General features: G+C 37.9%; 1 protein-coding gene and 1 long non-coding RNA gene across 3 annotated transcripts; one reads left to right on the top strand and one right to left on the bottom strand.

The window, feature by feature from the left end:
* Positions 1-30,652: 30,652 nt before the first annotated feature.
* LOC149154591 (uncharacterized) lies at positions 30,653-33,964 on the top strand. 2 transcript variants are annotated; one of them, XR_016262939.1, is made up of 4 exons: positions 30,653-31,310; positions 31,403-31,437; positions 31,525-31,613; positions 33,756-33,964. It is a non-coding gene; the product is annotated as an uncharacterized LOC149154591 (long non-coding RNA). The 2 variants fall into 2 exon arrangements; XR_016262938.1 differs by lacking the exon at positions 31,403-31,437 and having other exon boundaries at positions 33,756-33,961.
* On the bottom strand, positions 31,711-34,888 carry LOC149154592 (uncharacterized). The gene is made up of 2 exons (XM_089440892.1): positions 33,089-34,888; positions 31,711-32,872 (listed from the first exon to the last, which is right to left on the bottom strand). Exons 1-2 carry the CDS (start codon positions 34,509-34,511, stop codon positions 32,385-32,387), a joined length of 1,911 nt encoding a protein of 636 aa, XP_089297018.1. The 5' UTR covers positions 34,512-34,888; the 3' UTR covers positions 31,711-32,384.
* Between the last annotated feature and the right edge of the window lie 37,201 nt (positions 34,889-72,089).

A 72,089-nucleotide genomic window follows, 5' to 3' on the forward strand; every position in this document is an offset into this window, starting at 1 on the left:
GAGCTGCTATGGATATCACTTCTCTCACGGTTTCCATTCTTGCAACCGGTGCGAAAGTCTCCTCATAATCTCTCCCATACTACTACTTGTATCATTTGAGAACAAGTCTTGCCTTGTGCCTTTCTATCTTGCCTTCAGCATTGCACTTGGTCTTGTAGACCCATTTGAATCCAATGACTTCTTTACCTTTTGGTAGCTCAACCAAATCCCATGTCTTGTTTCTTTCTATGGCATTGATCTCCTCATCCATAGCTTCTATCCATTTCCTATCCTTAATTGCATCTTCGAAATGAATAGGGTCATCAACATGACAATACAAAGCAAACAAGGAATTCATACCTTCATCATAAATGTCACTTAAATTTCTAAACTTCTTACCTCTTTCATTTGGTGTGCAAGTGCTTGAAGATGCACTTGAATTTCCTCCTTGTGGTGTGCTTGGAGAAGCACTTTCATTTATCCTCAAGGGTGTTTCTTGCTGTCCTTGTGTTGGCGCTGCTGTTTGGGGATGTATTTCAGCCATCTCCTCATCATCTTCATCATGAGACAAACAGTTTTTAACATTCATTGTTTTCTCTATGCTTCCATCCCAAGCTTCCTCCTCAATGAACTGAACATCTCTGCTCACAAAAAACTTCTTGGTAGATGGGATATAAAACCTGTAAGCTTTGGATTCCTCACTGTATCCAATGAAAATACATTTCTCCCCTTTGCTGTCCAACTTCCTCCTTAGCTGATCCGGAAAGTGTGCATAGGCCACACATCCAAAAAATTTCATGTGGGTGACTCCTTGCCTTCTCCCACTCCATGCTTCTTCCGGCACTTTGTTCATCACTGCTTTTGTAGGACACCTATTCAAGATATATACTGCACAATGTACAGCTTTAGACCAATAATCATTTGGCAAATGCTTTGCCTTCAATATGCTCCTCGCCATATCCATGATGGTCCTGTTCTTCCTTTCAGCAACTCCATTTTGCTGCGGGGTGTACCTAGCTATAAACTGTTTGTGTATTCCATTTTCTCTACAAAATCGTAGGAATTCCTTGGAGATGTACTCACCTCCTTTGTCAGTTCTCAAAACTTTGATATGCAGCCTGCTTTGATTTTCTACAAGTGCCTTGAAATTTCGAAATTTTTCAAACACTTCACTTTTGTTCTTAAGGAAATAGACCCAAGTTTTTCTGGTGAAATCATCAATGAATGTTAGAAAATATTGGCTACCTGCTAGTGATGGAGTTTGCATCGGTCCACATAAATCTGAGTGGACAATCTCTAAGGGTGCCTTTGCCCTTATGCTTTTCCTTGATGGAAAACTTTCTCTGTGTTGTTTTCCCAAGATACAACCTTCACAAAGGCTGTCCGGTTTCTCTATCAATGGTAATCCTCTTACCATTCATTTTCTGCTCAACAAGTTAAGACCTCCAAAGTTGAGATGTCCAAATCTCAAGTGCCACAACCAATTTTCATCCTTTGGTACACTTTGGAAAGCCTCTTGGGTAACTGCTGCAATTACTTCTTTGTTTTGCAAATCTGCCCTTATTCTGAGACAGAACATTTTGTTCCTTGTCATCTTTACTTCAGCAATACATCTTTTGCTAGGTGCTCTATCTATGATGGTGCATACATCATTCTCAAAGAAAACATTGTACCCCTTCTGAACAAGCTGTCCAATACTCAAGAGGTTACATCTCATTCCAGGGACATAGTAGACATCTGCTATGGTTTTCTTCTCACCTTTCTTTGTAAATATTTTTACTTCTCCTTTTCCCATAACAGAAATTTTGCTATCAGTCCCAAGTGTGACTTGTGATTTCACACTCTGATCTAAGTTTGAAAGCAGCGCTATGTTTCCTGTCATATGGTTACTACAACCAGAATCTAGAAACCATATATCATCACTGTTTGTTTCAACCATGTTACAAGCTAACAACACGTTATCTTGGCTGATATTTTCTCTAGTGATATTTGCACTTGATCTATTATTCATATCATGTTGTTTCTTCCTACATTCATTTGCATAATGCCCATATTTTTTACAGTAATAACATTGGACATTGGATTTTTCATACCTTTGTCCTTGAGCATGATGTTGTCCACTTTGTTGGTTGTTGTCTTGGCCTTGGTTCTGATTTGGATTGCTGCCCCTTCCTTGAGCATTTGCTGGACTGTTCCTTCCGCCTCTTTTTTGGCTTCTGCCTCTTCCTCTCTTGTTTCCTCTGCCTTGACGTCTTCCTCTTCCAAATGACATCTGGGTCTTGAAGGCTTGCTCTAGAGATGAGTTTTCGTTTCTACTCAACCTCTGCTCATGTGTTATCAGTGATGCATGTAGCTCATCAACTGAAAAGTTTGAGAGATCCTTTGTCTCTTCTATGGTGGTGACAATCACATGGAACCTTGAGGGTAGGACTCTCAATATTTTCTCCACAATCCTCCTTTCTTCAAGAGTCTCTCCATGAGTCCTTATCTGTGTGACCAGACCAATTACATGTGTGAAGAATGAGTCAATATTGTCTGACTCTTTCATTCACAGGTTCTCAAATTCTTTCCTCAGCAATTGTAGTTTTGCAGTCTTCACTTTCTTCATGCCTTGATAGGTTGTCTTGAGGGTTTGCCATGCTTCTTTGGATGTCTTAGCTGCTGCTATCCTTGGAAACACACTATGGTCCACTGCTTGATACAAAAACACAAGGGCTTTTGAATCCTTCTTCCTATTGCTCTTCAACAGATGCTTCTCTCCCTGAGTTAAGCTGTTAAATTGATTTTCATCTGCTGGTTCTTCAAACCCATATTCAACAAGTTCCCATAGATCTTGTGAGACAAACATGGCTCTCATGGTTATTGCCCAATAGTCATAGTTTTTCCCATTAAACTATGGGAGCTGAGTATTAAACATGCCCATACTAATGCTTGTGCTAGCCATTCCTTGCATTCTCAGCTATGCCTCTAAATCCTTGACTGTATATTTAAAATAGTGATTGTTTCTTCAGCAGTAACAAAAAAAACTTTGAGGAATACTTGGATTCTTTTGCCTGAGACTTCACTTTGCTGGAGAGGATTTACTGCTGCAACAAAAGGAACCTTTCTTCAGCGTCTTTATCACATTCAAAGAGCCTGGATCTGCTCTGATACCACTGTTGGTAATTTCTGGTAATTTCAAACACAAATTAACTGAATACAGAGCAATGCTCTGTTTTTTCTGCCACAGGATCTTTTGCACAGGGAAGCCCAAAAAAAATTTCTGAGCAAAGCAGAGTTTCTCAGCCAAAATAAACTTGTATTAATTCATAAAATGCCTGATACAAATTTCTTCCTCTTTCTCAGAGGGATTCACCAAAAACTTTCACCAAAAACTAAATACTCTGCCTCTTTTACAAATGATTTTACACTGTTGTGTAAAATTTTCTTTCACTGCTATGAATTTTTTTTTACATTCACTGCTGTAAAGTAAAAATTCCTTACATGGGTTTACTGCTGTAAAAGAAATTCTTTCACATTCACTCCTGTGTGAAATTCTTCATTACATTCGAAATGCATGTGTTTCACATTTCATATTCAAATAAAAAAAAATTACATTGCAATCCCATTTGTTTCAATAAACAACCACAAGCACCTATAAAAGGAGTTCCAGATTTTTATTTGCTGCCGCAAATCTCTCTTTTATTCCACACTACTGTGCTATTCCCTGGTTTCTTTTTCGCTGCCGCGAACCCCAGTTCCTTCTCCTCCCGTGTGCAATGACAAAATGAAGTCAACGCATACAACCAAAACTATATTGCGTACATACCATATGGGTTAACAATAAAAAATTACATGCCGTAAAAAATTTAAATACTATACCTAAGACTATGACAGTTCAATAAATGCATTTAATAAAATCCGGTGGTAAAATGAATAGGAAACGTTCTGGCAGGTTGAAGGAAATCCATGTGCGTTGACCTGATCGGACGCATTTCGCATCCTTCAGCCACACAACCTAATCGAAGTTTAATGTCCGGGAGATGGGCAGTTTTGGGTTAGTACACAGGATGCGTGGCAGCAGCGGATTGTGTCGGAGGCCTCCAGGGAAAAACAACCTTTGGCAAAAGGCGGTGCGATAAGGCTTAGTGGTTTTTTGAAGTGGTTTTCCGGTTGCCGTTTAATGGACCTCGTTCAACTGTCGGCTTCCGACAACGCACAGGTGAAAGTATATTTCAACAACATTGAGGGTCCAAGGTCGTGAAACTCAGTTCCATATGGCCGAAGTTTTCACATCCTTCGTGTTGTCCTCGACTTCTGACTTGAATCGATGTGATCTAGCCAACGTCAGTCCTGGTGACTTCCTTGAAGCCACATAACACTGCTTTGTCCTGTCATGGACCAAGGAACTGCATTTTAAATATTTTCCCTACCATGGACCATGAAATTCCATAGCTGCAAATGAATGCAACCCTAGAAATCATAGAGAATCAAAATAACACAACCATTTCTAGCCATTTTTACCTTCCTAACTCAGACCTTCATGGGTAGTGCTGAAATAAAATGAATCTCTAATTGAAAGTTCATAGTTGAATGGATTCGGGTACGAAAATTTTTTGTGGTGGGTTCCTTCTGTGACCTTTGTGTCATTTGATATGTGAGTCAAGGAAGTCGGTCGTTACATAAAGACACGTATATAGCCTCCATGTTGGACTCATGTTCGAAAGTTACAAATGTTGCAGAAGATTCTTCATACACACTCAATTTTCCCATTTGTGTATTAGGAGATTTACCGAGTTCAGTTGAGAAAGTTGACCATAGTCAGACGAGCTTTATTAACCACTAAACTGATAAGGCATCAAGAGCCAATGATAAGGCCAGGTTATCACTTGTTCAAACCACACAATTTCCCTCTCCAGCCACCTCACGAAACATAATTTGCACAACTTGCCATCCGTCACCCACAATGTATTTTGATCGATCATCAATATGAGATAGCGCGATGAATCTATGATAATAGGTGAATAAGGGATAGAAACATGATTGATACACCAGGTTGGGTAATTTTTATTTCCATACGCCACAGAAAGGAACAACCTCCTTAGTTTCGAAGAGTCGGAAACCTCCCCACCTTTTATGGAAAACAATGCGAGATCTGAGTCACCTCTATTAATTTATGATCTACTGGCCCACTTGGATATACTGAAGGATCAACGCTTGGGAGCTATTCAGAAAGCTTTGTATGCAACGCTTTCTATCTCTAGCTTTGTAGGTGCTTTCTTAGTTAATCTTAGTGTGATATACTTTTTAGTATTATATTTTGTAGTACTGTTATATTAGTTTGATTTAATTGTGAAAACAATTTATTTTTGTACTTATTATATAATTTATGAATGGAAGTTTTAATTGGTTGATGTGAGTTTATTTTTTTAGTGCATGAGATTTATTTATTACTTTAATAGAATAGATTATGAGTTGTTAGTATTTAGGTTTTGTGTAGTTAACACTTCAATCAATCTATATATCATGGCTTTTATAGTGCATTTTTTACTTTTGATATATAAATTAGCGAAGTGCAGTGGTTTTTTCACCGTGTTTTGATACTAGAATGTATTATTGTTGCAACCCTCTACTTCCCATTGGTATGCTAAGTCACATGCATTAAGCAACACATGCCTTGATGTCACCTGAGAGATATTTGTCCTACAAGCGATAGATAGCATCAAATGCATCCACACACAATGGGAATATAAAATATAGTCATAAAAGGAGTAGAGTGTGTACGTTCAACTATTAAACAAATGAAAAAAAAATGAACCCAACTACTTGTATGGTTTTTCTTCATCTTGACTTATGACCTATGCTTCCAATGATGACATTTTAAATCAGGATATTCAACAAGCAAGCAAGGAGGCCACTTATTGTTATTACTAAAGGCACTCCAACTTCAATTCGAGTCCACTAAAACTAGCTCGTCGTATGGTATTTTCCTTACACTATGACGAGGGCGATTCTTTTGTGTTCTAAGAAGCTCATTATATAAGCTATGTTCGTAGCCACATTTAATATTTTTTGTTACATCTATTATAAGATTAAAAAATGTGCCTACAATCATTAGGGCCAAGAGATGTTTTTTTCTAGTTTGTGCTTACCCATCTCTCATTTCTACACATGGGAAAGGATGCACCTATATCCCTTCAAACAAAAAGATTCATAAGTAGTGTATGCATGGATTCACTAAAACAAGAGTTGCTTTTTGCGTTATTAGTGCCAATAAATAGAGAAACTGTCTTGGTCGATGGATGGTAAGGCAAGTCTCTCTTAAATCCAAAAGATGTTGTCAATTTACCACTTCTTTGGCAAGTCAAGTTAGTTGATCCTAGCTAGAAAAATGAATAAAACTTTGATACAACAAATGATTCTTAGTTTTAATTTTATGATGAGTTTCAACTTGCTTCAAAGAGGCATTTAGGGACATGTTGTGATTTTTGTCTGGGGGTGTAAGACCTAAATGCATCATTTCTCTTCAAACCTCTCTTGTTTTTTCGGCTTCTAACAAATAGATTTTATTCTTTATTTGGCTAAATTTAACATCCATTGTTTGATTCCAAAAGAGATAGAATGATGAAGAATGACAAAAAGAATGATGTACTCAACAAAATTTAATTCTCAAAAGGCTATGCCATTGTATTTGCAAAAATGATGTTTCACACAAACCGGTTCAAAGCAAGATTAAAATATTATGAATTGTAATAATCTATATAAATTTAGTTTATTATTATTATTATTATTTAAATATTTGTTTAACTTTGAAAAATACATATATATATTTATATTATTAAAAGAACTATTTTTAAAATATTTGAATCGACCATAACTCGAAGGTCTTATTGTACCCTTTGCACAATCTAATTCCATGTGGATAATTGCCTCACATATTTTATCCACAAATTATGGATATTGTTGAGATATTCAGGCATGATTATTAAATATTTGTGTAGTCATTTTTCATTTTTAGGCTTTGCAAGAAAACTATCCAAAATTAAAATCTTTAAAACTAGTTCATACTTGGGCAAATAACATATTGTAAATGTGTAGACATCTCAATTTATTAGCTCCTTCTAAAGCAAGACTATAAGATTCAATTTTTCTATTAATTATTATTAATTTAGTATTGACTAATCCAAGTTATAATGTTTTATGTACTTTTTTCTAGAGCATAATTCCTAACTTGAGTGGTAGGAACTTACTTGCCCCATAATAGTTTTAATCTAAATTCAACCTCCTCCTCTTCAGTGTTCCCTTCTCCTGGTTTAGGGGTATGCTCATTGTTATGATTATGACAATTCATAGCACTTGGAATAATGGAGGTACTATTGTCCATTGGTTCCCATGAAATAGTACGGTCATTATATCCTTCATTGGATATGGCAAGCAACATTAGCTACTTTTAGAGAGAAAGTTATGTTTATTTCCTACATATTTGTAATCGTGGAGCGAATCATCAATGGATAGGAGAATAAGGTCGCAAGTGAGGTCGGTTCTATCCTCCCATCCCCCAATTCCTATTTCAGATCAATAGTTAGGTCAAGTTCCCCTTATTTAAGTAGCATATATTTGTTCTACAAATGTAGGACCAATTAGAACCAATGACAACAAAGATAGCAGCAAGCTCTTGTCGATATACTGGGGCATGTTTCTCATCATTAATATATGGCCCTTTTTATAAAATGACATCTCGCATAGTGTGGCCCCTTGACACATTAGACCTTTGAAGAGATACTTGACCTCTGATCTCGTTTGACCAACCCACCTCTGAGCCCGTTCAACCAGTCGATCCCTAACCTCTAGTGATACATTATAAACCTTTCTATTTCAAATGTTATTGTATATATATTCAAAGGATAAAATATCCATAACACTATCGGGGTGTCATTTGCACCCCTTGGTGCAAATGCTAGTATTTATTATTCATTGATGTACATCGAACCAAAAAATTAAATTATCCTTTTGATGTCGTGGAAATTATGGAGTGCCAATCAGAGTTTAAAATTAATGTCATGAATTCATTATTACCTTTTAAGAGTGGACTAACTTGTTATGAAATAACATAAAATTATTTTTCATTATAAGTAAAATAAAAAAATATTTTTCACATTTAAAATAAAAATGGTTTTTTTTATTTTCGAGTTTTCAAGTGAAGAGTAATGAAAATATTAATAATATATTTCACTTCTGTTTTTTTGACTTTTCAAGTGAAGAGTAATGAAAATTTTAAGAATTATATTTTACTTGTCATTATATGTATTTTATTAGTAATTTTTTATATATCACAGCGATTAAAAAACAAAAAAAGTTAATCCTTTTTTTATATAATATAAAATATATCATTTTATATAATAGAATCTTATTGATATGGAGTTTATGTATTTATGGATCACTTATTTATTGAGATTAAATTTTAGTGGTGGAAATTAAAAATCAAAAGCTTTGATTGTGGTGAATTCTTTTGTTACTCATAGAGGAGAAACAATTCCAATTCCAATCAACCCCCCATCCTCTTGCTGGTAAGATTTACAAATCGTACCTACTTATTTCATACTCCACTTGCTTGTATTTACCGACTATTCAACTTCCTTGCATCTACTACGTGCTCCACTTACTTGGATTTATGAATATTATTTGCATGTCTTCTTTATGTCTACCTAATATGAAGATATGACAACGGACACTAGGGATCAAAATTGATTCAATGTAGGTTTGATTCTTTGTTATAACAAATTCAATACTAAATATGATAAAGGTGAAGGAGTAGCCTTCCCATGATTTGGAGTCTAGACTCTTGCTAAGTCATAATTTATTTGTATATGTAGCTTGAAGTTTTTGGATATAATCTTGGTGTTACATTAGTAGTATCCAATAGATTTCCCGAGCCTAGCCAGGATTAATTAATCCAATGAGTAACCAAATTACCATGTTTTAAAAAAATAAGAAATAAATATTTAATCTCGACATTCATTTTTGTTGACATTCTTTAAAAAAAATTTGTTTTGCATCATAATGCACTTGTACGCTAATCATTAGGTATATAATTCTTATGGAAAAAGAATCTTATAAGTTAAATTTCTTTTATGCAAATTTTGATTATTGGAGGTTTTAAATAGTTGTTTTTACTATGTTTTGATTGCCTTTAAAAAAGACACTGGAATTGTTTAAATGGTTGGATTAATTATTATATAAGAAAGAACACTTTTATTGTAAAACCATTACAATAGGAGTAAATAGTCCAATTCAACTTCCTCCATATGATTCCTATATAGAGTATAAGGAATTGGTGCAATTGAATTTCCTCTATATGATTCCTATATATAGTTCAAGTAAATGGTCATATTAATTAACTCCATATAGCTTTTATATAAATTGTAATAATGAAATGATACTATCTATACTTATTCAATTATGCTTAGAGTTATGGTTTATAAATAAAACTTAACACGATAAGAGGTGTGATGTATGAGATGTTAGAGTTAATGGGAGAAATGTATTATTCCAAAGCATTATTCTAGATAATCATGGTTCCAATATAGTCTTCTAGAAAGTTGTTAGCTTCCAACTTAAGAGTGAGTTGGAGCTGCATAGGGATCATTATCCTCCATGTTGTTGTTATTATCTTTTGGGATGATTCCATTACTATGAATATGGGATTCTTGTGTGTTTTAAACACAAATCATATTTATTAAAATATTTTTTCTTTTTTTCTATTTTGATATCAAAGCGAGTCTTTGGACCTGAGGAGAGCCTTGGAGGGCTTAGGAACGTCAAGAGAGAAAAGTAGTGTCATGGTGTGTCCTAGTTTGTTTGAGAGAATACACTTGAATGAATGGTATGGTTCAGTTTCTACATAGAAGATCCAATTATGTATAAGCTCGAAAATAAAATTGATGCGGGACTTTATGAATGTTGCTACAATTTGCAATATTTTATTTTTTTGTTAAGGAGATCTTGTGTATGCGAAGGGAGACAATTGACCTTCTCCAAGATGATTACAAATATTCAAAGCATTGAATATTTTTTGTTTTTTCAGCAGCTAAGAAGTCATGCAAGAGAGAGGCAGTTCATATATGTGATCAAATAGAAAGAAATCCTTCACAATTGTAAGAGGAGAAATTGGTAGAGAAGAAAAGTATGAGATTTATTTGTAGCCTATTGTTGTATGGAGATGCCCACAATAAAATAAAATGAAACAGGAAGCCTTTCCCACAACTATAGAAGGTTTCCTTTGATTCTCTGGATCTATGAATCGATGGAGATGGAAAACGTGTTTATGTTGGACAATGAACACACATATCAATTTGATAGTGGACACACTAGTTAAGAGTTACATGTAAGAAGAATTGATGGCAATGAATAGCCATAGAACATATAACCTTCTTAGCTTTATACATATGACATTTCCCCATATCCGAATTCATGATTGGCCAAGGAGGGGGGCCACCCGAAGTATAAGAAAAACCCACGTCTAAAGTTGTAGATTAGAGATATGTGTGCATAGGTGTGTGGCGAGAAAGAAATTATATTCCATATAATATTTGTTTCCCTCCATTTGAGGGCTAAGTTTTGTTTAACCAATCCAATTTTCATTTGTGCAATGGATTTTCATCTAACTGCACTGGGTGATCTTTTGTTGGATTACTCAAGTAGTATGCTTGAGTTGAAAGAAGAATTAAAGGAAACAAATGTAGGATAAATCAATAATTTAAGCTTTTTGAATAAGTTTGTGCTTATGTTCCTTTAAAAACTATAGTTGTAAAAGATCCTCTCTCTCTGGAGAGAGGGTGTATGATCTATGTGTTGTGCATGAATTATCAAAAAGAGCCATTGTAGAAGGCTCGCAGTAGCCAAGTGAACTCATGCTTCCATACCCTACAACACCACTCCATTTGCTTGGTTTTGATTCACCCAAACCTTGACCCATTTTCATTAAATACTTAGGGACTCTACCCAATCTTGGAGGGCTAGCTCAAACAATGACGATGCTCAAAATTCTACTTGTGGTAGATTAGTAGATTTATGGCAAAATGGACTTGTATGGTATTCTCCAACCTAATGATGGCATGGTTGAATCTTGTGAAGAAACAATATAGGAAATTGGCTTTGTTATTTTATCTTGATAAGAACAAAATTGCATGAATTGACGATACACTTGACATTGAGCACTATTTAGAACAAAGATTGATTAAGCCTTGAGTTAAAACCCATGGTAAAATTCAAAAAGTTTATTAATTGGTGGATTTGCAATAGAGAACATTCATGAATTAACATTTTCTAGAAATTGAAATAGTTCATTTGAACTGCAAATAGGAAAAAAGAAGAAGAAGGGAGACTCTAGATGAAGAATTAAAGCATAAGTGATTGACGATGATGAAGTGTATGAGCTTATATTTTGGACATATGATTGCTATAAAGGAGTGATGGAAAGCTTTGTGTGGTTGTAAAATTCTTTGAAAGCTTGTTATACCACATTTAAAATGATGAGGGATGCATTATCAGAGACCCAACACCCAAAAGTGTTGGTCCAAATTGCAAAAGTTTTGATTTCCTAGGGTATTTGGTAAGTCTTGTTGAGTCAGGATTACATGCATTAGTTTGTAGCGTGTGTCCCTCCTTTACTTGGAGAAAATATGAGACATCAAGTTATGGAATTCACAAGTTGGATAGTTACAAGGTTGGAAAGTGGATTCGTATTTAAGCTTAATGTGGATTTAAGGGAGAATGTGAGATAGAGTAATATTAGTAAGTTTTCAGAATAAATTTCAATGATGAAGAAATCCCAAGTGAAGAAATTTATATGATCTTAGATGTAACAAAGAAAAACGTTGGTGTTGGAGATAAAGTTTATTATGCTCTAGTAATTATTTGACCAATAATGTGGCCATCAGATATCTGAGGTAGATTAGGTGTGTTCAAGAGGGGGAATATTTACTTCGTTGGTTTCCCTAAGGTGGCATATCACTTTCTAAAGACATGTCGAGACAAGATTTATTGTTCGACCACTCTTCTAATTTGGAAGGGTTGATTGAGGTTACGTTGTTGCGGAGAATTCCATGTGAAGTCGGTACGGCCATCCTCCCACTTCGCCTTACTCTCCTAGTGATGGTGGTAGACTACCCATAGAGGAGGAGGATCTAGATACATCTAGGTCAAACATACCTAGAAAGGACATCCCCAACAATTAGTCTAGGAGGAGGAAGAAAAAGTTGATTAAGTTGAATGACTCCATTCAAAGTTTAACAATCAAGGTGGATATTTATTAGGACAACGTGGAATGAATAAAGTAGAGGGTGTTGGTAGGTCATTTGGAATTCACCAAAATGACCAGGGTTCAGATGAAAGAGTGGATCGAATAGAGTTCGTCGCCCATCTTTCCATAGAGGATGAAGGTGAGTGTCCTCCCAAAAGGATGGTTTAGATTTAACTTTCTGAAGTCGGAGGATGTTGAGAATATTGTCTCTATTCCATGGGTTTGAGGTCGTGGTTTTCTCTCGCTCCAACATTTGTATGTGGGATTTCATCCCACTAAGGATGTCCTCAAGTGGAAAAATCTATGGGTGAAGCTCTTGGGTTTCCACTAGAGCTTTGGTCTAAATTTTCCATCATGGAAATCACCAACAAGATCAAGGTAATTTTTTCTATGTGGATGAGGGTTGCTCATGAGTTCTCGATAAAAGGGTAGCATGGGTCCTTGTCGAATTCAATTACACAGGTGGAATCCTGGTTATGTTGGATATATTTCGGAGGCCTTATTCTTTTTTGCAACAGGTTGAATATTGGGGTGTCCCCTTTAGATGCATTGGTTGTCATGCTACGGGTCGCCTGATCATCGAATGCCCTCTATAATTTCAAGGAAGATGCTCATGGACGAGTCAATACATACTGGGGCGAGATATGGATCCTTCATAGTTGGTGGATCACAAAGATGCAACCAAAAAAGGACATTTGACTCAAATAGCTCGAATCAAAGATCACTTGGTTTATCTTGATGTCAATTTAGACATACCATTTAGTTATGGATTTACACCAATCAAGGAATTCTCGTCTGTGATCTTAGGTCGCAATACCATGTCTCCCTTGACATTTGGTTAGAGAAGGCCTAGAGGACAACCTTAGTCACATGCTCCCCTTCCAATGAAGGGTGTGAAATCAATGAGCTCATGTGATGTAGGAGCATGAGGCTTGAAGACAAAAGGCTTCGAAATTATTCCAAAAGTACAAACAAAGTTTACAAGCAAAGGAGTGGGATCCTTTAGCTGTCACTTTACAAAGCTTTCTAGATAGGATTTGAGCTAGAATTCAGGGATTTGGATTATCTTGTAATTAATTCAAGTAGTTAGGCTTAGTTCAGATTCTCGAGGAGAATGTCATGCAAATCAGATTGGATTAGGCAGTTTTGTTCCATTGATTTAGGCTTTGGTTGTTGTATGTAATGGTATTTATGTAAGTTTTGAATGAATGTAAAGGGATTTGGCTAAGGAGGATTGGACTATAAAATGTGAAATATCTCCGTGTCTCTGTGTATTCTGTGCATAAATGGTCAATCCTGGAGGTTTGAAGTTCCTTCGAAATATCTTTGAGTGTTGTTAACTTCTAGTTTGGCCTTTAGAACTAGATTTTATATAATCTTGTGTTATCGCATTTAAATATTCATTTATTGTGTATTGAGTTAATCGAGATGTATTTCGAACCCATAGAGTTTAGTTAGCGATATCCTAAATATAACTTAGACATAGTTTAAACTTGGCAGAAGCACTAAAACCTTGGCGGAATGAGGAAAACCCGACAAAATTCGCAACAAACCCAGGAAAAGGTCTGAACCATTCGATCGACAGATCTAATAGATCTAACAGTTATCGCATGCTAACAAGCATAGAAGTTAAATAGAATAGAAAAGAAGTCTTCGTAGGAGAAATTTGTTTCTCGCGTGGTCTCAAGGTGGTAAGTTGTATTTGGAATTTTCATGCAATTACACTTAGCAGCCGATACGTAGCACGGGAAAATTGATTTTCTTGTGTGCTCTCAGCTCGTTAATTATCGCGCAAGAATCCACACAAGATTACGCGTCAACCTTTGGATCAAGCGGGATTGATCACCTACTCTTGCTTACCTCCATCGATCTGCCTGGGGATAATCCAACGGTGGAGCAGTTTTGGGTTGGGTCCAACTACACTACTCCTGCCTTCGACCAGATGGAGAGGCATTTGCACTCGAGGGATTTTGATGGTTCGGCTGCTCTGTAACAGGTTCAGCTACCCAGTCCTTCATATGTCCTGCAAGCTATTGGTTAAGTGCCATGATTTCAACTGGAAGTTCTTCTCGGCGAGGTAATGGTGCAAAACCATTTTATACAGTTTTTATGCCTAAATAATTGTTTCCTTTGCGTTTTTTACTTCCTCATGGTTGGTAATGGTTCGACACGCAAACCACCAAGTCCAAGGGCATCGTCACACTGTTTTGCTTCATCAATGGTTAGAGAAATTCAAGGCTGAGCCCAGGGAGGTGAGATTTTACTCCACGGAAACATTTCACAATTTCATTGTTGGTTTAGTTATATACGCAGGTCATTAAGGTTTTCTTTCTCTTATCGTATAGGCGGACTACATCAAGATGGAACCCTCAATAGTTAGGTGAGTTTTCCCAACAACTCCTCTATACTTCACTATTTCTTTTATGTTTATATATGTTACATATATTAGATAATGGTGAGTTGGTTTGTTGCATGTAACGTGCCGCCCTTACCTGGGTTCATATGGAGTTGATTTGGTGCCCTCCAAGATCCTGAGGACTGATACAATACGTGGCTTTGTACAGGTTGGAATTATTCACCGTAATCTACCCAGTTTACTTGTTAAGGTTTTGATGCCTACGATAAATCGCTTGGCAGAGATTTTTGGGCCGAAGCCTACCTAGCTATTAGCTCTCTCTGGAAATATTGTGTAAACAGTTAATGTCAATTTGGTTATTTGTGAAGTTGATTTTGGTTGTTCTCCTTTCTGGTTTGAAAGGTTGTTCAGTCTCCGGTTTTGGTAATTTATGGTATAAAATTCCATTGGAACCGTTAATGTTTAATGTATTCAGAATTCGAGGGTTCTTAAGAGTTCGAGGGTTTTATTATAAGAAATCGAGGGTTTTGTCCTGTTTTTTTATTATGTTTTTGTTTGGTTGAATGCCGTAGAATTTTGCATTCAGCTACAGTTGTCTCAGTCGCAAACCTTACTTAATCTTAATAATACGATATATATATATATATATATATATATATATATATATATATATATATATATATATATATATATATATATATATATATATATATATATATATATATATATATATATATATATATATATATATATATATATATATATATATATATATATATATATCGCCTATCGAAGGGGTTTCACTATTCCATATTAATGTTTGGAAAATACGTTAATATCTGCGTGGTTTTTTGTTTAGTAATTTTTTTGCTTATTTGCATCAATGCTTATACTTTGAGGAATTCACCGAGTTATTTCGTGATACCCTATGTGGGTGGAATTGTTGTTTTCTTGAATACCAAAATCTTTAACAGTCCTAAATGACAGAAGGAAAATACTCTGTTTAAGGTTAAAATTTACATTTTATCCCACCAAAAGTAACGGGAATGTTTTCGACTCATTTTTACATCTATATTTTATAAATAGAATTGTAGGAGCTGAATGCTCCTTTGGACTCCATAGTTAACTAGCCTTACGGATTTACTGCTTTGTGCTATGAACTCCTTTCAATTCCTGTACTGAGCATCAGATTTATTTACTTGTCTAATAAAGGAATTCTCTATTTGAGCATATTCTATTACGAGTTTAAGAATAATTTTCATACTATGTAATGAGCTATCATGATACTGTAAGCAAACATTTACTCTATTATTCTATCATCATCCTTGCTTAAATAAAAAGCTATATTACTTATCTGATTAATTTATCAGTGGAAAATCAACAGATATCTGGAAATTCTCTCCTCCCAGCCACGAGCCTGGTGATTACATCCAGGCTCTCCCCCAAGCACTTTCACTGTTTTTCACTGGAATATATCCAACTACAGTTGGTGCCTTGGGCCTCAGGACTCCACTATCCAGCCTCAAGTCCTGCACTTAATTTGACTGTTAATGAGCAACTTCCCACTGGTCACTATTTTCCAGCTCTAGGATAGTTTCAAATCCTTCATCTTTTCCCCTCTATATTTCCCTTTCTAGGGCAGGGGTATAGCTGTTTCTTGTTAATTGTTTCTTGTAATTGTAGAAAACAGTTTGTTTTAATTAATCATGTCTCAATTCCTAATCAATCATAAATTAGGTAACAACTTATTATCTGGCTTTCCAGCCTTAGTCATAACATAACAGAAAATAAATGCAGTAAATCATAAAACTGAATTTAATAACCACAATAATTCTTTCAAGGAGCCTGGGGTGTTACATCCCCCCCAAATGTGAGGAACACCATCCCTAGTGTTCTTTCTAATTTAAGAAAATAACGCCGGATAAGCTTCCCGCATAAATTCTTCCTCTTCCCAGGTTGCCTCATCCAGGTCAAAGTGCTTCCACTGCAATTTAACCTAGGTGATGACTCACTTCCGCAAGGTGGTTTCTCTCCAATCGAGAATATGAAGAGGTTCTGCCAGAAACTCTCCTTCCAGTTTGACCTGCACATACATAATTCCCTCAAAAAAGCTGATAAAAATGTATATAATCCCTTATTTTTTACCTGAATATTTTCCCAGTTTATTATATGTTGTTGGTTGTACACATATTTCTTTAACAACGAAACATGAAAAACGTTGTGGACCCGAATGTGGCTTGGTAACGCAAGTTTATAGGCTACTGGTCCAATTCATTCCAAGACTTGAAAAGGTCCACAGTACCAGGGTGCTAACTTAGCACAACCCCTCCACTGTAAGGAACTTTTTCGGGGCTTTATCCTTAGATATACATGATTTCCCAGCTGAAATTTTCTGTATGTCATTTTTTTTATCTGCATACATTTTTTGCCTGTCCTGGGCAGCCCTTAGATTCAGTCTAAATTTCTTAACGGCTTCCTCCATCTCTGCTAGCATGTCGAGGCCTAATGCTAGCTTATTAACAAGGTTATTCCAGTCCACGGGTACTCTGCACTTTCTTCCATATAACACCTCAATGGGGCTCATACCCAGTGATTCGTGAGGTCCATTATTGTATGCAAATTCCACGAGGTGGAGATAATCCTCCCACTTATGTGGTTGTTGCATCACAAACATATATAGCATGTCTTCCAGCACTTAATTCACCTGTTCAGTTTGTCTGTCCGTTTGGGGATGATAATCCGTATTAAATTGGATCTAGGTACCCAATTTGAAAAGAGGACTTTCTAGAATGTGGATGTGAATTTCACATCCCTGTCTGAAATTACCACCTTGGGTATACCATGCAGGTGAAATATTTCCTTCATAAATATGTTCGCGATTTCCATAGTTTTGTATGTGGATTTCACAGGTATGAAGTGTGCGGTTTTGCTCAATTTGTCTACTACAACCATAATTGAGTCATGTTGTTTCCTAGTGCGGGGTAAACCTGTGATGAAGTCTAATGATATGGTCTCCCATTTCCATTCTGGAATGGGCAGTGGTTGCAACAAACTAGTAGGATGTTGATGCTCTGCCTTCACCAACTGACACTCCAAACATCTGGACAAATACTCCGTGACATCCTTCCTTAATCCGGGCCAAAAATACCCTTTCTTGATGGCTGATAATAATTTCTGGTAACCTGGGTGGCCCGCACAAGGTTTTCAATGAAACTCATCCATTATTAATTGTTTAACAACACTTTGGTTAGGAATATAAATTCTATTTTTGAAGGTAAGGATGTCATCAAGACTTATTTCGAAATCTGATTTTTCTCCTTTTAATAGAGCTTCCTTTATTTGCTGCCAAAGAAAAGTATATTTTGGATCCTTGACGATGCCTCCTTTGTGATTTCTGGAATGTTTAAGCATGCTTGACTGATCTAAACCTCATAAATGCAATGTACCTTCATACTCAATGCATCAACCACCCAATTTTCCTTCCCTTTAAGATGCTTCATGTAAAAATCGAACTCACTTAAAAATGTCGTCCATCTGGCCTGTCAGGCATTTAAGCCAGACTGGTTGAAGAAATTGGTAAGGCTGCTATGATCTGTTAACAGCAAAAATTTCTTCCCCAACAAGTAGTGTCACCACATTTTAAGTGCATGCACTACTACTGTTAATTGAAGGTCATAAGTGAAATATCGATGTTCATACTCCTTTAATTTTAGTGATTCGTAAGCAATAACTTTACCTTCTTGTGTGAGCACTCCACCAACACCTTCTTTACTTGCATCCATGCAAACCACAAAGGACTTTTCTAGATCTGCTACTTTTAGCATGGGTGCAATGGTAAGTAGGTGTTTTAATTTTTCAAAGCTTTGTTGGCATTCGACTGTCCATTGAAAGGTGTGTCCCTTTTTCTATAAGGAAGTCATTGGTAAAGCAATTTTTGAAAACCCTTCAATGAACCGACGGTAGTACCCAGCTAAACCTAGGAAGGATCTAATATCAGTGACATTCTTTGGAGCGGTCCATTCCATAATGGTTTTGATCTTCTCTGGGTCTACGTTATTCCTTCTATTGATATAACGTGACCCAAGTATTGGATCTGATCTTTGAAAAAGTCACATTTGCTAAATTTAGCATATAACTGGTTCTCCCGTAAAGTTTGCAACACAATTCTCAAATGTTCTTTGTGTTCCTCCTGATTTTTAGAGTATATCAAAATGTCGTCAATAAAAATTAACAAAAAATTATCAAGATACGGCTGGAAAATACCGTGCATCAAACTCATAAAGATAGTTGGGGCATTTGTGAGGCCAAATGGCAACACTACGAACTCATAATGACCATAACGAGTTCAGAATGCAGTTTTGTAGATGTCCTCCTCCTTTATCCTTATCTAGTGGTAACCAGATCTTAAATCGATTTTTGAGAATACCTTGGCTCCCTGCACTTGATCGAATAAATCATCAATACGTGGCAAGGGATACTTATTCTTGATGGTCAGCTTATTTAACTGATGATAATCGATACACAATCTCAATGTTCCATCTTTCTTCCATACAAATAGTACGGGAGCTCCCCAAGGGGACACACTGGGGCGGATGTACTTTTTATCCAGAAGCTCCTGAAGCTGCATTTTGAGTTCTGTCAACTCAGGTATGCTCATGCGGTAAGGAGCCTTGGATATCGGGGCTGCACTCAGAATTAGTTCAATGGTGAAGTCAATATCCTGCTTGGGTGGTAAACCAGGAATAGATTCAGGAAATACGTCAGCAAATTCCTGAATAAGAAGAATATTTTCCAAGGAGGTCATTTTATTCTTGGAGTTAGTAAATCCCACTTGAACAACATATATTTGACAGCCCTTCCTAATACACTTTCCTAGCTGACTAGCAGTAATAGGGCGCAGTTTGGTATTACTCTTGATTCCTTGCAGTTCCCTCCTTTGTCCTGATTCGGAAATAAAACTGATAGTTTTATACTTGCAATCAACCAAGGACCACCATTTTCCCAACCAATCCATTCTGATTAAAACATCATATGAACCCAAAGGAAGAATGTTGAGGTTCACGTGAATGGGTTGTCGTGAAATGACCATGGGACATTGTTCTGTTTTGGCAACTACCTTTCTTTTTTCCCCAGTGGCTAGTTGAAGTAGCCAAGGTTTTGGAAATTTACTTGTCTATAGTTAACACTTTTCTACCACTTTAGGATTAACATAACTTAAGCTAGCATTGGGATCAAATAAAACCAAAACATGTTTCTTAGCAATCATACCTTCACATTCAATCATGGTGGGCTGATACTCCACTTGATGATCATCCAAGGCAACATTAATTCTAGGTATGTTCCTCGCCACTTCTCTGACAATGGATGCTTCCTGCATGTTTGCAAGTTGTTCTGTCCTTGCCTTATGTAGACAATTCTTATAGTAATGGGGTTCTCCGCATCCCCAACATTATAGCGATGGTTTTGACTGTTGATTATTACTGAATTTATTAACCCCTTTTGACTGCCTATTTTCAAAATAGACAGCCTTGGGTTGGTTCCTTGCTGGGAATTTATTGAGAGACTTTTGCTGTAAATTTCTGCTATTAGAAAATTTTGGATGTCTACTTGGAATCAGACTTCTTCCCTTCTTATTCATCCCTCCTTTAGATCCTTCATTTTTCTGTTTCATTTGCTGGTAACATATGCGGGCTTTTCGTACTGCATCATCCATTATTTTGGGGTAGTCGAACTCAAGTTTCTCCTTCATGAAATTGGGTAAGCTACTAATGAAACGTTGAATCTTGGCTTTCTCTTCCTGCATATAAGGCACATAGCGCAGAAGGGAGGTGAATCGAGCCACATACTCATCCATAGTTAAGGACCCCAGTCTTAATTCATGAAATTCCTTTGCTTTCTCATCGTAGTAACTCTCAGTTAGATACTTATCTTTAAAATTGTTGGGTTGTGTAATTCTTTCCACGACTAGCCCACATAGTGTCCGGGGGGTTAGAGGGGGGCCGGAGCCCCCCTTTCGTTGCGCCGATTGCATGGGGTGGGGGGGGGGGGGGTCACAAGGGGGTTTGAGGGGGCGGGTAGGCCCCCTCTATGGGGTCCGGGGCAGCGCCCCGAGAAATTTTTTTTTGGACCCTATATTAGGTTGGGCAGACCTACCTATGGTTTTGTGCATGATTTTCGATCCATGGTTTTGGACGCTATGGTTTTCGGTTCATGTTTTTAGACGCGATGGTTTTCAGTCCATGGTATTGGATGCTTCAACATATATAAATATGTATTGTAACATTGAAAGGAACATAATGAAAAATCAAGCTGGTAGTCCCAGTTTTGGGATCCAGGGGAAAATCTCTGTGTATATGTGTTTTATGTGTTATTCTCTCGCATTATTTATTTTCTGTGTTTTAGAATTCGTATGCAGGTAATTTTTGTATGGGGTTAAAACCTACATTTGGTATCAGAGCTGTTTTGGCTTCAAGGGGACGCCTTTGTTGCTGAGGGGTTTCGCTTGGGCCTGTGGTAGACCCCGTTCAGTGGGAGATCTGCGGGATCGATTCTGGTGGTGAAAGAAGATGGCGACCAGTGGAAAGATAGAGATCGAGAAATTTAATGGTTGGAGTTTTGAGTTGTGGAAACTCAAGATGGAGGATCTGTTGGTGGATAAAGATCAGTGGATCGCGGTACATCCGGGTACTAAACCAACGGGAGTGTCTGATGAAGAATGGAAGAAGTTGGATCGAAAGGCAAAGAGCACAATACGATTGTGTGTCTCAGATTCAGTATTGCTGAATGTATCAGGGGAAGCTACGATGAAGGCTTTGTGGGACAAGTTAGGGACTTTGTACCAATCTAAGTCTCTGGTGAATAAATTGTTCCTACGGAAAAAGTTGTATAACCTGAGGATGAAAGATGGAGACTCGGTGATAGAGCATCTGAATGTGCTTAATACTGTGGTAAGTCAGTTATCGACTATTGATATCAAAATTTCAGATGAAGATAAGTGCATTAGTTTGTTGTGTTCTCTACCAGATTCGTGGGATAGTCTGGTTATTGCAATAAGTTGCAATGCAACTGCCTTGTAGTTTGATGAAATAGTATCATCCTTGTTGATGGAGAAGACGAAACGGAAAAATATGGAGAGCCAGAATGGTGATGCCTTGTCTGTACGAGGATGGTCCTAGAATAGAAACAAAAATAAGTCATCGAGTGGGAGATCTAAATCTCCAGGAAAACCTATAAAGGTGGTGTGATGGAAATGCGAAAAGGAAGGGCACTACAAAAGGGACTATAAATCTAAAGCTCCTGACAAAGGAAAGAGATCTGATGATGCTCCTTCTACAGAGGTGAAAACCACCTCAACTCAGATGAAGGTGGGGATGTGTACTTGGCTTCTTCAAGTACACATGTAGATCATGAGGCATGGTTGATTGACTCAAGTGCATCCTTTCACTTCACTCCCCATAGAGGGTGGTTCTATGAGTATGAGAAATACGATGGTGGTGATATCTTCTTAGGGGATGATAGGAAGGCTAGAATCATTGGTCGCAGAAAAGTAAAGTTGAAGTTGCAAGGTGGAAGGGTTAGACCACTTCTGGGTGTTCTACATATTCCTACATTGGCTAGAAATTTGATTTATGTAAGCAAGCTAGATGATGCAGGTGTAAAAACAGTGTTTGAGAAGGATACTTGCAAGATGGTTCGAGGAGCACTGGTATTGATGCGGGGAGTTCGTATTGGAACTCTGTACAAGCTGTAAGGTAGCACTTTTGTTGATGGGTGCAACAGTTTTGTGGTTCCTGAAAGTGGAGCAGAAAATCTAGTGGTCTCTAGAGAGAAGACCATGCTGTGGCATCAAAGGCTTGGACATATTGGAGAGAAGGGCCTTTGAATACTTCATCATAAAGGTATGCTAGAAGGTATGAGTAATAGCTCTCTGGATTTTTATTTCTATGAAAATTGTGTATATGGGAAGCAGAATCGGTTCCCCTCTGGTGGTAAGAGGGTGAAACATATATTAGAGCTTGTGCACAGTGATGTGTTTGGACCTGTGATGGTTCCATCATTGGGTAAGTTTGTGTACTATGTATCATTTATAGGTGACTTCTCAAGGAATACATGGATATATTTCCTTAAGAAGAAATTTGAAGTCTTTGAAAAGTTTAAAGAATTTAAGGCTCTGGTGGAAAATCAGACATAGAAGATAAAAGTGCTGAGGACAGATAACGGTGGAGAGTTTTGCTCTAAGGAATTTGAAGAATTCTATAAGAAGTGTGGTATAGCACGGCAAAAGACTACTCCATATACACCTTAGAAAAATGGAGTTTCAGAAAGAATGAACAAAATGTTGATGGAAAGGGCAAGAAACATGCTCAGTGGTGTCGGGTTAGGACAAGAATTCTGGGCAGAGGCAGTGGAGACAGCATGTTACCTGGTTAATAGATCACCTTCATCAGCATTGGAGGATAAGACTCCACAAGAGGTATGGACTGGTAGGAAACCCTCTCTTTCACATCTGAGGGTATTTGGATGTGATGCATATGTACATGTTCCAAAGGAGAAACGAACCAAGTTGGATAGTAAATCTAAAAAGTGCATCTTTATTGGGTATAAGGATGGTTTAAAGGGTTATAAGCTTTCGAACCCAGTAACAAGGAAGGTTGTGTACAGTCGAGATGTGGTGTTCAAAGAGGTGAAAGATGTTATTAAACATGAAGTCCAACCAAAGGAACATGATAAGATAGAGTTTGAGCTAAAGGAGGAAGAATCAGACTCTACAACAGAGGAGGAATCAGAAGATGAAGAGCCACAAGCTTCGGGTGTGAGAAGATCAGTTCGAGAAAGAAGGCAGTCAGAAAGGTATAGTCCATCTGCTTTCTATTCAAATTTTGCTTTATCTATTACTGATGATGATCCTAGAACTGTGAAGGAAGTAGTAGATTCAAAGGATGGAAAACTCTGGAATGAGGCCATGGTTGATGAAAGGGAATCTTTGCACAAAAATGAGGCTTGGGATCTGGTGGAGTTTCCGGCTGGAAGGAAACCCATTGGCAGCAAATGGGTGTTCAAGAAGAGGACAAATGCAGAAGGAAAGGTGGAGAAATACAAAGCTCGGTTGGTAGAAAAAGGTTATTCCCAGGTGCCGGGAATTGACTTTGGTGATATTTTTTCTCCTATTGCCAAGGTAGCTTCTATTAGATTACTTTTATCTGTTGTTGCTTCTTTTGATTTTGAGGTAGAATAGATGGATGTGAAGATAACATTTCTTCACGAGGATTTGGAAGAGGATATCTACATGAAGCAACCTGAACGCTTTGCGGTGAAGGGTAAGAAAGAACTGGTATGCAAGTTAAAGAAGTCTCTGTATGGGTTAAAACAGTCACCAATGATGTGGTATAAAAAATTTGATACATTTATAGGGGGACTTGGCTTCACCAGAAGAAAAGCAGATCATTGTGTCTATTTTAAATTAATTGGTGACCATGTTATTTATCTCGTCTTGTATGTGGATGATATGTTGCTGGTTGGAAATGACAAAGAAATTATCTAGGATTTGAAGACCCAATTGTCCTCCAAATTTGACATGAAATATCTTGGTGCTGCAAACTATATTTTGGGCATGGAAATTAAAAGAGATTGGGCAAAGAGGGAGATCTGGTTAAACCAGAGGAAGTATGTCGAGACAATATTGCAGAGGTTTAATATGCAGGATAGTAAACCGATGAAGGTTCCTATTCCTGTAGGTGTAAATTTATCTATTGAACAGTGTCCCAAGACACAAGAAGAGGAAGAGGATATATCCCGTGTTCCATATGCAAGTGCAGTCGGTAGCCTGATGTATGCGATGGTCTGTACTAGACCAAACATTGCACATGTAGTGCGAGTATTGAACATGTTTATGTCAAAACCAGGGAAGGAGCATTGGACAACAATGAAGCAGGTTTTCAGGTATTTGTGTGGCACTAGTGATTATGGTTTGTGCTACCAAGGAAGACCAGGATTGGACAGAGTTTTGGATATCCATGGCTTTGTTGATGCGGACTGGGCTGGAGATCTAGATCAGAGAAGATCTATAAGTGGTTGTGTGTTTAACCTATTTGGAGATGCAGTTAGTTGCATGAGTAAGAAACAATCTGTAGTGGCACTATCAACTATAGAGGCAGAATACATGGCAGCCACTCATGCAAGCAAGGAAGTAGTTTGGTTGTAGATATTGTGTTCAAGTATGGGGTTAGCATAGAGAGCTATAAGGATAGACTGTGATAGCGAAAGTGCAATTTTCTTGGCAAAGAACCTTGCTTACCATTCAAAGACAAAGCACATTGATGTTCAGTATCACTTTGTGAGGGATATGATAGAAGACAAAAAGGTGTTGCTGGTAAAGGTGGACACTTTGAAGAATACTGCAGATGCATTGACAAAATCTGTGAGCTTTGAGAAGTTCTCTTGGTGTAGAGAAACAATGGGCATTGCAGGGCTGGATAAATGACTAAACTCTCTTGTGGAACCCTGTGGAAAGAAAACAACAAGTGGGAGAATGTTGGGTTGTGTTATTATTTCCACGACTAGCCCATGTAGTGTTCGGGGGGTGGGCAATCCCCCTCTACGGGGTCCGGGGAAGCGCCCGGGGAATTTTTTTTTTGAACCCTATATTAGGTTGGGCGGACCTACCTATGGTTTTGTGCATGATTTTTGGTCCATGGTTTTGGACGCAATGATTTTCGGTCCATGGTTTTGGACGCGATGGGTTTCGGTCCATGGTATTGGATGCTTCGACATATATAAATATGTATTGTAACATTGAAAGGAACATAATGAAAAATCAAGCTGGTAGTCCCAGTTTTGGGATCTAGGGGAAAATCTTTGTGTATATGTGTTTTATGTGTTATGCTCTCGCATTGTTTATTTTCTGTGTTTTAGAATTCGTATGCAGGTAATTTCTATAAGGGGTTAAAACCTACAAAAATGTTTTTGGAATTCATTCCACGTCACCTATTCCTCGTCAATTTTTCTTACTGTTTTGATTTCTTCCCACCACAGGGTTGCCTTACCTCTTAACTCATAGACTGCCAAATGCGCCTTCAAATTATCTGTGTATTCATAAATCTGAAAATATTTACCCATATCAATTAATCAAGCTTCCATTGCTTCTTCAGATTCCCCTTTGAAGAGTGATGGTTTAATCTTTTTGAATTCTCCTTGAAGTTCTGACTTTTGTCTTTTTGTTTTTCACTGGTCGGAAACATTATCTGAGCGTCCTTCTTTGTCCTCCCTGTGTCTCTCGGCTGATTCAACATTTTCCTCACCATGCTGAGCTGTTGGGGTCTCGATGTCTTTGGTTCTGTCGATTAGACAGACTTTTGAGAATCCTCTCTTGTTCCAGGTGTAATCATTCATTGTCCGTTCTTAAATTTGTCATCACAGCACGTAACTGCTGAACAGTTTCAAGTAAAAATGCATTAGCTTGACGAGTTAAGTCACCCAGCTGTATCCAAATTTCAGGGTTAGCATTCACATAAGCTTATTCTAGAGTATTGGGCGGTCCTGAACTTCTCTGCATTATGCCCTTTGTATAGAGACTGCCTTTGTGTTCACATATGTGTTTTATTTAGTTAGATTTAAGAAATCACAGTCATTACACACACACACACACACACACACACACACATATATATATCCTAAAGAGTCTCAGTGTACGAACCTGAGCTCTCATACCACTTGTAATGGCTTAAACATTACAAAAGACATAGTAAAAAAAAATTAATTTACCAGGCCTACTTACCAATTATTACATTAATTAATACTATGTTTACGAGGCGGTGAAGTTTTCATTCGACACATTCATTTGATTTTTATTATGTGATATTAAATACATACACAGTGTGCATTAAGGCCTCTGTCCTGCATTAAAGAGGCACATGGCCTCACTCGAGTCTTGGAACCCGTCACACTGCTATGGTGTAAATGCACGAGGTACATTTCTCCACGCAGCGCAATCTGTGGCTGTCCTCTGGCATGCCTTCGTTCATCGCTGAGACTTCAGCTTGACACCTGCTCTCGCTTACCTCCGTCAATCTGCCTGGGGATAATCCAACGGTGGAGTGGTTTTGGGTTGGGTCCAACTACACTACTCCTACCTTCGACCGGATGGAAAGGCATTTTCTCTCAAGGGGTTTTGATGGTTCATACACTCTGTAATAGGTTTAGCTACCCGATCCTTCATCTGTCCTACAAGCTATTGGTTAAGTGCCATGGTTTTAGCTGGAAGTTCTTCTTGGTGAGGTAATGTTGCAAAACCATTTTATACAGTTTTTATGCCTAAATAATTGTTTCCTTTGTGAGTTTTACTTCCTCATGGTTGGTAATGGTTCGACAGGCAAACCTCCAAGTCCACGGGCATCGCCACACTGTTCTGCTTCATCAATGGTTAGAGAAATTCAAGGCCGAGCCCAGGGAGGTGAGATTTTACTCCACAGAAACATTTCACAGTTTCATTGTTGGTTTAGTTATATACGCAGGTCATTAAGGTTGTCTTTCTCTTATCGTATAGGTGGACTGCATCCGGATGGAACCCTCAATAGTCAAGTGAGTTTTCCCGGCGGCTGCTCTATTCTTCATTGTTTCTTTTATGTTTATATATGTTACATATATCAGATAATGGTGTGTTGGGTTGTTGCAGGTAACGTGTCACCCTTACCTGGGTTCATATGGAGTTGATTTGGCGCCCTCCAAGATCCTGAGGACTGATACAATACACGACTTTGTACAGGTTGGAATTATTCACCGTAATCTACCTAGTTTGCTTGTTAAGGTTTTGATGCCTACGATAAATCGCTTGGCAGAGGTTTTTGGGCTAGAGCCTACCTAGCTATTAGCTCTTTCTGGAAAGATTGTGTAAACAATTAATGTCAATTCGGTTATTTGCGAAGTTGATTTTGGTTGTTTTCCTTTCTGGTTCGAAACACTGTTCAGTCTCTGGTTTTGGTAATTTATGGTATAAAATTCCTTTGGAACCGTTAATGTTTAATGTATTCAGAATTCGAGGGTTCTTAAGAGTTCAAGGGTTTTATTATAAGCAATCGAGGGTTTTGTCCCCTTTTTTATTTTGTCTTTGTTTGGTTGAATGCCATAGAACTTTGCACTCAGCTGTAGTTGTTTCGGTCGCAAACCTTACTTAATTTTAATGATATATTATATATATATATTGCCTATCGAAGGGGTTTCACTGTTCCACATTATTGTTTGGAAAATACGTTGATATTTGTGTGGTTTTTGATTTAGTACTTTTATTGCTTATTTGCATCAATGCTTATACTTTGAGGAATTCACCGAGTTATTTCGTGATACCCTATGTGGGTGGAATCATTGTTTTCTTGAATACCAAAAGCTTTAACAATCCTAAATGACAAAAGAAAAATACTCTGTTTAAGGTTAAAATTTACATTTTATCCCACCAGAAGTAATGGGAATGTTTTCGACTTATTTTTACATCTATATTTTATAAATAGAATTGTAGGAGCTGCTCCTTTGGACTCCATAGTTTACTAGCCTTACGACTTTACTGTTATGTGCTATGAACTCCTTTTGATTCCTGTACTGAGCATCAGATTTATTTACTTGTCTAATAAAGGAATTCTCTATGTGAGCATATTCTATTACGAGTTTAAGAATAATTTTCATACTATGTAATGAGCTATCATGACACTGTAAGCATACATTTACTCTAATATTCTATCATCATCCTTGCTTAAATAAAAAGCTATATTATTTATCTGATTAATTTATGAGTGGAAAATTAACAGATATCTGGAAAGTATCACCTCCGAGCCACGAGCTTGGTGATTAGGTCGAGGCTCTCCCCTGAGCACTTTCACTGTTTTTCACTGGAATATATCCAACTACAGTGGTGCCTTGGGCCCTAGGACTCCACTGTCCATCCTCAAATCCGGCACTTAATTTGACTATTACTGAGAAACTTCTCACTCGTCACTATTTTCTATCTCTAGGATAGTTTCTCATCATTCATCTATTCCCCTCTATATTTCCCTTTCGAGGGCAGAAATAAAACTATTTCTTGTACTTGTAGCAAACAAATTGTTTTAATTAATCATGTCTCAATTCCTAATCAATCATAAATTAGGTAATAACTTATTATTTGACTTTCCAACCTCAATGATAACATAACAAAAAATAAATGCAGTAAATCATAAAATTGAATTTAATAACCACATTAATTCTTTTAAATAACCTAAAAGGTTAGGTATGCAATTTTTGTGTTCATGATTAAAGGCTAACTCGCTAGCAATAGGATTACTTACTCCGCTTACATATACTTAATTCAAAATATAAAAAAAAATCTGCGAAGACTATATTTTATAAACGATGTGTGTAATATATAACATTTACTAATTTTCCCTATTTATATAGGGATTTTTTCTAATAATAACGGCGGTGTAATTTTAGTTCAGAGTTTAGTTGGACATTAAATTTGTCCTAGCGATTTTTGTGTTTATGATTAATCCGAAATCGGATCACTTACTCCACTTAAATTATTTCAAAATATAAAAAGACATCTAAGAAGATTATGTCCAGAATATAATCTCACGGAAAAAGCAGAGTATGAAAGTAAAAGAAAATACTATTGAAACAGAAGTATTTATATCACCTGGCTATAAAATGTAGCGGCAAGAAAATTCGTGTTGAAAGTTGAATAACGATGTTTCAAATGATACATATATCAAGAAATAATTTGCTTCTGGGAATTTCTACTTTACCAAACATGCACATCACATCAATGGACCAACGCACCACCATTGTGACATAAATCTTTTAATATTTTATCGTATTGTTGTCATGGATATATCTCTTTTTTTTTTTTGTGAAATAGGGGAAACAGGAGATGGGCATGCGTTTGAAATTGCCCAGCTGATAGGTGGAATTGTTCTGATCATTTGAAGTGACACTGAATTCCAAGGATATGTTCGTTGATTTGATACTCATCATCATCCAATGGTGCATAAAGTTCGAGTAGAATCACAAAGATATGTTCAGTGTATAGTTATTGAGTTTGAGTTAGAATTGGATTCCAACATTTTTGCAAGTATACATTCTATAAATATTCATATATATCATTCTTATAATATATTAAAAACTAAAATAGACCATTATAATACTGAAAATAGTGAAACTTTTTAAAAATAGTTTTCGATTAATAGAATTATATAATAGCCATTTTTGTATTTATTTATATACCTAAGTATACCATAAATTATAAAATATAAACTGAATTTCAATACAATTTTCACATTACCAAACATTTTATATTTAAAATAGAATCATACATTAAATATATACAAATATTTTTCCAAATATATATTTATATTTCTAATTATTAATTAATTATTTATCAAATCAAATTATATTAAATAACCATTAACAATAACCTTTATTATTTTATATAATAAAAATTATTAAACATTACAATGTAATACTTAAATTCCTAATAAAAATATCTATTTACTCCACACAAACAACAAAAGGGAAAAACAAATTTCCACTTAATGAAATAAGTCAAGAAAATTTTCATGCATTTAAATTTGATTAGATTACTCCACACATATGCATATTATAAATTTATAAATTAAATACAGCACATATGTTCTTACTCCATCGAATATTACATATTTGACCTGTTAAAGAATTTACAATACGATTCCTCATTGTATAAAATTTAAATGGCCAGCCATATGCCATCATCGACCGAATTTGGTATTTGTGATTCGACGATGAGAATTGTATTTTTTTTCAAAGGATAATATATATATTCTTATTAAATAAGAATACAAGGGAGAGACTCTAGACAGCCACTGGAAATTTTTGGTAATGAGTGAATAAAAAATTGTTCTCTGAGTTTATCAGGGAATCCGCCAACATTAATTGCCGCTAAAGGAGTGTGCAAAGTGTGTATTTAGCGGTTTTTTAGCAGATAACTCTATAATTACGCCGTAAGGCGTTTCCCTCTGAGAACACTCCCCCGAAATGCCACTCTGTCACCTTTAGCACCTTTTGATCACTTGTTAGACGATTCAAAAAATTTTAACGATTAGATCTCATCACCGCTCCAACTGCTTCATCTATGAAAAGCATCCCGATCGACGTAGCCCATTTTCTAAACGCAAACGCTTCTCTGCCCATCCAGTTCACTGTGCTGGGAGTACGGGTTACTGCTGGCCTACTTGCCCAAAAGAGGATGATGCTGGTGGCCATCGAGTTTGAAGAGGTAATATTTGTCATGACAGGATTTGATTTTGGGTTATTCCATCTCACCTGATTCGAGCCACTAATAACTTGATGCATGGGTTTCTGGTACAGACAGTCTTCGACATTCAAGAGCTTATTTATCTAGAGTAATCTTGAAAATATTTACGCCGTAAGGCGTTTCCCTCTGAGAACACTCCCCCGAAATGCCACTCTGTCACCTTTAGCACCCTTTGATCAATTGTTAGACGATTCAAAAAATTTTAACCATTAGATCTCATCACCGCTCCAACTGCTTCATCTATGAAAAGCATCCCGATCGACGCAGCCCATTTTCTAAACGCAAACGCTTCTCTGCCCATCCAGTTCACTGTGCTGGGAGTACGGGTTACTGCTGGCCTACTTGCCCAAAAGAGGATGATGCTGGTGGCCATCGAGTTTGAAGAGGTAATATTTGTCATGACAGGATTTGATTTTGGGTTATTCCATCTCACCTGATTCGAGCCACTAATAACTTGATGCATGGGTTTCTGGTACAGACAGTCTTCGACATTCGAGAGCTTATTTATCTCGAGTAATCTTGAAAATATTGTGAGTAATACATAGGCTCATCATTAAAGAGTTTTTATTTTCTTTTAACTCATTCTTCATGCATCTACAGGTATCAGACTTTGCAGAAGTCCTTTCCTTATGGTTGTGCTGGGTTTGGATGAGTCCTCTTACTCAGGGTTGCCACTTTCTGATTTCTAGGTTGGTCTCATTACCAAACTTTAGGGCGGTCTATCTTGCTTGAATGCTTTCGGGAACAAGGTGTCTATGTTTGTAATCATTCTATCGAATGAGATTCTGGTTTTTCTGGGTGGAAATGTAAATTTAAGTCGAGGCTTCAAGCTAGACTTAGTCTGACTTTTGTTATTTTGATTGAACAAGGGTTTTGTTTAATGGGCAACTAAGTGGTTCCAAAATGTGCCATGGCATAAACCCGTGTAGCTCCGACTTCACCGAGCGTGCGTTTCCCTCTGAGAACACTCCCCCGAAATGCCACTCTGTCACCTTTAGCACCCTTTGATCAATTGTTAGAGGATTCAAAAAATTTTAACTATTAGATCTCATCACCCAGAACGTCGGATTTCTGAAAACATGACCCAGAACGTCCGATTTCTGAAAACATGATCAGAATGTGCAGAAATGAGACTCACCAGAAAAACAGGGCTAACCAAAAATAGGGCAAACTAAGTGCCCCATGTCAAATGCTGATAAATGGATGTGGATGGCACGGACTTATTTTAATATTCTTCGAAAGCCCAAGTTCATGTATCTCGTTCTTTAAAGTGCCTAAGCGTGCAACATTAGTTACAATTCCCTTCTGGAATCATTAAACCACTTTTTTTTTTTCAACAATATTCAAGCACTTTCCTTCTGTGTTGGAAACACCATTCAGAAAATTCCAGAGAGGCATCCCAAGCTATTGGACCTCAAATATTTTACTCAAAAGAGGTCATAGAGCCTTAATGTTACATATCAAAATAGCATATTGGAAGTGGAAGCTTGTGCAATAGTTTTCACTTTCTGAGCAACACTTTTCACAACTAAGCCTCTCTTTATCATCCCATTCCAGAACACCTCAGGTCTGCCATCCATCTCTAGAGAATACTTATCAAATACATAAAATGTTTTAAGATTGATCAGAATCCTTTTTGAAGCCATTTCTTCGCAAAGTTCTGAAGCTTTATTTAGCTCACCTGCTCCCAAGTATGCATAAATAAGAGTAGTATAAACAAGGGCATCACCAACAAGACCCCTCCTAGACAGTTTATTGAATGCTTTTTCGGCACTTCTCAGCTTGGCTTTCCTGCACAAACCTCGAATGATGCTACTATAGAGAAAAACATCTTCAGATAAACCTCTTTTGACAAATTCATCAGGCAGCTTCAGGGCTTCCTCTTCATTGTGTTGGACACAATAACCATCAATTAGCCATGAGTACACACTAAAATTAGGCATAAAACCTGCACTCAACAGACAACAAACCGATTTATTAATATACAATGTTCAGTATTGCAACAGGCCCATTTCTCACAAACGGAAATGGATACAACAAATCCTATTGGTGAAGTTGGTCACTGTACATGAAAAAAACCCAGACCTATAGTTGCGGGTAAAAATCAGGATTATAAGAGGAAGTAAAATTCTTTAATTATAAAATCTTGTTGGAAATTACAAACCTGCAATAATCATTTCAAACAGGACATCCTTTGCTTCATCTATTTTCCCAGACTTGCAAAAGCCATGAATAAGAGCCTTGTAAGTATACACATCAAAAACTAGCCCGGTTTGTAACATCTTGTTGCGGAGTTTCCAGGCATCAGCCATGTTACCTCTCTTGCACTGCGAATTGATCAAGGTATTGCATGTAAAGTGATCAGGTTCAAGATCCTTTTCCGCCATTTCATTCAAGAGATCATTTGCTTCTTCCAATTTCCCTTCCTCGCAGAGCTTATGGAGGAGGACATTGTATGTCACCGTTCCTGGCACCAGCCCTTTCCTTATCATTTCATCCCGCAGTCTGAAAGCCTCAGTCAGATTATTTTCTCTGCAATAACCATCAATCAGGGTAGTATATGTTACATTATTTGGAACCAGATCACCCATTTCGTTCAAAATCTTCAATGCATCCCTCAATCTGCCCTCTTTGCAAAACCCGTGTATTAGAGTGTTATATGTTACAATATCGGGTTGAATGCCCTTCTCTAACATCGTGTCTTGGATGCTTAAAGCTTCATAATGCATTCCTTTCTTGGAAAGAAGGGAAATAAGACTATTATATGTGAACAAATCTGGATTGAATCCATGCTTCTTCATCTGATTTACAAGTTCTTCGGCATTTTGCAGATCACCTTGTTTGCAGCAGGCATGGATCATGACATTGAAAGTCCGATAATCAGCCTCGATCCTTCTACACAACATTTCCCTATAGATTTTCCAGGCCATAGTTGGCAATTTGGCCTTGACTAGACTGTTTAGAAGGATATTACAAGAGTGTACGGTGGGGTTGATTCCATAAGAACCCAACTGATAAAATACTTGGATTGCATCTTGGGTCATTCCGGATTGCGCATATGAATTGATCAGCATACTCAGAACTGCAGAATTGGTGACCAAATTGCTATAATCATTTATCATAACATCTAAGACTACTGGAGAAGATAGGAAGCCTTTATGGGAAATGGATTGTAACAATGACTGAGCAGTTTTGAACTTATTGTTCTTAGTGAGAATATGGATTATGGTCCAGTAAGGGCGGGTGGCGTGCTGGTAGTGTGGCAAGTAGGCAACCCACTTGAAGAATCTCCATGCCAGGTTTCCATCATGCCTGCCAATCTGCAGAAGGATCTCGCTCATAATGCAGGGATTTAGCCTGGAGGCGATTTGGGCTTTGGACAAACAGTTCCATGTCCCCTCCATAACCACTTTGAAGACATTTTGAATGAATTCTGAATCTGGAATGTTGCCCATGTCCACTTGGGATTCATTTTTAGATAGGGTTTCACTTACTGCACTTGTGGAGTAAAATTTGTTGTTGAGGTGGGCGTTGTAATAAATACTGTGCGGAAGTCTTGTATGGAGCTTTAATTGAATTGCTTTCATTGGTTTCTATGCACCAGGGAACTCCGAACTTGGAAATGTTTAAAAAGTGGAGAAAAACTCATACCCGGTTGGAAGTGTCGTGTACAAACATAAAAAAACACTGGCGTCCAACATCTCAGAGTTCATTTGATTGGTAATGTATACCATACGACCATCTATGATCATGTTCGTTATACACGCAGTGAAATCGATTTGCCCTACTCGGCTCCACCCTCATTTGATGGTCATCAAGAAGGATGGCTCAAATAAAAATTTTCAATCCTCTCAGCGCTCCTAGATCCGTTCTTGTAAACGGAAAGGGTACTCACTTTATCAACTCCAAATCCACTCCCCCTTACATGTATAAATGCCAGTAAGCGCTGGAACAGTATCTTGGATCCAAAGATATATTTTGAAAAACCCCTGTTCATCTGGTTATCACCACCATATAACTCGATACCAGGGTTGATTTTGTGGTAAAATAATTTAAACTTTTAGACGTTATAAAAAGTACCCGATATATTTTATTAGGTATTTTCAAAGGGAAGTACGGGAAAGAATTGCATTGGAGTAATTTTCAGAAATATTCATCTCAAAGTTAATGAATCAAAACAAATAATTATTATTTACCTCAAAGTTAATGAATCAAAATAAGCATGTTTATTTCACACTAACTTTTTGAGGCACATGAATTATTAGTTTTACCTCTTCTTAACATTATTCTTTTTTTCTAGCACTATTTCATATAATTGAGTTTTTTTATGGAAAGTTTGAAGAAGAATTGAAAAACAAATTAATCCTATCTGAGAATTTGGGGATTGAGAAACAAATTAATCTTATCTGAGAATTTGGGGTTTAAGGTAACATTGAGAGGTAAGTCCAAATTTATTTTAGAATTTAGGGTTGTAATGAATTTTGAGTCTTTTTATTAGATAAATTGATTAAATAATGAAATAATTAATTTTTTTGTGATACACATTTTTACGCCGTAAAGCGTTTCTCTCTGAAATCAACTCCCCCAATTGCCACCGTGTCCTTGTTTGAGCAATGAGATTAGATGTTAGACGATTGAAACGTTCCAGACGGTTGGATGTAGTTTAGGTTAGTTTTTTATATTTTTTCGGCACAGTTTTTCTCGCTGCTTCAAATCGCCGCACAGTTTTTTTCGCTGCTTCAAATCTCCCTGATCAGGCAGCGTCTCTGGGCATCTGACTCTAGGAGCTTGGAGCTTGATGAGCTTTTATCTCCAGTGAGGGTTTTGCAGGCAAAGTTTTCAATGGATCTTCAGGGCTTCAAATTTCCTCCATCGGAACAGAAATCCTGCATCGATCAAAAGAAATTTCCCGCGTTTTATGAAGGAAAATCCCCTTACAGACAGAGGACGGACTGGATTATGAACGAAGATGCCAGATTCAGATCTCCAACTGTGGAGAGAATGACTTCATTTGTTTTGCATTCCACCCGCGAAGTTTGCTCTGATGCGGCCATTTTCCACAGTGCTGTTTCGGTGGTCGGTAACTCTGTTTGGGTCCTGTTTAATGGTCTGGCGGTAGATCAGAAATGTTTACCGGTAAAAAGCTTTAGTTTTATCTTTCAGCTGGTTCTCCGCTCTTATTTCTTTGTTCTTCGTGACTGTAGGCGTTCATGCCCTATCAGATACCCTAATCAGTTTTCCTGTATTTGAAATGCAACGCACGACGTTGGGACCCCGAGCTGGCTCAACCTGCTTGGTAGGGCGACGTGTCTACAGTGGCGGAGTTTCCTTACGGGTAAGAACTTGCCATAGTTTGAGGGGAAATTTAAAGCGTGGCTCCAATGCGACCCAACGGTGGAGCTTTTGCCAGAGTTTCCTCATCTCCAACTGTGGAGAGAATGACTTCATTTGTTTTGCATTCCACCCGCGAAGGTTGCTCTGATGCGGCCATTTTCCGCAGTGCTGTTTCGGTGGTCGGTAACTCTGTTTGGGTCCTGTTTGATGGTCTGGTGGTGGATCATAAATGTTTACACGTAAAAGCTTTGGTTTTATCTTTGAGCTGGTTCTCTGCTCTTATTTCCTTGTTCTTCGTGACTGTAGGCGTTCAAGCCCTATCAGATACCCTAATCAGTTTTCCTGTATTTGAAATGCAACGCAGGACGTTGGGACCCGGAGCTGGCTCAACCTGCTTGGTAGGGCGACGTGTCTACAGTGGCGGAGTTTCCAGTTATGGGTAAGAACTTGCCCTGGTTGGAGGGGAAACTTAAAGCGTGGCTATGGCTCTCTGCATCTATGGGATGCCTATTTCGTAGCCAAAAAGCTCAATTTAGAAGAGGGTTAGAGCTTTTAATGGGTTTTTTCCCAAATGTAAATAAATTTTGCTATGACAATGTGATTATCATTTCAGATATTACCCAGAGCTTATTCTGCTCTGAAATTATGTAGTTTCCTGTTATTCTCGTTTGTGACGATGAAGGTTTATAGAGCTGTGCCGTTAATTATTCTGCGGTTTGATATGGCTACCATGGCCAGCAGTCGACGGCACCATTTGCTTAAATTTGTTTTTGAATCTTTGCTAAATATGTATACCCAGTTCGGGGTTTGCGTCTTCAGTTATATCTTCAGAAAATAATGTGATGTATACTCAATTCCTTGCTTACTCGTGTTTGCCCGTATGTTATATCGTTTACATATTTCAAGGAGTTGTCTACGTTATAAAGAGTTATAAATCTTCGATTTGGATATGTGGTATCGGCCAACCTGATCTCCGTTTAATAATTGCAGCTTGTTTACCAGTTACATAAGTTTAACATTACCTACTGTATGTTCTTTTCCTTTGTAATTGCGGGGTCTGCTACCTAGTGCCATTATAGCCTGGCCTCCTCAGTTTCCAAGTTTCTTCTGGGAGCTTATGATCCACTCCCAACCTCCAGGGTTCATCATTTTGTGCTGTTATTGCCGCCTATGGAAGATTGGGTCGAGCTGCAGAGGCAGAGAAGATGTTTGAAAAGATGGTTAACGCAGGTGTGGAGCTAGATGTTTTTGTTTATGGTGCCTTGATAAATGCATTTGTTGAAGCTGGATGTGTGGAAGAAGCTGTACGTTACTTTCAAATAATGCAAAACGTTGGTTTTGTAGGGAACTCTGTGGTGTATAGTTCTTTGATTAAGGTTTATAGTAAACGTGGTTTTTTGAAGGAAGCACAAGAAACGTACAAACGCATACAGAAATTGGGTGTTGAACCAGATACCTTTTTATCAGGCTGTATGCTTGACCTTTATGCTCGCACTGATATGGTGACTGAAGCACAAGAAGTATTCAAAGTCTTGAAGGAAAAGCAACAGGCAAATGAATTTTCTTTTTCCATGATGTTGTCCTTATACAAAAAGAATGGAAGGCTTAATGAAGCCACTGAAATTGCAAAGGAAATGTTAGAATCGGGATTTCTTACTAACATTCTTTCTTTTAATAGCGTCATTAGCCTGTTCATTGCAGATGGAAGATTGAGAGAGGCTGCTGAAGTTTTTCATCAAATGTTAAAACTAAAGGCTTCACCCAATGAGAATACATACAAAACACTCGGCATTCTTCTGAAGAGAGGAGGCATTCCAAGGGATACAGTAGAGCAGCTCGATGTTGCACGTAAAAGTGGGCTTCCACATGGTATTCAGGCCTTGAGAATGACAATATTTTCTGCAGTAGGGATGCATGCTGAAGCTTTGGACGCTTGTGATGAACTGAGAGCTTCTGGGTTGGATTTTGATGTGTCTTCTTACAATGTTGTTATATATGCACTTGGTAATACTGGGAGGATTAATGAAGCTTACAACATGTTCATGATCATGCAAGCCAAAGGTCTTGAACCAGATACAATTACTTATGCAAGTATGACAATTAGCTATGGGAAGCTAGGGTTGGTAGACGGTGTTAGGAGAATGTTTTACAAAATGAAATAGAAGGGTTTTCAGTCAAACGAATTCATGTTCAAGGCAGTTATAGATGCCTATAAAAGTGCTGGGAAGTTTGCTTTAGCCAGATTTGTTACCCACGAGAGGGAATTCATGCATCAGTTGCAAGATCATGGTCACATTATATAAGGTTATGCAGATCTGGTTTTGAGCTCGATTTCATGTGCACAACTTTTAAAAGGAAGCTGGCATACCCTGTATTCATGCTGTTGTGTCTTTTAACATTTTGTAAAATTGTAACAGGTTATTTTTTTTTTTGGGAAATTTAAATCTATGCTCCTTGTATAGCTTCCACATGGTATTCAGGCCTTGAGAATGAAAATCTTTTCTGCAGTGGGGATGCATGCTGAAGCTTTGGAAGCTTGTGATGAACTGAGAGCTTCTGGGTTGGATTTTGATGTGTCTTCTTACAATGTTGTTATATATGCACTTGGTAGTGCTGGGAGGATTAATGAAGCTTACAACATGTTCATGATCATGCAAGCCAAAGGTCTTGAACGAGATACAATTACTTATGCAAGTATGACAATTAGCTATGGGAAGCTAGGGTTGGTAGACGGTGTTAGGAGAATGTTTTACAAAATGAAACAGAAGGGTTTTTAGCCAAACGAATTCATGTTCAAGGCAGTTATAGATGCCTATAAAAGTGCTGGGAAGTTTGCTTTAGCCAGATTTGTTACCCACGAGAGGGAGTTCATGCATCAGTTGCAAGATCATGGTCACATTATATAAGATTATGCAGATCTGGTTTTGAGCTCGATTTCATGTGCACAGCTTTTAAAAGGAAGCTGGCATATCCTGTATTCATGCTGTTGTGTCTTTTAACATTTTGTAAAATTGTAACAGGTTATTTTTTTTTTTGGGAAATTTAAATCTATGCTCCTTGTATAGCTTCCACATGGTATTCAGGCCTTGAGAATGGCAATCTTTTCTGCAGTGGGGATGCATGCTGAAGCTTTGGAAGCTTGTGATGAACTGAGAGCTTCTGGGTTGGATTTTGATGTGTCTTCTTACAATGCTGTTATATATGCACTTGGTAGTGCTGGGAGGATTAATGAAGCTTACAACATGTTCATGATCATGCAAGCCAAAGGTCTTGAACCAGATACAATTACTTATGCAAGTATGACAATTAGCTATGGGAAGCTAGGGTTGGTAGACGGTGTTAGGAGAATGTTTTACAAAATGAAACAGAAGGGTTTTCAGCCAAAAGAATTCATGTTCAAGGGAGTTATAGATGCCTATAAAAGTGCTGGGAAGTTTGCTTTAGCCAGATTTGTTACCCAGGAGAGGGAGTTCATGCATCAGTTGCAAGATCATGGTCACATTATATAAGATTATGCAGATCTGGTTTCGAGCTCGATTTCATGTGCAAAGCTTTTAAAAGGAAGTTGGCATACCCTGTATTCATGCTGTTGTGTCTTTTAACATTTTGTAAAATTGTAACATGTTATTTTTTTTTGGGAAATTTAAATCTATGCTCTTTGTATAGAGAAATTGTGGATAAAAGGGTACTAGTAGTTCTTTTAGTGTATAACAAAAATGCAAATAAAAAGACATTGGCATTCCCTTCTCTAATATAAATTAAGACTTTGAAAACAGAGGAGGGCACCCCAAAATCCTCAAGCTTGACAGTGGTATCCGAGATTCTCAAAAAATTCTGTGAAATTTTCTCAAAATCATATTAGAATTTCTATTTTTTTTCGAGCAAAATTGTGATTTGTTTAGACTACACGATTGAGGAGATGCATTATCTATTGAAACTACAATTTTGCCTCGACGGCCCAGTTCTCATCGGAATATGGTGAAAAAAATTAATGTGTTTAAATCATTTTTTCGTTTCAGAAATAAAATAGTGATTTCAAATTCTCATTAATTTTCTACACAATTTCAATTATAAACTGGCTAAACATCCTAACACCCAAATTAATCTCCTGAGTGGATCATTCAACACAGAGAAGCAATCTAACTTTCGCTTGTAACACAAGGGATACTTAAAGAAGTGGTGGATGTGAATGCTCAGAAAATGGGAAAACGACATATGAGATCACCAGCCGGTCATCCCTTTAAGTCAAGAGCATATGCCTTTTCTATTACGTTACCAAACTGAACTTTTGCTCAAGGCTCTGTCTCACTGTTGCACCAATGGAAAGTAGAGCAGACTACTGGTCGGCCAGGGCCCAGCATAGATCCATGCAAACGAAAGGCAGAGACATGTGACTGTGATACTAGCCACAACCTCACATAAATAAATACATGCCCAGGCAAGCCTGACAGAGGGAAACTCCATTGAATTAATATATGAATTAAGGGTATCATGGGCGAGAACAACATAATGTTCAAATGTGAAGCCAATGAAATTATATAAGATTACCCTGCTCCTTTCTTACTAATTTTCTCTTTATAAACTACCCATTTGGAACTTTGATGTTACACATTCAAATTCTAGTATCATCCACCTAATTCTAGTATCATCCACCTGTTTAATTCTCATGTTGGGGCATCTGCAATATTTGACGACATAATGCCTTTAGAAGCACATAGTTTGTTTGACTACCTGTCCACTAATTAGTTTGTCTATGCTCATTATGGTAAATTCAATCTTACACCTTGAACAGGCTTTACTTGTAGTTTACTAAATCCAATGGCTGGTTTTTTGGGTATCCAACACTTGATTAATTCTCACCTCGGGCAATCTTTGACAACATAATGGCCTCTAGAAGCTCATAGAATCCAATTTTTAACATATTTTCACTCTTTTTATCACTAGCAGTGCTTAATTCAAACAATGGTGAGACCATTTGGATGTTAGAAACCTAATGCTAATTTTCTATTTGTCCCCAACCTAATGAATATTAATATTGGTGATAGCATGTCTTTAAAATGAACATATTGAGTTAATTTCCCTTATATAAAGGTCTTCCTTATTTATTCATAATCTTTGAATTTCAATTACATCATTGTTCTCATCCTTTGTCAAATGTTCATCAAGCAATGTAAGAAGAGAGTTTTGGCATCCATCAAGGACCTTAGGATAAACCTTATGAATTGAAAGCACTTGGTAATATGAATAGATGATCTAGCCATTTGTTGATGATAACAAATAAACACCGGTAAAGAAACAAAATTGCATAAAAATTTGACTTCTTTCTTCTATGCTGTTGTTTCTTATGTCATTTGCATAAAATTTTGACTTCTTTCTTCTATGCTATTGTTTTTTATATCATTGCCTTACGGCGTTTCCTTTGCAACATGTGGTGCAAATGCTAGTTAACTTAAAATAAAATAAATGATAAATATAATTATATTTATTAATGTAGTTCATATATTTAGGTGTATGCAAAAAAAATATAAAATTATATTAATAAATGTAATTGATAGGTTAGATTTATCTCAATTATATTAATAATTATTAGATATATAATAGTAATTTAACTTTAAAGTACTTTTTATACATAATCAACTATTTATTATTATTATTAATTATATAATAACAACCCCATATATATATATATATATATATATATATATATATATATATATAAATAAATAAATGTAATATCACCTTATTATATAATATTCTATTAGTAGGGGAGACCTTCACCGATGGCAAGCAACGGCTTCGAACCCTCGCCGATCACGCGCATTCACAGGGCCTTTTCGAGCTTCAGATCCACGCAATGGGGCCAGATCTGGAGGGTCTGCGGGTCGGAGCAAGTGCTGGGAGCGTGGGAAATGAAGCAGGGACAGCAAAAATCGTCTTGGATTCAGGCTGCGGAGCTTCATTTCTGGCATGCAGCCTTCCCCGTGCCGTATGATCCCTCAAGACATTACAGGCTTTCTCTTGTCGGCGACCAGCAAGTTCCCAGGTCGGATCCAGGCGAAAACTTTTCCCTCGCGCTCCCTCAAAGACTCCAGGACGAAGCCTCCGTCGAAAGGTACGATTTCAGGCGGGTTAAAGAAAATGTAAAGGCCCAGAGTGTGGACGGGTTGGGATTTACGGTTTTTCCAACTGTTTCGATCGCTGCAGGGGGACTGCACGATGCAGATCTGCCCCCTCTCCCAACGGATTGGCTCAAACAGTATAGATCTGGGCCGGATCTATTGGATCTGGCCAATCCTCGAGAACAGTTAGAACCCAGGCAGCAGATAGGGGGCAAGATTCATAGATCGAGCAGAGGTTTTACAGACATCGACATGCAAATGGAAGAACGACCCACAAAGAGGTCAGATCTGGAAGATTATTCACAAAAAGAGCACTGGCAGATCAGCAGCGACAATGGCTCAGGCGGATCAGGAACCCAGCCGAAACCCAGGTCACAGGTAACAATAACACACTTTCAGATTTTCATTAAAACCCTAGAGGGGAAATCTAGATTAGTGTGGGTTCATGCAGATAGCACCATCATGCAGCTGAAACAGCAAATCTGGGCATTGACGGGATGTCCTGTCCAGCTACAATATCTGGTCAGTGGTAGGTGGTCCCTCCAGGATAATAGAACCCTGGAAAGTTATGAGATCGGTCCAGAAACAACCATTGTCCTAAACCCCAGGCTGAGAGGAGGGGCTTTGGCCCAGGGACAACAAAGCTCCCCAGGAGGGGACAAGGGGAAAAAGACAGCTCCTCAACAACAACCCAAGGGAGGCTCCTCCTATAAAAACATTCTTTAGGGCAACAAAGATTCAGGGTCCTCTCTAGATCAAGGCAGATATATACCTAGACCATACATAGTAGATCAGCTAGGGCAAACCCCAGCCCTTAACTTTGATTCGTCAGGACTTGATGATTTCGTTAAGTCCTATGAAACGCAGGCCCTAATCTGCCGTTTTAACAACTTCTGGCCAAAACCAACAGATCTATTTCATTGGATTTTCACCACTTGGACCATGGAATGTGATATACATTTATGCTCCGAGGGGTTTTTCATAGTCAGATTTGCATCCTCGGAAGTCAGAGACACAATCATTAGAGATGGGCCTTGGTTCTGGGGAACATCGGGGTTGTTCATGACCCCATGGTTCCCAGATTTCGATCCAAACAACATGACTGTATCCAAAGTGCCGGTTTGGGTCCGTCTCTATAACCTTCCCCTTCACTTTTGGAGTGAACAAGTACTGGAAGGGATTGGGAACAACATAGGGAGATATATCAAAACAGATCTGGAGAGGATTGATGAAAGGGTATACACTTTCGCACGCATTTGTGTGGAAGTAGATCTAAGCAAAGGGTTGCCAGACAACATAAGGCTGATCTACAAACAACAAAATTGGCTGCAAGCACTAGACTATGAAAATACCGCCTTCAGATGCAGGCTATGCAGGCAGACAGGGCATATACAAAGCACATGTGCAGAAGCCAAGAAAGCAAATAGTAAAAAGAAGCAGAAAGGGAAGCATAGGAAAGGATGGCAATTTCCTCCCCCTAACTCAGATGATGAAGAATCAGAAGCAGAAGAGGAAGACACCCCCGCAGAGAATGCAGAAGTACCCCAAGAAATGGAGACTCAGAAGGAAACTACATCAGAAAACAAGACTTCACAACTCCACCCAAATCAGGCAGAGAAGGAAATTGAGGAACAAAGCATGGGAGGGATCAAACGGCATCACCATTCAGATACTTCAGACTCAGACAAGGAAACAGCCTCACAGAAAGCAGAAACACAGTTAGTCTTAGCTTCGATCGAGCCCACTCAAGGAGAGTGGCGCAAGGTCGAAAAGAAAAAGGGGAGAAAAACTTGAAGCGTGAGTTTTTTACTCACTGCCGGAATCAGTTTTTTGCCTCTTTCTCTCTTCTCTTTTCCCCTCTCTCGTTCTTTTTCTTTTTGCACGTTAGCTTGTTAATGTTGCATGAGGTGCGTAAGCACTCAAGCCCAAATGGGTAGCTCATGGAAATGCTTCAATGCATCTGCTAGTGTAACTTTTCATTTTTTAAATAAAAGGTTACCGTTTTTTCCCCTGGAAAAAATAATATTCTATTAGTATATTAATAATTATTTATAATGATTAATTAATCATATATATATATATATATATATATATATATATATATATATATATATATATATATATAGAATATTATAAACTCAATATTAAAAACCTTATATTAAAAGCTATAATATTATAAACCATAATATTATAAATCATGTATATTACACCTTAAGAACATGGTCAATCATGGTTAACAATGTTTGATCATTTTAATCATGTTGATCTTGGTTGACCTTGGTTGATCATGGTTGACAATGTCCATGCTTGATTTCAATTGACCATGTTCAATCATTATAACCATAGAAATCATGACTCATAATTATGATTGAACTTGATTGAATATGGTTGACCATTCTAACCATGTTGATCTGAGTTTGCAATGGTTGATCACCGTCGACCATATTTGATCTTGGTTAACCATGTTGATCTTGATGTTAAACCCTAAACCTAATATTATAAGTCCTAATATTAAACTCAATATTATAAACCCTAATATTAAATACAATATTTTAAACCTAATACTATAAACCCTATATATTAAATATTAATATAAAACCCTAATATTATAAACTCTATATGTTAAGCCTTAAGAACATAGTCAACCATGATTGACCATTTTAACCATGTTGATCTTGGTTGGCCTTGGGTGACCAAATTTGACCATAGTTGACCATGGTTAATCTTGGTAGATCATGGTTGACCACGTTCGATCACTCTAACCATAAAGATCTTGATTGTCCATTATGATTGAACATGGTTGACCATCACTGGCAACTGTAACCATGTTGGTCTTGGTTGACAATGGTTGATCTTGGTCGACCATGGTTGATCATGGTGGAACATGGTTGACCTTGATTAACCATTCTAACCATGTTGATCTTGGATGACCTTGGTTAACAATGGTTGAACATGGTTGACATTGGTTAACCATTCTAACCATGTTGATCTTGGTTGGCCTTGGGTAACCAAATTTGACCATAGTTGACCATGGTTGATCTTGGTATATCATGGTTGACCATGTTCGATCACTCTAACCATAAAGATCTTGATTGTCCATTATGATTGAACATGGTTGACCATCACTGACAACTGTAACCATGTTGGTCTTGGTTGACAATGGTTGATCTTGGTCGACCATGGTTGATTATGGTGGAACATGGTTGACCTTGATTAACCATTCTAACCATGTTGATCTTGGATGACCTTGTTAACCATGGTTGAACATGGTTGACATTGGTTAACCATTCTAACCATGTCGATCTTGGTCGGCCTTGGGTAACCAAATTTGACCATAGTTGACCATGGTTGATCTTAGTAGATCATGGTTGACCATGTTCAATCACTCTAACCATAAAGATCTTGATTGTCCATTATGATTGAACATGGTTGACCATCACTGACAACTATAACCATGTTGGTCTTGGTTGACAATGGTTGATCTTGGTCGACCATGGTTGATCATGGTGGAACATGGTTGATCATGGTGGAACATGGTTGACCTTGATTGACCATTCTAGCCATGTTGATCTTGGATGACCTTGGTTAACAATGGTTGAACATGGTTGACATTGGTTAACCATTCTAACCATGTTGATCTTGGTTGGCCTTGGGTAACCAAATTTGACCATAGTTGACCATGGTTGATCTTGGTAGATCATGGTTGACCATGTTCAATCACTCTAACCATAAAGATCTTGATTGTCCATTATGATTGAACATGGTTGACCATCACTAACAACTGTAACCATGTTGGTCTTGGTTGATCTTGGTCGACCAACGTTGATCATGGTGGAACATCGTTGACCTTGATTAACCATTCTAACCATGTTGATCTTGGATGACCTTGGTTAACCATGGTTGAACATGGTTGACATTGGTTAACCATTCTAACCATGTTGATCTTCGATCAGCTTGGTTGACCATGGTTGACCATCGTTGATCATGGTTGGGTATAGTTGACCTTGATTGACTATGGTTACTCGTGATTGACCATGGTATGCCATGGCTGGCGATAGAGAATTTGATTGACCATTATGGTTGACTATGTTTTACTAATGGCATAATTTGTTTGACTATGTTCATCAAAGTTTGACCAATGTCATTGATTATGCTTAATTATTAATATTAATCAGTAATATTAAAAGTTGATTATGTTTGAATGAAGTTGAAGGGTGCTCACTATCAAACATAGTCAATCATAGTCGAACATGGCCAACAACATTAGTAAATGCGGTTGACTAATTTTGTGATGTTGCATTGCGACGTTGAACAAGTTGTAATATAATGTAACATGGAGATAATGTTTGTCACATTGCGATAATTGTTAGATTTATGTACCATTTTGATGTCACAACATTATTATTATTACTATTATTAGTAGTTGTTGATCAACCATGTCGACCATACTTGACCATGGTTCATTGTAACAACCCTGGTCAAAAGTCCATGTAAAAAAATTAATAAAGGCAAAGATAAGACCAAGGTCATGGGACACATATTCCAAGCTGAATATTGGGAAAAAGGCAATGGCAAAGGCTTTGGAAAGGCAAAATGGCATTTTTGGCACATTTATTTATGAAAATAATGGAAATTAGGAGAAAAATAAGGTGAAAGGTCGCAGGTTGCATGTGAGGAGGAAAACAAAGGAAAATAATGGAAATTGAAGAAAATACAGGCCTCGTTGATAAAAAAGCTTTTGAGGATCATTGGGCAGGCTTGGTCAGTGTAGATTTTTGGTTAGTTCAGTTTTGGAGCTCTTATTTAATTCTCTCTCTCTCTCATTCTCTTGGACACTTAGAGCTTTCTTGGAGCACTCTTGGAGAGTCTGGCATACTTGGACGCTTGGAGAAAGAAGGCAAAGAAGAGAAATAAAGTGCAAGAGGACATCAGGATCAGCAGCTACAATGCGTTTTTCTTGTAGGTACCGAGGTGCATTTATGTTTTCCTCACTAGTTTTGGCATGCATGGCATATGCATGTGGTTTATTGGTCATTATCTATCGTTGACATGGAGGATTGTTTGGATTGAAAGTGGATTTTCCTAGCCTTGCCATTTCCGAGATAGCCATGGTGTTGTGGGTACATTTCCTTGTTTTTTTGGTTGGTTGTCATGTTTCCTTTAGCTTGGGTTGAGTTACTAATTCCTAAAAGCCTTGGTTGGAAAAATTCTTTGGAAGCCCTATAATAACTTGGATTGAGTTAGTAGTTCTGGAAGCCTTGGTTGGAAAAACACTCTTGAAGCCCTTGGTGGGTTGAGTTACTAGTCCTGGAAGCCATACTTGGACAAATGCTCTTGAAGCTCGACAGCAACTGTGAGTTGAGTTACTAGTCCCGGAAGCCTTGGTTGGAACAAATGCCCTAGAGCTCTTGAAGGCTTAAGTAGAGACCAATCTAGTGATGATTTGTGATGTCCGACCATGAAGTGGAATCACTGTTTGATGGGTTGAGGTGCGTTGGCTTCTGGAAGCCATGGTACGGTTTTGATGGATTGTTCCATGAGATCCCACATTCATGCTTGGAATATGGCATGGGGGTGACTGTATGAAGAGAGATGTGGCTCAACCATGTCTATGGTCGGGTGGTATGTGGAAGTCCCAGACTTGGTTTCATTTTGCTTATGGAAATAAAATCTCTTTCCTATGATATTGATGGGTAAATATGCTTATTGTTATGTGGCTTATATGGTTGTTCTATGATTATCATCTCTCATGTTTATATCTTGGTTATGAACGAGTTTTATGACTGTCATGATGTTTGGATCATATCATGTTTTACTTGTAAATGAATGAACAATGTATTTATGGCCTAATAGATGAAATTGAAACTAATGTGTTGAGGCATCAATGCTTCTTAGCAATTCTTAGATAAGTATGAGACCCCTATGCTCAGTTCTGTTGTTAAGACATGTAGCTTTCATTTTTGTGACATGTTTGATGAAATGTCTGTCATGGCTAGTAGGGGTTGGTCTAGTCCTTGTCAATGTTTTTTCAAATGTATCATTGTTCTATCGTGTAAATTCATTTATCAAGGTGTCATCGAGTTCTCGACAATGACCTAGGCTCTGGGCCGGAAAAAAGTGGTAGAAATCTCAGGGTTGCGGGCACAACATTGGGGAAAAAAGTCCCTGAAAGCTTCCTTGCCCTTGTTGTGGGAGCTTCTAGGGCCTCCCACACACACCCTTGTCCATATCAAGGGAGTGTCCAGGGGTTTGATACACTAAAAATTTAGTTGGTCTCAGGGGCTGGTTACTTGAGTGGTTGGGATGGCTCCTTAGAGTTCTGTTGCTAATGTGGAAGGTCTATGTGATGTGTTTTGTCGGTTCCGCTTCCTTAGCTGACACATAGGGATTCGAATCATATCATAGTAACTTATAGTCACATGTTTACCCCAGTTGGCTGGTTACTTGGGTAGATGTGGGAGGAGGGTGTTACATTCATCCTTATTAATCATGGTTAAACCCTTATATTAAACCTAATATTATAAACCATAATCTTAAGCCCAATATTATAAACCCTATATTAAAAACACAATATTATCAACCCAATATATTAAACCCTTTATATTAAGCTTTAATATTAAACCCTAATATAATAAACCCTATATGTTAAGCCTTAAGAACATGGTCACCCATGGTTGACCATGTTTAACCATTTTAACCATGTTTATCTTGGTTGACCTTGCTTAACCATGTTTGACCATGGTTGATCTTGGTAGATCATCGTTGATATTGGTTGACCATGTTTGATCATTCTAACCATATAGATCTTGGTTGACCATTATGATTGGACATGGTTGAACATGGTTTACCATGGTTGACTACTGTAACCATTTTGGTCTTGGTTAACAATGGTTGATATTGGTTGATCATGGTCGAACATGGTCGACATTAATTAACCATTCTAACCATGTTGATATTTGACGACCATGTTTGATAATGGTTGAACATGATTGACCTTGGTTAAACATTCTAACCATGTTGATCTTCGATGACCTTAGTTGACCATCATTGATCATGGTGGGCATGGTTGATATGGTTGACTTTGATTGACCATGGCTACTCATGGTTGACCATGGAGACCTTGATTGACCATTATGGTTGACTATATTTTACTAATGGTTGAGTTTGTTTGACTATGTTCATCTATGTTTGACTAATGTCATTGTCTATGTTTAATTATTATATTAATCAATAATATTAAAAGGTGATTATGTTTGACTGGAGTTCAAGAGTTTCTACTATCAAACATAGTCGAATATGGTCAACAACATTAGTAAATGTGGTTGACTAATTTTATTATGTCACATTGCGATGTTAGATAAGTTGTAATATAATGTAACATTGAGACAATGCTTGTCACATTGTGCTATTGGTTAGATTTATGTACCATTCTGATGTCACAACACTACAATTATTAGTTGTTGATTAGCCATATTGACCATACTTGACCATGGTTCATCATGGTCAATCATGGTTAAACCCTTAAATTATAAACTCAATATTATAAAGCCTAATATTAAACCCAATATTATAAACCATAACCTTCAACCCTATATTAAAAACCCCATTAAACTTTATATTGTAAACCCCACTATTGTAAACTTAATATTAAACTTTATATTGTAAACCCAATATTTTAATCCTAATATTAAATACTAATATTATAAACCATAACATTATAAACGTTGCATATTAAACTCTAATATTGTAAGCCCTACATATTAACCTTTAAGAACATGCTCAACAATGCGTGGCCATGCTTGACTATTTTAGCCATGTTGATCTTGGTTGATCATGGTTGACCATGTTTGACCATGGTTGACCTTGGTTGATCTTGGTTGTCCTTGGTTGATCTTAATAATAATAATCTTTATAAATTTCTGCTTGGGGTAGCTCAATTGACAATGGTCGTGGAAATGAAGTCTCATTGAACCAGAAGTCTTGGGTTCAAATCTTGTGTTATCCCCCGATCGGGGTGAGAAGTTGGACATCATGGGGTGAGAAGTTGGACATCATGAAGATGTAGTCCTACCAAGCTTACAATTTTTTTTATTAATATCAATATTGTTGACTAAGGACGACTATGAGTGAGCAAAGATTAATATTAATAAATAATAACAATATGTGATTATGTTTGTCTGAACAATGTTCATTATCAAACATAGTCAAATTAATATAAAAATGAATTGTTACATAGTATTATTATTATATTAATAATATGTTTATGTTATAATTAATATAATACGTGAGGTAGATGGAAAAGCCCATTGATAGGATAGGTGGTCAATTCATTTGCCTAAATCCAAATTCACAAGATAGGAGAACTCGATTAGAACGAAGGAGATGCGACACCAGAGACTGTTGGATAAGAAATTAACATTGTCATCCAAGAATGTTTTTCCTTTCATTTGGACAGTTAGGCAGAAAGCGAGTGGAATTTTCCAAGTTAAAGGATCATATATGTAATTGATATTTATATTATATAATTGTTATTAATGCTATATAAGTGTTAATATTTTTTTTTCTGAATAAAGACTAATTCTATTAAGAGAAGAAAAGTATAGTACAATCAAGCTTGCATACAAGCCAAGTAGAGAAGCAAGGGAGCCGGAGGTGAAAGGCTATCAACCTTGCTCCTTAGAGACAGTCAAAGAAACGGCCAAAGAAAGCACAGGAGTACAGAAGGATAGCACTGAGCAGAGAGAGCTACCCCGAGGGGGTAGTTCCTGCAATACGACATTTTTTGCCTTTTTTCTTGCTCACTTTGACCCACCCAGTGGAGTTTGGCTGAGCCATAACAAGTTGTAGATTATTCTGCACTGGCGGCTGAGTTTCCTTATCAGAGTCTGAGGACGAAGATGAAAGAGAACGTTTCTGAGAAATCTGAGGGTTAGAGGGAGCCGCCGGACCGACCGAGGGAGCATCCATCGGAATCTCATCATTCTGCAAATCAGCTTCAATTTCCTCATCCTTCTGCACATCTGCTTCAGAGTCCTCCTCCTCCGAACTAGAGAAATATAAATCGTCCAAAGGACGGGGAGGCTCAAAAGGATTCCATCTCTTGGATTTGGGCTTGCGATTCAGATTCTTCTTTTTATCGGTGAACTGGGAGCAAGTGCTCTGGAGGTGCCCCGTTTGGTGACAATGGCGGCAGCGGAAGGCTGTGTTCTCGTAATCCAATGGCTGAGTCCAGTGGAAATCTCCAAACTTGAGATTAATCTGATCCGACAGTCCTTTGCTGATATCTATTTCTGCACACAGTCTGCCGTAAGTGTAGAGACCATTTACCTTTCTTGAGGTATCTGTAGCCAGGTAGCGTCCTAAAGTATTTCCAATGGCTAAGAAGACAGAGAACTCCCAGAAATGAGCCGGAAGATTCGGGAGCCTGACCCAAATGGGAAGCTTGGAGATGACAGCTGTAGAGGGGTCGAAGTCTGGAAACCAAGGGGTGAGAAAAAGCCCAGCCGAACCCCAGAACCAAGGGCCTCCCGTTAAGGCTTTCTGGTAGTCTTCATTTAAGTCAAAAACCACCAGGAAGAAACCTTTTGAACATAAGAAGATCTTGCATTTTTTAGTCCAAGAGGAATGGACCCATTGGTAAAGATCTGCTGTGCGAGGCCATAGTCCATTAAATCTGCATATGAGTGCTGATTCTGCAAGTATCTGGTAGCGATTTTCAATCTCAGGATTATTGAAGTTAATGGAGGGAATTTCCTCTGATTTGTCTACCAGAAACGGCTTTGGAGCGCCATTTAGCTGGGCTGCCTTCGAAGAGAACTGAGGTTGGGCAGCGTCTTTGCGAGCTGCATCTTTGTAAGAGAAAGAAGGGGCAGAGGAGGTCTGCCCAAAGGAACCACCTCTTAAACGGAAAGAAGCCCCAATAGAAGCGTCCTTTTGAATGCTGTAAAAGGAGAGAGGAAGGGGATTCATAAGTTTCTTACCCTTATATACCAGTCTGAGGTAAGAGGAGGGGATCCCCAGCCGGCTTTCGAGCTTTTGCGGAAGATCCTGCACGAGATCTGTTGCGCATACCCATTGCATTGTCGTTTTGCCTGAGAGATTGACTTGGATCTGGAATGCATGTGTTTCTTCAAGCAGATCTGGCTGGTTCAAGAGGGGAAGCTGCTTCAGATTTGTGCCCGTCTGAGATTGCCGCCTTACAGTTGCATGCCCACAGATCTGGTTTTTTCCTTCTGGGCTTCTTGTTCTTTTGGGCTTCTGATATGATGGATCAACCTCAGATCTGAGTAGCTGAATGTTGAAGGTGCTCATAACTGTTACCTTTGCAGTTCTGATCAAAGGGGCAAAGGATTCAGGCCCCACGGCTTCCAGATCTGCATCTTCCGACTTGGAAGCAGCATAGGCATTCCAATCTGCCAGCAGGGAAGGCGATTTTTGCTGGTCGGTGTTACTGGGTCCTCCCATAAACCACGCCTGCACCGTCCTCTGAGGCTCGCCTGGAACAACGGTGATGCAATCTTTACATCCCTGAGCGCGCTCAAATCCAATGTGAGGCCGAATGTGGACGGCGACTTGAACACACTGCTGAACATCTTTCTTCGGTGCTCCGTCATTGAATGAAGCAGTACCATGTCCTCCCACTTTGACATTGCCATCGCTGTTCCCGTTGTTGACCATGGCGATCCCCGGTCGAAACCCTCGCTAACTATCCTCTACGTCTCGACTTTCGCTACTCGAAAGTTTAGAACTAATATTTATATAAGTGTTAATATTAATATCAATGAGATTTTATATTAAAATATGGTTAATAATATTATTATTAAACATTATTGTTCACTAATATCAATATTAATATTATAAACTTAAAGTAATATTCTTATATTATTTTAAATCTAAAACATATATTATTAAACCTAAACCTAACCCTAATATTATTAAACCTAACCTAAACTTAATATTATTAAACTTAATATTAAACCTATTTTTTTTTTAATGCTTGGTAGAACTACATCTTCATCATGTCCAACTTCTCACTCCTATTGGGGGTATAGCACAAGATTTTAACCCCAAGACTTCCGGTTCGGTGAGACTTTGCTTCCACAGCCATTGCTAATTGAGCTACCCCAAGCGTACAAGCCTAATATTATTAATTAATATTATTGTTATATTTACCTGAAGGGATTATTTTCCACCAATTTATTAGCCTAAAGGGATTATTTTCCACCAATTTATTAGCAAAACCTAACACCAAGGGTATTGAGAGAATATTTTCCACCAATTTATTAGAAAATCATAACCCCAAGGGTTTCAAAGAGAATTTGATCATGTGACATATCATTGATGAAGTGCTTTAGCAATGAAAACTTAATCAATTAAACTAACCCTTAAAACTTAAATATTGTATAAGTATTAATATTAATATTAGTAAGATTTAATATTAAAATATTATTAATAATATTCAAATTATTATTATTACTCTACTAACCTAATATTATTATAAATTTGCCCGCAGAGGTTTCGTCTCGTGGCCAACGGACGATCTGCTAAGTCGTCCATGCTGCTGTGCAGGTCACGAGTTCAAGTCTCGTCTTAACCGAGAGCCATTCTTGCGGGCTGGGCGGTTCCTCCTAGAGGTTATAGTGGCAGCTGGTGGGATTCAACTCCATGTAATGCGAGTACGATACCACTGTCGTTGCCGATTCCCCTAGTCAAATTAAGCCGACGGAGGTTTGGTCTCATGGCCAATGGATGATCTGCTAAGTCGTCCATGCCGCTCACGAGTTCAAGTCTCGTTTTAACCGAGAGTCGTTCTTGCAGGCTGGGCGGTTCCTCCTAGAGGTTATAATGGTAGCCGGTGGGATTCGACCCTGTGTAACGCGAGTACGATACCACCGTCGTTGCCGATTCCCCTAGTCAACAAAAAAAATATTATTATAAATTTAAATTAAATAATTATATTATTATTAAACCAAAACTTAATATTATTAAACCTAAATCTAATATTAATGTAATATTATGAAACAATGATATTTTGCAAAGTGAATTCTTTCAATATTCAAGGAGTTATGTAAATGATCGGTTAGAGTTACTGGTGTAAATCATCCAGCCGTGTAATCCAGGGGTTAGAGTAAGCAGACCTAGTTTAGAGTAGCAAAGTTTATAGAGTGAAAGCACACTTTCTTTTAGGCTAAGATTAATAACGAATTCGTTGAAATTTGTAAATCGGATGCATATTAAATCACATAAATACTTATATTGATGTAAAAGGACATAAATACTAATGCGAAAATAAATTCCAAGCCAGCCCTGTTGTAACTATAACAAATAGAGCTTATAGTATTTTAATCTTTTGTGAACCACAGTTTTACAACAACACGAATGGAACGTTGAACGTGATACTGCTTCATGAAGAGGTAATGGAATATCAACGATTTATCCTCTTAGCCTCCTGCTGAAAATTGTAATTTTATGTTATTAGAATTATTATAAAATAAATGTATTTATATATTTAAAAATATAATTTAAGTAATTAATAATTATAATTATTTAAAAATATATATCATTATTAAAAATTCAAAAGACATTTAACCATTTAAATATAATTTAAATAGTCTAAAAAATCTTCGGCAAAATCACATAATCAATCATTTGTCGACGCGTTTCGAACCAACCAGTGTGGTTCATCGTCAGGACAAGTTGACAAACTGATCTGGTTTAGCTTGATTAAATAGAGTGTGCAGAGATTCCAACGGCTATATTGCAACGGCTAATTTTGACCTGAGGATCAAAGTCAAACCCTAGATTTTACTAATAATAGAAGCTAATAATTTATTATTATTAGTTAATAATAAATATTTAATGAAAAACCTAAATTTGATTATTATCTTTAAATTATTTAAATAAATAGTATTAAATTATTATTATTCTTAGAATTTAGTTATAATAGGTAACTGTATAATTATTTAATAATAATTGTTTAAATCACAAGGTCCAATGGTAAATTATGGTAAACTGAATAATGATAAATTATTATTATTATTATTCCAAAAATTATCTAAATAGAATAAATAGTATTAAAATATAGTTACAATAGGTCACTGTGAATTATTAAAATTAAGGGTCCAAGATCCTCTCCAAAATAAATCATTTTTATTAATTATTTTAATGTGATGGCCCATTCGAAATTAAAATAATAAGTTCATACAATAATTTAAGTTTACTAAATAATCTATATTTACCTAATAATATATATTTCTGATATTAAATACGTATTCTAGTTAAATCATTATTATGTAAATCCATAATCTAAATTAGTAATTTATATCTATATTTATTACTAAATTTTTTATTAAAATTAACCCTGTTATTACTTATCAATAAATAGGGAACCAGTCCAAGTAAATAATCTAATCAAATTTAAATATACCCCCTGGGATAAGGTTAATACCTTAATTAGCTCGAAACAACATATTACTAACTCCTGCACTCCATGAAAAACCCACCAAAAACAGAACTGGAGGAGGGGAAAGACAGAAACACTAAGACCTAACAAAAGGGGAAAGAGGAGGCTAGGAAGACAAGGCTGGGACCCAACAACTGCTAATCTTCCAGCCATCATCCCTATTAAGATTGATCGGCCTTTTTTCAATCTCCAGGGCCTCTCTAAATTTACGATGGTGAAACTGCGCAACTTTGGCAATGACTTGAGCATCTTCTATACAGACATGATGCATAGTCTTCCCCGCATGTTCAGCCAGGGCAGAGGACTTAGTCCTACCATGTCTTAAGTCAGCCGAATGCTCACTAATCCGTTGATTGATAGAGCGACCAGTCTCACCAATATAAGGGGTTCCACAGGAACAGGGAATGACATAGACGCCCTTCATGTCCTTAGGGTCAATAGGGTCTTTCACAGACCTGAGGGAGCCACGGATCGTGCGGAGCGGTCTAAAAGTCGCGGGCACATCGTACTTCCTCAGAACCCTCGCAATCCTATCTGTGGTCCCTTGGATGTAAGGCAGGTTCACACCCATGATATGGTCTTTCGGGACTCTTCGGATTGAAGGCTCCTTCTTGGCCCTGAGGAAGGCTTTTTGACCTAGGTACCTATTGTAACCATTCTTCTCAAAGACATCTAGGAGATGAGCCTTCTCTGCTTCCAAGCTCTCCTCATCCGAAATTCTGACAGCACGTGTAGCAAGCGTGCTAAGAACCCCTATCTTCTGAGCGGGGAAATGATGCGAAGACGCATGCAAGTATTGTTCAGTATGCGTCTTCTTTCTAAACACCTGATGAGAAAAGGAACCATCCACCTTCTTAGTGATGAGAACATCCAAGAACGGAAGACAACCATTATCTTCTTTTTCCATCGTGAATTTAATGGCGGCGGACTGGTTATTGAGGTGACTGAAGAAACGATCTAGCTCGTCAGGACCATGAGACCAGACAACACCAGTGTCATCAACGAATCTTTTCCAAAGCTTCGGTAAGAGACGAGAGGAGGCCAAAGCCTTAGATTCAAAATCCTCCATGAAGAGATTAGCGACGACAGGGGACAAGGGGGAGCCCATGGCAACTCCGCAAGTCTGCTCATAGAACTCTCCCTCAAAGCTGAAAAAGGTGGAGGTCAGGCAAAGTTCAACTAACTTAGCCGTATCAGGGTCAGTTAGCTTATTAATTACCACCATGGCCTCATTGATAGGAATACAAGTATAAAGAGAGACCACGTCAAAACTTACCAGAATGTCCTCGGGCTCAAGATTAATTTTCTTAAGATTGCACCGTTGCCCTGAGGAGGGCTAAGCCCCCCCGTAGCAATATTAGCAAGACTGAGTTTGAGGCTTTAAAGAGCTTGAACGAAAATCGGGACATTGTGGTCTTGAAAGCGGATAAAGGTGGGGCTGCCGTTATCCTGGATAGAAAGGATTACAGAGCTAAGATGCTTGACCATCTCTGTAATAGTGGGAGTTATAAGAAGCTTTCGAAAAATCCCCTCAAAAAGGTTTCCAGAGCGGTCGCTCTTGCGATCAAGTCGTGCAATTCCACAATTCCTCTAGCCCAGAAACTTATTGAGGGTAACCCCATCACTCCTAGGATTTATGGTCTCCCGAAAATCCATAAGGATGGGGTCCCCCTGAGACCCATTGTCAATACCATTGGTGGTCCGACTTACCTCCTGGCCAAGTTCCTCGCTGCAAAGTTGAGACCCTTGGTTGGGCAGACTGAGTCCTTTGTCAAAGACTCAGCTGCTTTTATTGAGGATCTTAAGAAAATTAATCTTGAGCCCGAGGACATTCTGGTAAGTTTTGACGTGGTCTCTCTTTATACTTGTATTCCTATCAATGAGGCCATGGTGGTAATTAATAAGCTAACTGACCCTGATACGGCTAAGTTAGTTGAACTTTGCCTGACCTCCACCTTTTTCAGCTTTGAGGGAGAGTTCTATGAGCAGACTTGCGGAGTTGCCATGGGCTCCCCCTTGTCCCCTGTCGTCGCTAATCTCTTCATGGAGGATTTTGAATCTAAGGCTTTGGCCTCCTCTCGTCTCTTACCGAAGCTTTGGAAAAGATTCGTTGATGACACTGGTGTTGTCTGGTCTCATGGTCCTGACGAGCTAGATCGTTTCTTCAGTCACCTCAATAACCAGTCCGCCGCCATTAAATTCACGATGGAAAAAGAAGATAATGGTTGTCTTCCGTTCTTGGATGTTCTCATCACTAAGAAGGTGGATGGTTCCTTTTCTCATCAGGTGTTTAGAAAGAAGACGCATACTGAACAATACTTGCATGCGTCTTCGCATCATTTCCCCGCTCAGAAGATAGGGGTTCTTAGCACGCTTGCTACACGTGCTGTCAGAATTTCGGATGAGGAGAGCTTGGAAGCAGAGAAGGCTCATCTCCTAGATGTCTTTGAGAAGAATGGTTACAATAGGTACCTAGGTCAAAAAGCCTTCCTCAGGGCCAAGAAGGAGCCTTCAATCCGAAGAGTCCCGAAAGACCATATCATGGGTGTGAACCTGCCTTACATCCAAGGGACCACAGATAGGATTGCGAGGGTTCTGAGGAAGTACGATGTGCCCGCGACTTTTAGACCGCTCCGCACGATCCGTGGCTCCCTCAGGTCTGTGAAAGACCCTATTGACCCTAAGGACATGAAGGGCGTCTATGTCATTCCCTGTTCCTGTGGAACCCCTTATATTGGTGAGACTGGTCGCTCTATCAATCAACGGATTAGTGAGCATTCGGCTGACTTAAGACATGGTAGGACTAAGTCCTCTGCCCTGGCTGAACATGCGGGGAAGACTATGCATCATGTCTGTATAGAAGATGCTCAAGTCATTGCCAAAGTTGCGCAGTTTCACCATCGTAAATTTAGAGAGGCCCTGGAGATTGAAAAAAGGCCGATCAATCTTAATAGGGATGATGGCTGGAAGATTAGCAGTTGTTGGGTCCCAGCCTTGTCTTCCTAGCCTCCTCTTTCCCCTTTTGTTAGGTCTTAGTGTTTCTGTCTTTCCCCTCCTCCAGTTCTGTTTTTGGTGGGTTTTTCATGGAGTGCAGGAGTTAGTAATATGTTGTTTCGAGCTAATTAAGGTATTAACCTTATCCCAGGGGGTATATTTAAATTTGATTAGATTATTTACTTGGACTGGTTCCCTATTTATTGATAAGTAATAACAGGGTTAATTTTAATAAAAAATTTAGTAATAAATATAGATATAAATTACTAATTTAGATTATGGATTTACATAATAATGATTTAACTAGAATACGTATTTAATATCAGAAATATATATTATTAGGTAAATATAGATTATTTAGTAAACTTAAATTATTGTATGAACTTATTATTTTAATTTCGAATGGGCCATCACATTAAAATAATTAATAAAAATGATTTATTTTGGAGAGGATCTTGGACCCTTAATTTTAATAATTCACAGTGACCTATTGTAACTATATTTTAATACTATTTATTCTATTTAGATAATTTTTGGAATAATAATAATAATAATTTATCATTATTCAGTTTACCATAATTTACCATTGGACCTTGTGATTTAAACAATTATTATTAAATAATTATACAGTTACCTATTATAACTAAATTCTAAGAATAATAATAATTTAATACTATTTATTTAAATAATTTAAAGATAATAATCAAATTTAGGTTTTTCATTAAATATTTATTATTAACTAATAATAATAAATTATTAGCTTCTATTATTAGTAAAATCTAGGGTTTGACTTTGATCCTCAGGTCAAAATTAGCCGTTGCAATATAGCCGTTGGAATCTCTGCACACTCTATTTAATCAAGCTAAACCAGATCAGTTTGTCAACTTGTCCTGACGATGAACCACACTGGTTGGTTCGAAACGCGTCGACAAATGATTGATTATGTGATTTTGCCGAAGATTTTTTAGACAATGTTATGGATCACAGAAGTCTAAATTCCTTAATAATTTAAATAACCAATCATTAATCATTTAAAAAAATATATTATTATTAAATATTTAAAAGACATGTAACAATTTAACTATTGCATATTTGACATAGTGAATTTATTTATTTTCATCCATATTAGTGCATTGTTTAATAAAAATGAGTATACATAGACATCACATTGACAATAAACACCAAAAGAGAAAAGAGATGAAGGACAGTGTAATGTATTGCACTTTCATATATTCACAATACAAAAACATCGATGAAAGATGAGTGCTATATTCCATTGTAATATATTTGAAACAACAAATCATTTAATGTTATAGATATTGTATTATAAAATGGTAATGTTATCAACTTAAATTGGGTTGGCTTAAATTCCTTTAAACCTTTTTCGCTAACGGGTCGTCTCGTGATGCAGGAGCATCACCTTCGGAAGACATCATTTTCATGTAAATTCAGAAGGGGATCTTATTTCCTCAACTTTTATTTTGTATAAATCGGGAATTAGGATAATTTGATGTAAGGCTAAGGGTTTAAATTCAATATTATTTCGTCGTTAAGATATTTTTCTCAGATGAGTTTTTGTAAAAATAAAGCGTTAGATTAGTTGTTAAGTAGTTTTTGGTCTATTGGATAGGTATCCAATCTTTCTTTATCTATAAAGATATTTCTGAGTAATGTCAGTGTACATAAGTTATGAGCGTAGAATTCTGTAGGAGCTCCCTAGTGCATTTCGAGAAACGGTTCGGACAGGAGGTCCATAAATCTCTTTGTACATATTCCTGATAAAGATTTAACATGAATTTTATTTGAGTCACCTCTGCGCATCTGTGCGTAAATTCCTTGCATGGTCTCTTTGTAAACGAGAATTTGTCAGTTTGAAATTCAGCTGGAGAGTCCCTTGATTTTATCTCAGTAAATACATGCAAGGAAGGAATTGAGTGACAGGACTACGTAGGTTTCAACAAATCCTTGTACATGGTCACTTATCCAATTAAGAAAGGTGAAAATGCCTCAACGATCATCATTGTATGCGTGAGTGTGACTCTGTGATAAAACGAGCCCTTGAACCACATAACACTGTTGGAAATGCCTTGGTAGAGCGCTCTGAAATGTTCTCAGGAGAGAGAGACTATCAGTTTGAATGATGCCGGAATGTTCAATCGACCGTGGTGGGAGAGAACGCTCAGTTAGAGGTCCACTAAATGTTGTGACTGCTATATATATATATACTATTGAAACAATCGAGGTGCGTGACCTGCCCAACGAGGCGATTTTAGAACAATCTGGGTCGGTTCCAGTCGTTTAGTATTTAAGGAGAATTCAACCGCATACGAAGAATCCTCATGGAGCAGTCTCTGATCGCTTTGTTGGAGATGACCTATGAAGGAGTGGTCCTCGGAGCAATCGGGCTTTCGGCAACCTCAACGAAAAACTATTACGGGTTGACTAGTTGACCCAACTAGTTGGAGGTCAGGGCCTGCGTTCGTTCCATAGTGCCAGAGGGAGGTTAAATCTGATTCCTGACCTTATTGAAGTGGACCCTACAGAAACTATCCTCAGTGTGGATTAAGTCTTTGTTGAAGAATTTCGATGTCAAGAAGAAGAATGGTGACGTTGTGAAAATAAATTACATTATAATTTAAACAGTAGGCTTGGATAGAATATTATAGAAGGACTATAAATTATGAATCAGTGACGTGTATTAAGAAGAGACAACACCACTATAGTCGGGACAGTCTTCTTGGAGAAAAAAAGAAGAGAAGAATCGGCATCATAGAAGGATTTTGGGCAAAGAAAAAACAGGCCACTGCGAGGGGCCTACTATCATTGTGGTATCAAAGCCCTGTAAACAAGAGCACCAAAGCAAAGCTAGCAAGACAGATAAGAGCTGTAATTTGAGGGAGATTATAGGAATGAGCTATTAGATCTTGCATCTAATGAAGAAGAGAAGGCACTGGACCAGAGAGGTAATGATTACTCTCTTTATTAAATGATAACTCGCAGTTTGGTTATCTTCTAGAAGACAGGGTTGAGAAAGAAAGACACACAGGCATAGACAAAGGATATCAGAGTAGAAGATACTATGAAAGGAGCGGGAGATATCAAAGGCATGAAAAACCCGAATAGAGGATTGCAAAAAAAAACTAGGGAGAATTCTAACCAATTGCAAAGCTAGAAATAAACAGAAGAATACCATAGAGAGGTAGAGCTAAGAAGAAATAAGACCTTGAAATATCGAAGGAGGATAGAACCATACAATTATAACTGGTTTTACATTTTGTGTTTGGCTAAGGAATTTGTGAGTTTAGGTAGTAGTGTATACATCCAGAGGTGTTGTGCAAAGCAAGGTGAGCATGAGAAACATTTCTCACAAGAAAAGGAGATTATCTAGGTTGAGGAGAGAAACAATTGTGTTCTCAAAGAATGTGGCAGAAGAAAACCCTTGCAGTATAGAAGATGCACATAGAGATAAATATTCCATCGGAGGTTGGAAAGAAGTTGGGGACAGAGGAATTCCTTAAGGAGAAGAGAACAAGAGGAGTTCTCAAAAGGTGAGCAGAGGAGCAACAACTAGAGAGGAGCAGGGATTTCTCAAGGGGTTCCAGAGGAGAGAACCAAGAGGGACACCAATAGCCAAGAGGAGGTGAGGTGTTTGGATAACAACTGAGGTGAGGCTTGTTACAGGGCTAGGTTGCAACTCACAGTGAACATGGAGGAGCATAAGCATAGAAGGAAGAAGGTGACCATTGCTGGTCATGTTCAAGGGTCAAATAAAAACCACAACAAAGGAGAGAAAGATGCCAAGAGAAATAACGTAAGGAAACTAAGCCAAGGAGAATTTGAAGAGGATATGGTTGAGTTGAAGGCATAACTTAATGTGCTAATGCAGCTGTTACAAGTGAGGGAAGAAGGAGAAAAATGGAACCTGAGGAGGAGGTTCAAATTATATATTATACAAAATATTTTTAAAAGGAAATCTCGAAAAGCAAGAGAGTTAGGGAAGCAAAGGATGAGGTCCTTGATAAAATTTAGGATGGAAGAAGAAGATATCATAGCAATTGAACTTATGGAAAGAGTAGTTCGTTGTTGCAAACCACTTCTTAAATACAAATAGAGGAGACTTGTGGAAAGTCCCATGGGTTGTGGAAAGAGTCGAAAACAACAAGATGTGTTGTTGACAAAAGAGGAGGCTAAAGATATTTGTGTTTTTAAAGCCATGAAATTTTGTGTGGATGCAGGATTTACAAGAAAGGAAGATAAGCGACCATTGAAGACTCTTGCAGATCAAAGGCATGGACATATTTTCCAAAAGGAGGACATAAATATAATCTTGCTCCAAGAATCCTAGGGAGGTGGTTGGATGTTGGAAGGGAGGAAGAAGATGAAGTGGCCTCTATTGCAAATGAAGCTGAAGCAAAACATGAATGCTTCCTTAATGAGAGAAGAACTTAGATTTATTGGGTATGGAGAAGTGGAAGTTCAGTTTGCTGAGCTAGAGGAATGAAAATCCGTAGGAGACGATGACACAGATGGTGAAATGATGATGTTCTTAGTTCAAGGAAAGGAAATAGTATTGGCAACATTAGATGAGGAGGAAGAAATAAATGTATTTTTACCTAACTATTTGCATGAGTGTGATTTTGTAGGTATTAAGTACCTTCGATTTGAACAAGTTCTAAGGATTGTGGAAGTAGAAAAACCTCAAGAAGAGTTGAGTTACGTTGATAATGAACAACAAGAGGAAGTTGATTCAGGAGGTGGACAACCTCAAGGAACTGTCATAGAGGAAGGACATGTAGAGTTATCTCAAGAAGAAAGTGTGGATGAAGACCATGAAGAAGCTTAGCTTAACACTCTCCAATTTAGTGAGAGGAATACATTAGAGGTATAATTAACTTGTTATGTCTTTTCATATTGAGTGTTTATTGGACCATTTTTGAAAATATTTTATCATGGGCTGAAGATCAATGGAAATTGGGAAAAGAGAAGAAACCACACACTTTGCAAAGTTGTGGATTGGCTCAGTATTAGGATGATGGAGGGAGAGATGGTGAGAAGCCTTAGGTATAGTACATTTGAGCTCATCCAGAGGAGGTCAAAAGAGCCTAAGGACAAGAAAATAACTAAGAGTTTGTTATTAACAGAGAGGAGGCACCACTATTTCATGCAATCGAGGAAAATAAAGGGTTAGATTATGAAGATAGTTATGAAGCATGGTAGGAAGAAGGTGATCATTGTTGGTCATGTTCAAGGGTCAAATAAAAACCACAACAAAGGAGAGAAGGATGCCAAGAGAAATAACATAACAAAACTAAGCCAAGGACAATTTGAAGAGGATATGGTTGAGTTGAAGGCGTAACTTAATGTGCTAACGCAGTTGCTACAAGCGAGGGAAGAAGGCGAAAAATGGAATCTAAGGAGGAGGTTCAAATTATATATTATACAAAATATTTTTAAAAGGAAATCTCAAAAAGCAAGAGAGTTAGGGAAGCAAAGGATGAGGTCCTTGATAAAATTTAGGATGGAAGAAGAAGATATCATAGCAATTGAGCTTATGGAAAGAGTAGTTCGTTGTTGCAAACCACTTCATAAATACAAATAGAGGAGACTTGTGGAAAGTCCCATGGGTTGTGGAAAGAGTCGAAAACAACAAGATATTTGTTTTTTTAAAGCCATGAAATTTTGTGTGGATGCAGGATTTACAAGGAAGGAAGATGAGCAGCCATTGAAGACTCTTACAGATCAAAGGCATGGGCATATTTTCCAAGAGGAGGACATAAATATAATCTTTCTCCAAGAATCCTAAAGAGGTGGTTGGATGTTGGAAGTGAGGAAGAAGATGAAGTGGCCTCTATTGCAAATGAGGCTGAAGCACAACATGAATGCTTCCTTAATGAGAGAAGAACTTAGATTTATTGGGTATGGAGAAGTGGAAGTTCACTTTGATGAGCTAGAGGAATGAAAATCCCTAGGAGACGATGACACAAATGGTGAAATGATGATGTTCTTAGTTCAAGGAAAGGAAATAGTATTGGCAACATTAGATGAGGAGGAAGAAATAAATATATTTTTAGCTAACTATTTGCATGAGTGTGAATTTATAGGTATTGAGTACCTTCGATTTGAACAAGTTCTAAAGATTGTGGAAGTAGAAAAACCTAAAGAAGAGTTGAGTTACGTTGATAATGAACAACAAGAGGAAGTTGATTCAGGAGGTGGACAACCTCAAGGAACTGTCACAGAGGAAGGAGATGTAGAGTTATCTCAAGAAGAAAGTGTGGATGAAGACCATGAAGAAGCTCATCTTAACAGTCTCCAATTTAGTGAGAGGAATATCTTAGAGGTATAATTAACTTGTTATGTATTTTCATATCGAGTGTTTATTGGACCATTTTTGAAAATATTTTATCATGGGTTGAAGACCAATGGAAATTGGGAAAAGAGAAGAAACCACACACTTTGCAAAGTTGTGGATTGGTTCAATATGAGGATGATGGAGGGAGAGATGGTGAGAAGCCCTCGGTATAGTACATTTGAGCTCACCCAAAGGAGGTCAAAAGAGCCTAAGGACAAGAAATAAACTAAGAGTTTGTTATTAACAGAGAGGAGGCACCACTATCTCATGCAATCGAGGAAAATAAAGGGTTAGATTCTGAAGATAGTCATGAAGCATGGTACATAGGAGTACCTCAAGGAGGATCAGAACAAGGCATAGATGAAAAGGATTATATAGAGAAATCCATGATTCTATGGATCAATGACAAGAGTGTCATCTAGGAGGTTGCAGGAGATAGTGAAAGGGTTCAAGGAAGAAATCATTTTCTTTATGAAGCAAAGATCCATACATTTGCAGTAGAAAGTCATAAAAGAGAAAATGTTTTCCATAACATGTTTGTTGTATGTGCAGGTGTGGCTAGAGTTTGGAATTATGGGAATTGCAGCAGGTAGCCTTCCATAAGGCTAAGAGATAATTTTACACAGAAACCATTTATTGTGGAGGTAAATGTAGCAAAGTGGAAGAAGAAACTTGCAATTACTATACAAAACATTGTTTAGGAAGAGAAGGAATGTAGAAAATGTGAAGTTGCAGCATGCAAACAAATTCTAGGAGTAAAAAATGAGGAGACCACTTAGAAAAGAGAGAAGCAGACTGTTGAAAGCATAATTGAAGATGAAGAGGAGGGACAACAAATGTTGTCAGAAGAAAAAGCGAGAAGGTGCATGGGACAAGTCTGTCTCATGATAATTTTTTTCAATTACAAATAAAGATTATGGGATAGGATTTTGCAATGATATATTTTATTGAGGGCAGTAATGGAGAAGAGATTTATATGAAAATTCCTTGAAATGAAACAACTAGAAATGTTTCTTCTATTTGGTAAATTAATTATCCAGTTTATTTTGTTTACACAAAATAATGAAATATTCACACTGCAATTTTTTCACCATTAAAATTAACTATGAAAGAAAAAATAGGAACAGATAAATGCTAGCACACACACAAAAATATTGACACCATTAATTTTTGGAAAAATGTCCTTGAAAAAACCCAATGTGGGAATATCGGTGCAAAAACTAAGGGTTTATTTTATTATGCAGTAGTGAATTTTGAGTACAATATTTGGAATCCCACTAGCTATCCAATCAGTAAGAATATGACAAAAAAATTGGAGAGAAAATTGTTTACCTTCACAAACAAACCTCGACCTCTATCTCCCTCTGAAAATTGGTCATCCAACCATTTTGTAGGTCGTTTCTACTTCCAACGTTCTGCATGACTGTGCTAGGAAAACCCACGCAATCCTCGCAACTGTACTGGGAAAACCTGCGCAATCCTAACTACAACCCATCGGAAAAATCCACGCAACCCTTGCCACTTTTTTGGGTTAGCTTCATCGTGAAATGTTTGTGTCACTTTTTGCTACCTTTATGGAACTAGAAATATTCCTCTAGATCACTGTCTCTGCCCCTATGACACTTGCTACTCGATTTATGACTCAATTTCTCTTGTTTATCACCTACATTGGAGTATCGAATTGTCGAGATCACTAAGTATTTGCTATGTGTGTTCCCCTTCTACCCATCGACCTCTTCTTATAATCTCTAGTTGGGACTCCTACGACCAAGATTAAATCTTAATCAATGGTTGAGATTATCTCTAAGTTGATCTGTGTGAGTTTCCAGATAATTCACACCTTTCTTAATTAATTCCTATTAATTAACCACTTTTCCTACGTTAGACTTAGGAAATTTTTATTTATGGTCAATTAATTTAATTGAGCCATCTGTAGGTGGAATTTTGAAAAATGATTTCTAGGTTTTGAAGAACTCCTATGTTTTAGCCTCTCCACCAAGTCTTGAGACTAGAACACCATTTGATGCTACAAAAACCAACACTCCCTCTTAGGGAGGAAGGTGTTCTCTCCAACTAGTGTTGCACAACTACACAACATCATGTCTCTACAACAACCTCCAATACATGTTATTGATGTATAAAAACTATAGTTACCTTCCATTGTCCACCAACTACTGTGCTAACTCTAATTCATCTGCCACTGATTGTAGCTAAACCATGCTGCATCTATGCTACTGCTGACAAATCTGCATCTTCACTACAACTCAACTCCCTCTCAGTTGTTATTGTTGCTGCTGCAACTATTACAATAGAGAACCATCCAAAATGTTGAATCAACTGTGTCTATGGTGCAAATATCTCTTTAGCACCTAACGGCTACTACCATCTTCCCCCTGCTCTGTGCTCCTCAACATCTAATTATTACTAGTCTACATCTGTCACTCTGGAATCTGACTACATCAACTAACACTGGTGCTCCTGCTATTGAATATTATGGGCCCCTATAGCAAGGTAACTATCCATGAGGAAACATTATATGATACTCACCTTGATGGACCTTGCCTAAATTTTTGTAACTCTGAACCTTGATCTACTCATATTGCTGCTTCTACTGCTCAACTGCTATCTCTACACTGTTGTTGCAACTATTTCAATTATGAATATGATCTCCCCAGATCCTAAAGCACTAGCTTCCATAGGGTTTCTCCCTCTGAAACTAGACTTCCTTTGGATCTCGAGATAAATCTCTTTACTCCCTTATGGCAACTCGCATTGTCCACCTGTACTAGAAACTAGACTGTGTAGCTCAGTGCTCGGAATATTCTAGCTAGAACTGCACCTGCATACTGCAACTAGGAGATTCTCACTACCTGTGTCAGTGAATCTAGCTTTAAAATTGTCTCATGTGTACTAATTGCAACTAGATCTGCAGTTGTCATCTTAATGACTCATTGTGTATGCTGACACAAACCTGCTACAATGATATTGTGGGCTCCTGTAGCAAAGGTGATGGTCTGACTGCAATAAACTAGAACTGTTCTGGTTAATCTCCTCATTACAACTGCATTGGAAGCTTCCCATCTAGAACACTAGAGTTGCATACTCCTCTTCCACCTAGATTTGGTGCCCAACTATCTCCTTTTGATCCTTGTCCCTTACTAGCACCCTTCCTCACTTTGCAACCCATAATAGACAACTCGCACTTCCTCTGGAACCTATCTCCAGGAACTGGAATTCGATCTGTTGTCTAGATCCACATTCTGGTTAACTCACGCAACTTTCTATGGAAATATCATATAGCCATATCTGGAAAGATGAAAAATATGTGAAACTCAAACACTGAGAATATTGTTGAAGACTCCCTCTCTTCCTTGCGGCCTTGTTGTTTATATACTCTTATTACTTGCACTCCCTAAGGAATGCACAAATCTTCTTTTGTTACCTCACTTTTCCTTCAACTACTCTCTGATACTACTCGCTCAGCCTTCCGGATGTCCTTTTCCAGAAACTGGCACATGAACTGCAATCTTAGAACTAGAACTAGCTAGGCTAGCCTTATGTAACTGGAGAATTATGGATCTCCTCTAGAGAACATGAACTAGAAACCCTCCAAAAAAATCTACAAATTCCTCCCTCTATGTGTGCACTTTCTCTTCCACCCAATACAAATTTTTCTCTAGAAAACTACTGCAAAACCCTTCTACGCCAAGACAAGAAATCAACTCAGCACAAATAATGAGTTTTTGATGCTCCCTTTGCCTGTTGGAACCATTATTATGGACAAGTCAAGTTTCCTACAACTACAACTAGAAAATCAAACCCTTTCCAACAATTGACATTACCTAGATAGGAACAATTCAACCCCAAAAAATATGTCCTATTTCTCCCTTCGAACAACGAATTTTCCTTTCTCTGCGTCTAAGCTTCACATCTATCAAACTTCCTCTAATACCATGTGAATATTCCTTGAAATGCAACAACTGGAAATATTTCGTCTAACTAGTTAATTAATTATGTAGTTTATTTGGTTTATAGAAATATAATGAAATATTCACACCGTGATTTCTTCACCATAAAAATTAACTACGGAAGCAAAAAATAGGAACTGAGAAATGCTAGCACACACACAAAAATATTGACACCATTATTTTTTGGACAAATGTCCCCTACAAAACCCAATGTGGGAAAATTTGTGCAATAGCTGAGGGTTTATTTTATTATGCAGTAGTGAATTCTAAAAATAATCTTTGGAAGCCTAACTAGCTATCTAATCAGCAAGAATCTGACAAAAACTTTTGGAGAAAAAATTCTCTCCCTTCATAAACAAACCTTGACTTGAGTCTCCCTATGAAAAATTGACCATCCAACCCCTATGTAGGTCGTTTTTTTCTTCTGATGATCTATGTGGTTTTGCTAGGAAAACCCGCCTAACCCAAATTGCGAGCCATCAGAAAAATACGCATGACCCTTGTGGTTGTTCTAGGCTAGCTTCATTGTGGAATATTTCTATCACTTGTTGTTGCCTCTCTGAAACTGGAAATCTTCTTTGTATCATTATCTCTACCCCTCTGACACTTGCTACTTGATCTTTAACTCGATCTATCTTGTTGATCGCCTACATCTACCCGACCCTTTTGATTGTTCTAGGCTAGCTTCGCATTGGAATATTTATGTCACTTGTTGCTACCTCTCTGTAACTAGAAATATTCCTCCAAATCACTGTCTTCCCCTCTGACACTTTCTACTCAATTTATGACTTGATCTCTCCTTTTGATCACCTACACTAGATTATCAATTTGTCTATACCATTGAGTATCTGCAATGTGTGTTCCACGTCTACCCATCGACCTCTTCTTATAATCTCCAGTTGGGACTCCAACGACCAAGATTAAATCTTAATCAATGGTTGAGATTATCTCTAAGTTGATCTATGTGAGTTTCCAGATAATTCACTGATCCAGGTGGATGTTGGTGGCCACCCACCTATCCCATTTGGAACCCCCACAACTGTCTCTTTCAGTTTTTCAGTTTCCTTAATTATAGCGCAGTTTACTATTTTTAGCAGTTTTTCGAGTCCTAAACTTCCAGAGCTGTTTTGAGGCCCTAAACGACGTTTTTTTGGGAAATCTTCTACTTCCGCAATTTTTTAGATAAAAAATTGTCTTTTCCGTCATATTCCTTGGAGAGATCTTTCCAACGGGCTATCATGCACGTCAAACGGAGATCGTATGCCAAAGTTACGACCCCGGGAAGTTGATGTACCAATTTACCCAAACGGGGCCCATAGTTTGGCGTTTCATCTTCTAGGGTTAGGTTTTGGAATGTTAAGGGTTTTCCATTGTTTCTCAATAATAAATAGGCCTTCGAGCCTCATTGTAAAGACAGTTCGAAACAGTTCAGAGGCATGTAGCCGACACATCTCTTCTCAGAGATAAGCTACCATCGCCCTAGGTGGGTTATTTCTATTTGTAAGCATATTTCAGTATTCTCTATTAATGAAATGAAGTATTATTTCCGCTGCATCTCTGTTTTTATGGTTATCGCATCTCTGTATTTATGGTTATCTCTGTAATCTATTGCGTTCCTGCTTAAATCCGGATCAGCGGTATCAGAGCGGTCTGCTTTTTCTTTGTTTTTCTTTGCATGTCCCCAATGAGGTCGGGATATAAGGAGTTAGGGCTTGAATTGGTTGAACCTTTGCAAGACTAGCCTCGAAAATCTCGACGACCTCCCATGGCGAATGAGAAGAAAGACAAGGGGGCAGGAGATCCTATCAGAATCCTGCTCGAAGAAGCCCTCGAGCGGCAAAGGAACGCGATGATGGATAGCTTTGTGCAGATCCTTCAGCGGCTACCCAGAGGCGACGCATCGGCTTCCAACAGCTACTCTGGAAACGCCACACCGTTTAAAGTACAAGTTAATTTTGAAATCCCCATCTTCGAGGGTCAAATAGACGCAGATGCCATAGATAAATGGTTAAATCTGCTAGATGGGTATTTTTCTGTTCATGAATTTTCAAGTCAGGAAAAGATTGTTTTCGCTCTTCTCAAAGCAGCCCCCCACGTCAAGGACTGGTGGGAAACATACTGCGAGCAGAAGGATGAAAGTACAGGCTCACTGTTTTCAGCCGCCCCCACTTGGAATGACTTCCGGGATGCCATCAAGGAGCAGTACTACCCTGTCAAAAGCTATGAGGACAAATACATCAAATGGACCACACTGCGGCAGGGACGAGACCAAGATGTACCAGAGTTCACAAATATTTTTCATACCCTTCGCACACAGTTGGGTATCAAAGATTCTGAGCTGCATCTGGTACTCAAATACCGCGGCTGCCTACATAGATACATCCAGGAAGAGATGGAGTTCTTGAACATCTCCTCACTTGGCACAGCATACCGATACGCTATCAAAATCGAGCAAAAGTTCAAACAGAAGAAGCGAGACTTTGGATATGCAAATCCAAAGCCCAAAGGACAAAGCCAAGGCGGGGTGACCCAAGACAACCCCTCTAAGCTGCAAGAAAAGAAAAACACCACGAAGCCGAAGAAGGACACAGGAAAGTGGTGTGAGTTCCACAAGAGTCCCACTCATAACACAAGTGAGTGTCGGACCAAGCAGTCGCTGGTGGCCGAGTTGAAGGCTTCCGAATCAGATGCATGTTCTGACTCTGAGCTGGAACCCGATAAGGGGGATGGCAAAGGGAAGCAAATCATTGATGCGGATCCTAGTGCCACTGTTGCCACTACCAAGATCCAGAAGAATGAGCCCGAAGAGCCAGAGGAGGGGGAACGTCTTTTCCACTCACAGATGTGGGTGAAGGGTTCACCGCTGCAATTCATTGTCGATAGTGGCAGCCAAAAGAACCTCGTTTCAGTAGGGGTCGTGAAGCGGTTGTGCCTAC

This window comes from Pinus tabuliformis, chromosome 9 (assembly GCF_031772625.1).
Source record: "Pinus tabuliformis cultivar Carrire ecotype Pingquan chromosome 9, CPIR1, whole genome shotgun sequence".
In the NCBI taxonomy this organism is placed as follows: Eukaryota; Viridiplantae; Streptophyta; class Pinopsida; order Pinales; family Pinaceae; genus Pinus; species Pinus tabuliformis.

Bases quoted from the DNA above. Each gene is read 5' to 3' on its own strand.
- LOC149154592 (XM_089440892.1), bottom strand. From the start codon at position 34,511: ATGAAAGCAATTCAATTAAAGCTCCATACAAGACTTCCGCACAGTATT. The intron at 32,873-33,088 runs GTTTGTAATTTC...TGTTGAGTGCAG, and splicing joins GTTTGAAATGATTATTGCAG to GTTTTATGCCTAATTTTAGT.